The sequence below is a fragment of the Diabrotica undecimpunctata genome, chromosome 1 (genome assembly GCF_040954645.1).
Source record: "Diabrotica undecimpunctata isolate CICGRU chromosome 1, icDiaUnde3, whole genome shotgun sequence".
Lineage (NCBI taxonomy): Eukaryota > Metazoa > Arthropoda > Insecta > Coleoptera > Chrysomelidae > Diabrotica > Diabrotica undecimpunctata.
In genome coordinates this window covers 161,135,861-161,207,949 of record NC_092803.1, presented here as the reverse complement: position 1 = coordinate 161,207,949, position 72,089 = coordinate 161,135,861, and the positions used below count along the sequence as shown (strand labels likewise).

The 72,089-nt window shown below is 33.2% G+C and overlaps 3 protein-coding genes across 6 annotated transcripts in view; 1 reads left to right on the top strand and 2 right to left on the bottom strand.

The window, feature by feature from the left end:
• The window catches only part of Vps53 (vacuolar protein sorting 53), a 17,894-nt gene extending 11,355 nt beyond the window's left edge, over positions 1–6,539 (bottom strand). The window contains exons 1-4 of the mRNA XM_072520348.1: positions 6,374–6,539; positions 6,102–6,320; positions 5,674–6,040; positions 5,224–5,454 (exon numbers count right to left, since the gene is read on the bottom strand). Coding sequence (XP_072376449.1) covers positions 5,224–5,454; positions 5,674–6,040; positions 6,102–6,320; positions 6,374–6,457 — 901 coding nt within the window. The 5' untranslated portion in view covers positions 6,458–6,539. The remainder of the gene's footprint in view (positions 1–5,223; positions 5,455–5,673; positions 6,041–6,101; positions 6,321–6,373) is intronic.
• An 11,976-nt stretch (positions 6,540–18,515) lies between these two features.
• On the top strand, positions 18,516–43,418 carry LOC140432440 (uncharacterized). 3 transcript variants are annotated; one of them, XM_072520347.1, is made up of 10 exons: positions 18,516–18,691; positions 18,918–19,059; positions 19,409–19,595; positions 20,773–20,992; positions 21,715–21,950; positions 22,009–22,302; positions 24,783–24,996; positions 29,323–29,521; positions 34,091–34,287; positions 42,245–43,418. In XM_072520347.1, the coding sequence occupies exons 2-9, from the start codon at positions 18,940–18,942 to the stop codon at positions 34,250–34,252; spliced, it is 1,632 nt and encodes a 543-aa protein (XP_072376448.1). In that variant the 5' UTR covers positions 18,516–18,691; positions 18,918–18,939; the 3' UTR covers positions 34,253–34,287; positions 42,245–43,418. The 3 variants fall into 3 exon arrangements, with proteins under 3 accessions (XP_072376448.1, XP_072376447.1, XP_072376446.1); XM_072520346.1 differs by having other exon boundaries at positions 18,516–18,697; XM_072520345.1 differs by having other exon boundaries at positions 18,519–18,807.
• Positions 43,419–44,728: 1,310 nt separating this feature from the next.
• On the bottom strand, positions 44,729–48,808 carry LOC140432439 (RCC1-like G exchanging factor-like protein). 2 transcript variants are annotated; one of them, XM_072520344.1, is made up of 8 exons: positions 48,585–48,808; positions 48,147–48,351; positions 47,930–48,090; positions 47,484–47,878; positions 46,920–47,092; positions 46,667–46,828; positions 46,214–46,473; positions 44,729–44,942 (listed from the first exon to the last, which is right to left on the bottom strand). In XM_072520344.1, exons 2-8 carry the CDS (start codon positions 48,253–48,255, stop codon positions 44,865–44,867), a joined length of 1,338 nt encoding a protein of 445 aa, XP_072376445.1. In that variant the 5' UTR covers positions 48,256–48,351; positions 48,585–48,808; the 3' UTR covers positions 44,729–44,864. The 2 variants fall into 2 exon arrangements, with proteins under 2 accessions (XP_072376445.1, XP_072376444.1); XM_072520343.1 differs by having other exon boundaries at positions 48,147–48,537; positions 48,605–48,808.
• Positions 48,809–72,089: the final 23,281 nt, after the last annotated feature.

Sequence of the window (72,089 nt, the reverse complement as noted above, 5' to 3'; positions counted from 1 at the left end):
TTTTGATAAGTTTTAGATAGGTTTCTCTGTACTTGGAGATATATTCAGTGACAAAGACGTTGGTAATAAATTTCTTGATGTACAGTAGTGAACGCATATTCTTGGCTGATATGCGGATACCCTTGGTAGTAGAGGGGTTTTTGATGTTTTGACTTAATTGTAATTAAAGGAAATGCCTTATTGAAAATACAGACAAGTTTATCTAAAAAATTACTGAAATTATAGTCCACGTCCACAGAGGGAAAGTGCCACTCACAAGTCAAGCATAAATTTTGGAATTTACGACAGTTCTTAGCGGCAAAAATCCTACCTAAACGTTGGGTTCTCGAGAATTGTTTGTTAAGAGTGTTAAACTTGGTATATACTGCTTTATGATCAGATAGTCCTGCATTAATATTGTAGGGCATACACTACGGGGTGAGAAATCTGACACAATATATAATCAATTATGGTAGATGTTTTAGTAATTCTTGTAGGAGAATTATTAACGTGCATTGTGAAACCATTGACCGAAGAGGGCCGATCGGACAACGAAGAAGAGGAAGACCGAGACTTAGGTACCAAGACAACCTAGAAAATTATTTGAAGTCTATCGGAATTAGAGCATGGAGAAAAGTTGCCAGAGACAGGGGCCAATGGAGGATTGTTCTGAAGAAGGCTTTGGCTCATAAAGAGCTGTAACGCCACTGATAATGATTGTGAAACCATATGATTCGAATATATTGACCAAGGATGATTGAGTAGCACAAGTAACAGCGTACTTAATATTCAAGTCACCGCATAGAATCTTCCTGCTTTTATTGGGCAGGTCGTCTAACAAATTTAACAGGTTCTGAAAATATAGTTCCGCGGAAGAATCAGGTGATCTATAAATGCAAAGAATGTATAAATTAAGATTCTTGTTATAAACCAATGAAAACTCAAAAAAGGATCCATTCAACAGAAAGTCAAATTTTGTTATAGGAGAGAAATCATTATTTGTAGAAAGAATTAGGGTGCCACCATGAGCTGAACTTGGACGACCATACCTAAAAGAATAAGCGTAATTTAAACTTAAAAAAAAAAACGATTATCATAAATGATTCGCAGCTATAAGATACTGAAGGATACACGTTGAAAAGAGAATCAAGAATATACTGAAAAGCGATAACAGTTCATGAAATTTGAGTTTTGGGGGTGCAAAATACGAAAAAAATAATGTTTTTATCCAAATTTGATGCCATCCCAATACCGAACCCTAAGCAATCTAGCGTGATTTTCAAATACAAACTCACCTGCGCCAGACATCCCGTAGACACGATGGTGTTACATCTCGGGATTGGGTAGCGCAATAGCCGCAGAACAAATATCAGCGTGAGATTCTCCGGTGAGTCAACGGTGATACAGCTGTTTGGTGATATACATAATGTGTATGTGTATTTTGGTCAACTAGAAAGAATGCCAGATAATCGAGCTGTAAAAGTAGTCCAGAGATGGAAGCCCCAAGGAAACAGAACAAGAGGAAGGCCACGTAAAATATGGATAGACAACGTAGAGAGGGATCTTAAAACCATGAACATCAGGCAGTGGCGAAGGAAAGTATCCGACAGGGCAGAATGGGAGAACATTGTTAAGCAGGCGAAGACTCACAAAGGGTTGTAGCGCCATTAGAAGAAGAAGTATGTGTATTTTGTGTTTGTGTGTGTGAGTATGTGTCATGTTCAATCAATAACTCTGCAGTCAATGACATAGCTGCAGTTCCTATCATGTTCTCATGACACTTTCATCCTAGTTCATCCTAGTCTATCTTAGAAAGGAGAACACTTTCATCTTAGTTCAACCTAGGACGGAGACCACCTCTTAACTAGTGTAAAGGCCCCTATTCATTTCAGTTTGGGAGACTCTTTTTGTATCAGTTTGGACTCTCATCCCCCTTTTATAAAAAAATTCGACAGTTATCCACGCCCACCATCCAGTCTTAATCTGATTAACATATTATCTAAATTATTGTGAGTACATTCTTATATTCTAAACCAAGTAAGTGACGTTGCTTTCACATTAAGAAGGTTTATTTAACAATATAGGAGATTGAATTTAATATTTAAAATCTTTTTTATAAATAATACATATTTCATTATTTTGATTATATTAATTAATTTTTTGTGTAGTCTTTATTTTAAACATGTTTAAATAGAGACACGGACTAACTAAATAATAAATTTTGTGTTCTTTGGACTATTTAACTAAATTTTCTCATTTGATTGTATGTTTTTTTTTATTTTCAACAAATATTCAATCCGATGCAAAGAGAATAGTTAAGACCGTTTTTTATGCGTATATAATTTAAGACCTTTTTCATATACAGCTGGTTCCTAAAAAAACTGATATGACTCTAAGCGTATTTTTTAGAAAATTGAGCAGCGTATTTTGAAGAATAAATACTCATTATTTACATACTGTTACTGTTACTGCCAAATCTTAAAATTTGTCAGATAACTTATTCTGTTCAACCACAAAAAATGGCTCCACATGCTAGCAAAGAACTAAAAGCAAGAATTGTAACGAAATTAGAAGATGGTTGGTCACTATCTGCCGTAGCGAACCATTTTAACGTAAGCAGAACAACAGTTTTTAATATTAATAAAAGATGAAGAGAACAAGAAACTCTCAAAAGAAAGCAAGGTTCTGGAAGAACAAAAATATTTACCGCTCATGAAGATCGTACGCTTTTGGAGAGATTAGAAAAGAATCCTTTTGAAGATGCGAAAACTGCAAGAATTATGTCACATTAACTCCGGCAAAAAAACAAGCTCTTACACTACAACAGAAGCAATCAAGACTTATATTTGCTTTAAACCATCAGCTACAAAATCAAAATTTATGGACAGAGTAATATTTACAGATGAGAAAATTTTTCCATCCTCTGAAAGGGTAAAATTGGGATGTATAGACCAGATAATAATAGATTTAGTTCTCTATATATTGATAGATATCGTGCAGCTGTTCATTTTAGCGCCAATATTTGGGGATGGATTTTATCTAGAGGAATGAGAATGGTATGGTGTATTGATGGCAGGTTTGTTGGGCAGAGTTATCTGAATATTCTAGAAAACCTCATGTTTCCCAGTGAAGAACAGTTGTATCCATACAATAATTTTATCCTCCAACAAGATAATTGTCCTGTTTACACTACAAATATAATAAACCAGTGTTAATAAAGTTAGTTCATTGACGTTTCAATTTTCACTTCGGAAATTGTTCTCAAAATACAAACATTAGTAAATAAATTAGAAATTACTAATGTTTGTATTTTGAGAACGATTTCCGAAGTGGAAATTGAAACGTCCATAAACTAACTTTAACCTTTAATAATTGTAGTTTATTCCCATTTAAATAGTAATTAATATATAAACATTTTTATTTTAAAATGTTATAACACAGTTTGCAACAATATATCCTTCTTATTCTCTAAGGGTGTTAAATACCTCCGTTTTGATTTCAGCATGTTTTTTGATTCTAAATAATTTCAGCATGTTTTTTTATTATTCCTGTACATATCAACCTTGTGTCTCAATGCGATAGAGTAGGTAGTTTTCAAGTTATGTATTTGCGTTCAAAGGTAATGTTTAAAATATGTAATCTTATTTTATTGCTAACATCCATGTCCCACGAGTCATAACTATGTCACTAATAAAGTTATACATTTAGTAGATTTAGTAACAATAAATAAATTTAATAAATTTTCAAAGTCTCCTCTTTTCATTTTGATACATTTTTGAATTATATTAGCAAAATGTCTCCTAACCTTGAGAAATATATGTTCAGTTGATTTCTAATAAAATTTGCGGCATTCTCTCTTTCTTTTGTGCCATAATTCTTACAATATAATTTAAAAAATAAAAAATTAAGAATTAAAAATAATTAAAAAATACAATTCTGGAAATTGAGTGAGACACCACTGTACCAAAAGTAAACCAAAATAAAGTATCTTTTGAGTATTTATTTAAACACAAGATATGCCTATTTCCAATTATTGCTATTTCTAATAATTACAAATTAAAAAACAAAACACAAAATGATGATTACCTAACCCAAATAACTGGTGTCAAAAATGTCATCCAGTCTTCCAATGAGAAGATGGAATGTAAGTTGGCAATTAGCCCCTCGTCTATAAACGAGCCCGCCCATAACCTGCAAAGACTAAGCAACAGTGCCTTCGACTCACATAGTATATTTGTTTGTGTTTATTTCTAAGTAAATTAGTTCACTATGTACGGTACACCTGGCAAGAATGTCCGCTTTTTCGTTCCGTTCTATACCAATATGCCCAGGCACCGAGAGAATTTGTTACTTTTTCTGATCTGAATCAGATTCTGAAGACAGTTCCAAACTTTGAAGTAAATAAGATTCGATTCCAGTGCATTTACTGCCGGCTGTTTATCAGATATAATTTTTAAAATCCTGTCCCTACAGTTCCTCTTAATTAGTTCCTGTGGACACATCTCTGTAGCATAAATTTGTGATTGGAAGGTAGTGGAGTCATTACCTAGGCTTTCACTAAGGTTTAGGCTTGATTTCTTAAGTATCCTTCAACTCCAACTTCTTGTATCATCTATTTGTACTCATTAAAAGTCATAAATGTTAATGATATTATTGTATACTAGTACCCACCACCACCAGAAAATCGCCATCTATACAAATTCTTATGACATTCAAGTCACAATTATACCAGGCTCATTCTTAGAAGAAATGCCATTGATAACATTCACAATATCACATATTTTATTCGATTATTACTTAGCACTCAATTGCTACCAAAAGCATTATCTTTATTATTTATGTAATTTAACTACAAATAAATGCATTTTTGCACACTCTAACCAAGATAAGTGACTCTGACTCACCACTGACACACACACCACAAAACATTGTTGCATTTTTTTTTAGTATCTTACTCTCGCGTAGAGAGAGATTGTCTACCGTAATTCTGCGCTGACTATACCCAGATATAGACCAGATAGACCATTAACATAAAAACATGGTAATATAGTTTTTATTATAACGTAATACAGGGAAATTGGAATAATTTATTATAAAATATTTCGGGAAAAGTTTAATTATGTCATATAATTAATAAAATATTTTTATTATAGATATTTAGAAGTTAAAAATAGTTTTATTGTACTTCTAACTGTCTTTAAATAAAGTTTACATCAACAATATGTAAATTTAATGTTATCTTACCCAGCCTATCTTCAAACTCCAACAAATGTTTCTTTATCCATGCATATCTCTTATCTATTTTATCGAGCCAAGCTGTATCTTCCGTTTCTTCAAATAGATGACTATATTCTTGCAGTTGTAAGTTCACAAACCATTTCAGCAGTTCTTTTTTAACTCTTGGATCCAAAATTGACAAAACTAAACAAGCCTGAGCTAGTTGTTTGTTGGGAAGAACAACTTTTGTATTTGTACCTAAAAAAGTTGTGTGGAATAGAAAAATACAAAATATTAACAATATTAAATTATAAATGATGGCACGAAAGGTTACATCTTATTAAATACTTTACATTACCAAAACTAATATATTTGTTTAAAAAACACGTATTAGACAACACAATCAACGGAAGATAAAAATGACCTTCTGATCTTAATTCTCAGAAAAATTGATAAAAAAATCTATTATATTTTTACCTGAAAAGGCTTCTTTAAAATCATGTGTTATCTGATCAGCCAATTCCAAATGTATGGATTTCACTTGGTCACTTAAACTTTTCACTTGTGGTATGTTGGAATAGTTTTCAAAGTGAGTCATAACTTCGCTAATAGCTTGAAGAGGCAGGACAATTTCCCCATAAAATCTTCTTTGTGTGAGAGACTTAAGTGTATCAACTCCTCCTACTAGCATATGTAAGTGATTCAGGGTAGTTATGGCTAGCGTTAGATTCCTTTTAGCTGAATCTAACTGTTTGATGTCTCTGGTTATTTCACGAACCATCTCTTCAGATTTTTCTGCTTGTTGTTTAATATCTGTGATGTGAGTAAAGAGCAGTCTTATAACCTATAAAATATATTTTATTTATTTTTATAGTTATAGTTATATAAAGAAAATCACAACTCACCTTTTGTGCTTCTTCTAAAGCTTGCTTTCCTTCCTCGCTAGCTGTAATTTGTCCCCGAACTACAGTACTTATTTCATTATCTATTGCATTTATTTTATTTTCTACCTTTACAACTACTTCGTCTATATTTGAAAGAGACTGCTCCGTTGGAAATAAAGAATTAATATAGTCAATACTGTTAAAATCTGGCTCGTCAAGGGGATCTTTACTTGAAAATACCTTAAAAAATATAATTTTAAAAGAAGTGAAAAATAAAACCATATATAAAATACCTCTTCAATTGCCTTTTGAACTAAGGGTGGGAATGTAATAAATACAGTTTGGTTGTCGCCCTCAATATCGTCTTCTAAATCCATATTTTGAATTTTAATTTTTTAATTAAATTTTATATTAATATGACAAATACATATATGTATAAACAGAGAAGGTGAATGTCAGAATCCAATCATAATCAGCTGTTAATGACAATAGACTATTCATTTCTAACGAAAGAAGTCGAGTACACATAAGCGCTTTCATGAAGTTTTAAAAAAGGCACAAATAGACATATTAAAATGTACTTCATATACAATTCTAAAATCAGTGTTGTTTATTTCAAAAATAGGGATATGATATTTGTATTTATTACATTAATTTTATTTTCATAATTTACTGAATTGCAAAATAGCAGTATTGGCTTTGATTTAGTACATTAAATTTTTCCCCGCCATATTTAATTAAATTATGGGTTTTATGATCTCGGCGTGTGGTTTTCAATGTTGCCAAACTCGTATATTTGCTAATTTTCATTTGGACGCCACGCTACGCATGCGTACTTTGCCCGTTCTTTGTTTCTTGCCTATTTGAAAAATCCGTTACCCGTTCCAGCTTGACGCTTGCTTGAGCTTGGTCATTCTTTCTGTGGATTTCATCGAGTGAGGAGGTCTTTGTTGGTGTGTTCTTGACTACCCAAGCCAAGCTAAAATCTGCAAACAAGTTTTCATTTTACCCTTTTTGTATAAATAGGTAAGTTATAACTATACTATTAATTTAATTAATTGTTTTATAAATAGATGAGAAGTTGTAATGTATTATCGATTTTTTTGTATAATTTATTGATTTTATTAGTAGCTACTTTAATGTGGATTAATTTAGTTTCTTTTGCATTCTGTTGCAGATATCAAAATGTCTGACGAGGAAGTTCAAACCAAAAAAGGCCGCAAAGCAGCAGCTGAAGCAACCAAACGTACCAAAAAGGTATTTTTTTTACATATTTTTGCATATATATTTGTTATCATTACAGCTCAATAATTACGAAAAAAGTTATTGATAATTTTATTTGTGAGTCCTAATAGGCCTTGGGATGATGCCGCCAAAAAGGCGGCAAGATGACGCTGTATATACAAGCCGGTTTTTTGCAAGGTGTCATCTCAATATCCTTGGAAGTAAAATTTTAATAAAAGCTGCTTTTTCTGTGAATATTAATCGTACTGTATTAAAATAGTTACTACTATTATTAAAATAATTACCGTATTTTTGTAAGCATCTTGTTTTGGTGGGAAGCCTGTTTGGCTCCATTTTGTAAATGTCTGCCAAATTTTCTTCAAATATATCTTTAATGTGTTCCTATGATTAAGTATTCTTATGTGGAAAATCTCATTTTTTAATTTCAAGGAAATATACATTTTTTATAAAGTTTTTTGAAATATAAATATTTGTCTGGAATAGCCTAATTTTTTAAAGGGGTTCTTCAATTTTAACTCCCATTATGTATTTTTATTTTTTTTTTACAAAATATCGATTGTGTCAGAGTAATGCATGTTATTTTGTATCAACAACCAGGAAAAATGTTTTTGTTCATTAAATTCATGTCAAAATTTGAATTATATAAATATAATTTATTTCAGTTTGTATTTGAAATATTCTAAGTGTAACTTTTTATTTCAGGATGCAAAAGCTGAAGTTGAAGATGCCCCAGTAGCTAAGAGAGGCAGGGGAAGGCCAAAGGGAACCGCAAAGAAAGCTGAGAAGAAGGAAACTAAAGCTAAATCCAATGGAGGTAAATATATTGTTTCCTAACTATTTTTTTTTACAAATGAGACTTTGTATTAAGATGTTTACTCAACTTCATAACCATTTTTGGTTCTATAAAGATTTAGTAATATTTTTTTATTAATAATATATAATATAATAATTAATTTAGTTTGTTTTCCTATCTGTTTGGAATATTGATTTTTCATCAATGTGCTAGTTTACTTATATTTTTATTGGGAACACTTATCAAAAATAAAGTTTCTTTATTATCTATCTATCACATGCTTACTGTATAGTCTTTGGTATACATAATTCTGGTTGGTTAAATGTACTTCAATTTGTTTACTAAAATTCTAGCTTAGTTTACTAAACCTTTGTATCAAAGTGGATGGTATTTACATAGAGGTACTATTTTGTAATTCACTAACTAGAAATATCTTCAGAAAGTGTTCCATACCAAAAGTAAACTAATAAAAATAGGTGTAATAAATAAACTACTGCATTTTAAGTGATGAAACATTAGTTTTTGTTTTTTCATCTCTTCACTGTATTTATATTTTGTTTTATTTTTATTTCAGTGAGCAAGCGTGGTAGGAGGAAAAAGGAAGAGAAGGAGGAATCAGCAGATGAAGAAAATGGAGACAAAAGCAGTGAAAATGAAGAAGAGGAAGAAGATGATGAATAATTGTTTGAATACATTTCCTTTGCTTTTAAACTATTTTTTATACTTAATGCTTAAAATTAACATGTTTACTTTCAGTATCAATACTTTTAGGTTTATTTAATATTACACTGAAATACTTAATTTTTGACTGATGAGTTTGGTATTAGTAGGAATCCAATTCCAGGAAAATGTTAAGTTGCAATAGCGTCTCATTATTTATTTTTAGTGTTTTAACTCATATTTATATATCAACAGATCACGTAAGTTACTCACACTGGATGTATTTCCGGAATTGGTGTATTTAGGTACTCGTTTAGTACTTTAGACTGAAATAAATTTTGTATATATATTTTTGTGCATTATTTACTTTACCTTTAGTTATAAATGGAAAGCTGAACATTCAATATCTACGATTTATGTAAATTATTACATCTAAATATCTTTATTTTATGCCATAATTCTCTTCATTCATATGTAGTGTCTGTTGAGTGAGTGACTCCTCTGAGTGGAATATTACATGTTTTAAATTGCGTGGTACTGTTATATTAAATTGTAAAGTAGGCACTGAAGGTCATCTTCATGTTCTACCGCGATTATTCATTGTAGGGGATCTCAAAGCTTGGTTTCTCACTTTGTAGGCAGTGTTGGTTCTACTAATGCTTTATATTATCTTGTCCATGATCATGTGTAAAATCTTTGGACTGATTCCTAACATTTGAAGTGAATACTTCTTATCGCTCGGTATGATGTTTGGATGGGACCAAAATCCTATTTAGATGGATGTAACAACCTTGTGGTATACTGTAGTATACATAAATATATAAACTTATAATTTTATATAATATATTTTTTACTTGACATCGATTTTAAAATTAAGTATTTTAATTAAATAAAATTAACATAAACATTATTTTAAAAATTTTATAGTCATTTATGGATAATTATATACAAATGGAAAGTTTTTAATGAAAGTGAATTAATATACCCTTCCATTATTCATGATTCTTTTTAGAATATAATGATATCATTATATTCTCAAATAATATGATGATAATGAATCAAAATTAAATATTTGAACATAAATACAAGATAATGAAAATGCATATGATGACTAAATTCTGTATATTTAACAAATTTTAAAAATTACTAAAATCATTAAATGAAATTTTTAAAGAAAAAAAGAAATATTTTTAAATTGTAAAGACCTTAAATTTGTATTGTGTTCCTTTGTTATTTGGCTGTTATATTCTAATTGGGTTAGTAAAGTACCAATGATTTCTTTTTTGCATAATAAAAATCAAAACAGCTGATTCACTGGTATTGTCAGGAACTGGCTGTCTTAGATTATAATAGCTCAATAAAAATAATGATCATAGATATCATTTATTATTGCGTATTAACACATAACAAAAATAAATGCACATAGCAAAATCATTCAAATATTATTTTACCATATCTCAGCTTTTCAAACTTTTCAAGTTTTTCCACAATGTCATGTTTACTGATGAAAGTCATGTCATTTACTTCTGGGAAAATAAAAAATATGTGCCTTCGACCTGTATATGAATGAATAAACTTTACTGAAATAGAGGTCTTCCTCAGTTCAACCACTTCGGCCGGAAAATTCTTTGCTTTTTCATTTGAAACTGTCACATATGTTAATTTGTTGCAGTAGATCTTAGAGGCTAAAGCCTTTGGGTAGGATATCTTCAACTTCGCTGTCATTGAAGTGCATTGAGTTGCTGTCTTTAGACTCCTGACATAAATCACTCTAATTTGGACAGTCCACATCAGAATTAGATGAATCAAATACTTTTGTTTTGACACAATTCCCAACTTTTTTCAAGGTTTGTTTTCGTTATTTCAGTTTTAAACGCTCTTTACGTTTTTCTTCTTTTCTAGCTCAATGCATCTTTCTGGCGTTATTTGGTTCTGCTTCTGAAAAATTAGTCAGCGTTGTAACATCGTGAAACGTTACAGCTTGTACACTATGAGATGGTGACATTTGCAGCCACCTTCTCAGATTCTAGAGGGAAATCATCTTTGGAGAGAATATTTTAGTTTATAGGATATATTCCAGTAGATGCAAATCCAGAGATTGGTTAAGCAAACGTGGCAACATTTGTGTATGATTTATTATTGAGTTTCGCAATCTTATTAACTATAATCTTTTCCATTGGATGGCTCTTTATGAAAAGATCACATTCCCTGTTGCTCGAGCTTTCTTTGCAATACTCATAAGCCTCTAGGGTGATGCCTACCATGGTTGTCTAAGATTAGTAAAACTAGTTCAATTTCACTGGAGTTGGTATCATTTTTAAAATGTTTTAACCACTGAATAAACAGTTCCTCATTAGTCCAGCCGTTTTGGAACGTTTGTAAAGAGATTCAGGTGGCCCATTCCCGTCACACAGCCGTTAAAGAAGATATTTATAGTCGTGCCTGCGATAAGTGAAACGATCATAGTAGAGCGGTTACAGGGAATTGTGGACGAAGGGACACCTGTTATGATGAAGCCTTGAAACCATGAAGACGAGGTTGGCCGAGGAATCATAATTGGAAAGGAATTGTTGACTTCGGCTAAAGAAATACCTGTGAGACTTATCAATGTCAATGACTACCCAGTGACCATCAAGAAAGAGACAAAAGTAGGAACTTGTGTACCTGTGACATCCATATTCCGTCAGACCATCCGTCTAGCCCATAATTACAAAGACAAATTCGACCAAATGGTTGCAGTTGCTGGACAGTCTCTAAATCAGATGGCGAAAAGGAAATTAAGGGAATTTCTTCGGCGGTATCGTGATATTTTCGTACCGAAAAGAGGAAAGACGGGAAGAACTATCGTTGTTAAGCATAAAATTGATACTGGTAATGCTAAGCCAATTCGTCAAACAGCTCGAAGAAGCTGAAACGATTGTTCAGGAAATGAAGAAAGACGGAGTGATAGAACCTTCTACGAGACCATGGGTCTCCGGTGGTCCTGGTTAAGAAGAAAGACGGAACGACGAGGTTCTGTGTGGATAACCGTTTGCTGAACAACGTTACCAAGAAAGATAGTTATCTTCTGTCTCGGATCGACGACACATTGACTGGAAGTAAAGTGTTTTCTACTTTGAATGTGAAGTCTGGATACTATCAGGTAGAAATGGACCCAGTAGATAAAGAGAAGACGGCCTTCACCACAGGATCTGGATTGTGGCAATTCAACGTTATGCCATTTGGACTCTGTAATGCTCCTGCGACATTTGAGAGGCTTATGGAAAATATGTTGAGAGGGTTATCTTGGAAAACATGCCTGGTTTATCTAGATGACATAATCGTCTTTGGGGAGACATTTGAAGATCATCTGAAGAATTTAGAAAACAAAGCTGTTCAATTGATGTTAAACCCCAAGAAGTGCCAGCTATTTCAAGGTAAAGTCAATTATCTGGGTCATATAGTCAGTAAAGGAGTGGCCGTGGATAAGGGAAAAATCGATTCCATTAAGGATTGGTCAGAACCAACTGACAAACATCAAGTGAGAAGTTTTCTTGGACTATGTACGTACTAACGGAGGTTTATTAAGAAGTTTGCAGATATCGCTAAGCCATTAACGCGATTTACAGAGAAAGCAAGAATTACCGCTGGGATACAGACTGCCAAAATGCCACAGATGGTGTCCGATCATCAGCGAGACTGGGACCAATATCTTCCGTTCTTCACGACGGCCTACAGATCTGCTGTTAACGAATCAACAGACCAGACACCAGCCAGAGTCCTATTCGGACGCGAGATGCCATCTTCAGATCGCTAGCGACCGAATGAAGAAACGGTATGATACGCAAGCCGAAAAGGGGTGCTTTAAGAAGAACGACAAAGCCTGGCTCTATAATCCCAAGAAGCGAAAAGGTTGTTCTCCTAAGTTGCAGCAGTTTTGGGAAGATCCATACCTCATTATGGAGAAGATCAGCCATGTCATCTAGCGAATAAGCAAGATTCCGGGAGGAAAGCCGATGATAGTACACCATAACCGACTGGCGACTTTCGAAGGTGACCACGACGTAGATGAAGAAGTGGAAGTAAACCAAGTCCAAGATGTGTCTGACCTCACGTTTGAGGAATTCATGGGGGCCTATGGATGTACCGGTAAAGCAAAACATGGTGTTACCACTGAAGAAAAGCAAGATCTACTCTCGCTTCCCGATGACTACTCACTGGCCCTTACCATCCCGGCCAGGATCAAAGACGCACCAGGGTTGGCATGCGTCTTTCGAAGGAAGTTCGGTCGAGTTGCAGAACTTCAATGCCAAGTGCCAGCTCCCGGAAAAGCCTTGAAACTCCAAGATGCATCACGTTACCTTTTCTACCTGGTAACAAAAGACACTGCCCGTGACCAACCTACCTACCGAGATGTATGGGAAGCCTTACTTCAATTGAGAGTGCACGTACTAGAGTCCGACGTGCAAAAGTTAGCCATGCCAAAGTTAGAGTGCCGCCAATTAAATTGGAGGGTTATCCGAAGTTTGGTGGAGGAGATCTTTAAAGACACCGAAGTCCAGGTGTTAGTCTGTTGCAATCCGCATAGTTACTGTTGTCCAGTTGCCGATACCAGCATACCGTTAAAGTTCCAGTCCCGACAAGGTTCCGGGAGGAACCATCTTTTTTTAAGAGGGGGGCAATGTTACCATAGATAATGACGTCATATGACTCAAAACTGTAAACATATTTATTACTAATATCTTTTCTATTCTAGTTATTTCGGCGCTCAGTTGAAAGACCTGTCTACCTGAATTCTGATGAGTCACCCGCGACTTAAAATTTTCAGAAGCAGGCCGAATAAAACCAGTCTGATAGACCTTCTGGGCTCTCCGATGGGAAATCGCGGCAATTCTCAAATAACGCATAACGCGAATAAAATAAAATTTTATATTTAAAGAGGAATTTTGTTGTAAACAGAACAGTTAGTTATGGATCATCGCGTCGCGTTTTAAAATGTAACGCACGTATTATAATAAATGTAGATAAATTATATAATTATTGTTGCAAAATAAATTAGTAATAAAGACTTTAATACATTTGTAAGTGTTATAAATAGAACCTTTAATAATAAATAAAAAATAAATAAATTAGAATAATAAAAACATAACAATATAAATACAAAAAAAAGAAGTAGGTGGAAAAAGTGAGCCAAAGGAGGTAAGTTCTGATATAAAATATTTTTGTTGTGATATTAAAGTACCATTTAAAAAACACTAACAAACGCTATATCCTTGGTTTCTGCTATATTTTTTGCTTAAAGTGTTTTTTATTTATTAATATCTAAGCAAATACAATTTATTTGGTCATTAGGTATTTCAACATGTTTTAATTGTTATTTTCGTTTAAGGTGTCCTGCAAATGCCAGTTCTCATGTATGTGTATAACATTAGATTGCCGTAAAAATCTTTTCCGTGACTTTGGGATATGGGGAATTACGGCGAACAACAAATATATCTAAAAAACCCCATTTGAGTCTGTTTAGTAAAAAGAAGGAGACATGGTAGTTACGATGATGCAACCTAAAGCCGACAATAGCGGCATATAAATATACGCTAATAATTCGGGGCATGTCTGAAGTTCAGGTATGTAAAATTCAGTATCTTTCTTTTGAAGCTTCAGTTAATCAATTATGTTCTGTAAGCAGAAAATTCACATTTTTTCAGATTTGCAAAAAGACGTTTTGTGAGACTTTTGGTGTCAGTGGACGACGTGTGCAGATTATGTCCGAGGAAATTGGTTGTGATGACGAAAGTATGAAAGATAAACGGGGCGGTAAAAGACAAAGATGGGAGCCTTTGGGATAATATCTCCCGACAGAGCTTAATGTAGTTAAAAAGTACAAAGGATTTTTGGAAAAGTACTTTGCTGATTCTACCGAGCCACCAGTATCTAGACAGCGGTTTAATGAAATATTTTTGACAGAGTTTAATATTTCATTTAAGCCTCCACGAGTTTACACATGCCCAACGTGTGACTCGCTTAAAGTCAAAACAGACACAGCTCTAACAAAAGAAATAAAAGCTGATGCTAAGCAAAACCTAGAAATTCACCACAGGCAAACTGACGTGGTGAACAAATGAATAAAGATTGCATAGAATCCAGAGGAAACAACTCAGATATTCGAATGGTTCAATTTGATCGCCAGCAACAGATGTATCTTCAAACATTAACTTATACCCAAATGTACTACAGCCGTCAGCTTACCTGTATTAACCTGAGTATTCATTTAGAAGACGAAGGAAGGGGCATCATGCTCTTCTGGAATGAAACTTTTTACCAGTAGCGAAATAGGCTGTATACAGCTAAGCGAAAGCTAATTCTCTGGTCAGATAATTGTGGTGGCCAAAATAAGAACCAGGCTTTACTTGTTATGTATCTCGTTTTGATTGCAAAAGGTTTCTTTTCAGAAATTACTCATAAATTTACTGTGAAAGGACATACCTTTCTCGCGTGTGATCGCGATTTTGCCATTATAGAGAAAGCAAATAAGCATACTAAGCCGCTTATACCAAAAGACCTCATTGAAATTATTGCTAATGCTGGAAAGAAAAATCCGTTCTTAGAAACCTTGAATCACTAAGGCGAGTTTTGAGGAGTTGGAAATCGAGATGAAGGAAAGCCCTGTGCTATTATCTACCGAAAAAAAAAAAAAAATAATAAAATAAAGATATCCAAGCCATGCTACCATATGTAGCAGGAGAAGCAAACACATTTTACGAAAATCTCCCAAATTGCTGATTTTTAAATTTTTAATCTAAGTTACTTAAGTAAATAAATGTTCGCTTTATTTTCACTATAATTATTGTTAGTTTGAATCTAATCTTTTTCTTTTGACTTTTAAATGCAAGTAAATATACACTTACAACCTTATGATTTGCATAAATAAAGGCACTTACAACATTTTGTTCTCTTAGTGTTTTTAAATTAATTAAAGCATACACTATTTTATTTCACTAGACTTCAAATTTGTATGTCAATAGTGTTAATTGAACCAAAGTTTAATAATAAAAATATTAAGAATTATTTCGTTCAATATTTTTCAACTAAAACAGTTTTTTGTCTCTATTGAATACTATTATTTTGGGCACTTACAACATTATGGTTTGGCGCCGATCAAGTATACTTGACATATCGAAAGGAAGTTTTTTTGTGGGTATGTATTTACAAGTGTATAAAGTGCAGTATACAGCGATTATATCGGGTTCTCGACGCTATATAGATTTTGATCTTACTATTATATACTATCATAAAGTTCTACTTGACTTTTTTAATTTTTGCTCGGGGCCCATTTGACTTTCTCATGACCTTTTTATTTACTTCCGAAGGATTAGTGAGCCATGTCTCTACATTTCGTGGCCATTATTTCATTCTCCTGTTTTATCGACGTAAACAATCTGTTTGTTATTAATAAAAAATTCCATAAACTTTTATGTGTTTTAATTTTTGAAATACACGGTTATTATAATTAACAATAGGTACATCTAAGATGTAGATAGATAAAAAGAAAACAGTACCTACTAATTATTTTTGATCTACGACTAATGTAATGCTGGTAATCTACTGTACCCTGTAGAGTGTGTTTAACTTGCTTAGTCTGGATCATCGATTGTTGAATTCCTGCTTTCCTAATTATTTTACATCAAAAGTTATAAGAAACTTTTAATAGAGGAGTGAAATCTGCATTAAAAACAAGTGTAAAAATTGTTCTACGAATTAAGCGTACTCCAAAATTTTGCAAAAATATAATATATTTTTCAGGCCACCCCTTCAGGGCGTCGTCATTCAAGTCAGGCCACAGGAGGTACAAGAATGTGTATGACATGTTGCGTCTGATCATATTGATGTTTCTGATATTTGACAATATTTGAATTTTAAATTGTCAATATTTTTATTTTATGATTAAATTATAAACAACAAATTTTCGCAAATAGTACTACTACTAGTTAACAATAAACAGAATTTTTCAAGCAATAAATTATATTGTTTACAAAGAAATAACGTTGATGAAATGTACTCAGTTCACGAAAAATCGCGATAATGTTATATTCAGGCAATAGTGCGAGCACTGCCAGATATTTATTTAATGTAAGATATTATAATACACTCCAATTCAATTTCAGGCTATACAACAATTCAAAGAAGTTCAATATTGTAGTTTTACTGTGATTCTTCCTAAAAATATTTTATGATAATTTCTAAACATAAAACTATAACAAATGTTCAAACAATAAGCCATTTTGTGCTAAGCAGTATCCCAATCGATTGTAAAATTCTCGTCTAACATTAGCCAGAACACGTGGCCTTATTTTTGCACACTCTTCAATAATTCGCATTTTTAATTTTAATGCTTCTATATCTGTAAATTTTTGGTCAGAATTAATTTTTGATTTTAGATGCCCCCAGATAAAATAATCGTTTGGAGCTAGATCTCCCGATTTCGGGTGCCACTTAATATTACAGTCAGGTCCAATCAAACAATTATTAAAGCTGTTTTTAAGGAATTCCTTAACCACCCAGTTATTGTGCGCAGGGCATCCATCCATTCCAAACCAAATTTCTTCTTTATTTGGAGCTATTTCTGCAAGTCTGGGAAATCTCTTCTTGTAGCAAGTCTAAAAACTTTTTTGAATTTAAATTTTCCTCATAGAAAAATGGTCCAATAATATTGTGTTCCAATATTCCTAACCAGACATTTATTTTTCGACGATATTGGGTATGGCTTTCAATAATATCTATCCTCAGGCTTTCCTGTCGACCAAATCCTATAATTTTGAAAATTTGGTTCAATATTTAATGTAAATGTACATTCACCACTAAACAAAATGTTTTTTTTAAATTGTCTGCATTACCCCTCTCTAAAATTTCATAACAAAATTCACTCAACAGCTCCTTCTCTTAGTTCTTGAAGACATTGAAATTTATATGAATGGAAATTATTCTTTTTCAAAATTTTTAAGACCGTGGAATTATGGATATAAAACTGGACTGCAATGGTCCGAGAACTTATTTTAGGATTTTCTACAACTGCTGTTAATACATTTACTTAATTTTGATTTTGGAAATTTCTTGGTACCCCAGCAATATTGTTTGTACAGGTACAATTAGAAATCACGGTCCCACTATTTTTAAAATTTTGTAAAATCCTTTGAATTGTTGAATGACTCGGAATTGGTTTATTTTGATAGGTATTTTACGCTAAATAAAGAACTGACAATTCGCACACTATTGCCTGAATAAAACATTTTTATTATTGCTACTTTCTCCTCAACTGAATACATTTTTAATCAACTTTATTGTTTTTAAACAACAAATCACAAAATAAAAATTTTGGCTTTGACAATTCAAGAATTGTCAAATATCAGAAACATCAATATGACCAAACGCAACATGTCATACACATTCTTGCCCAGCGTGTGGCCTGACTTTAAGGGGTGGCCTAAAAAATGTATTATATTCTTGCAAAATTTTGGAATACGTTTAATTCGTAGAACAATTTTGTTTTCGATACATATTTCAGTCTCTACAAATAGTTTTTCTTGACTTTTAGTGTAAAATAACTAGGGAAGCAGGAATTCAACAATTTAGAATTTTCCACTGGGTCTCCTATGGCCCATTTGACGATTCACCACCCTGTATATGTTTTATACGCTTTTATGTAATAAAAGTATTAATTATTTAATTTTACAATGTTTCACGTAATTATATCTTTTATTCTGACATTCCGGAAAAGAAATCGGCCATTGTTACTAGCTACTTTGGACGGAAGTATTTATTCATAGAGGCTCCATCCTTATTATCTTATTTCCATGGTCTGGCCTGGATGAACTTTTTATGTCATGTCAGTGGGTGGGTTGCCCAGGCAGGCCTATCTGTGTCATGTCAATAACATTGGGTTGGGGTTTGTTTATTTTATTTTTATTTACAAACACTAAATAATGATTTTTTAATTTTTAAAGTATTACAGATAAAATGCTTTTAGTTTTAAACCGAGATTAATTTGTTTAATAGGTAAATTATATATTATTCCTGTAAATTTTAGTAATAAATTATAATATATTATATTAAAAACCATTGATATCACTTTTGATAATATGTACTTCATATCTTATTGTCTTTAGAAATTGACTTACTGGATTCGAAATGGAGCAAGGGGAAGGAAGAGAAGAGAAGAAATCTGAAGAAACTCAGCAACAACTTAGTCCAAATGCACTGAAAGTTGCTGCTGCAGAATGTTTAAATAGCTGGATTCATTATTTACAGGTATAGTAAGCTGTTCTATCATAAAATATGTATCTTAATGTGTTATATGTGAAAAGTTATATGAGAATCTATGAGGTCCATTGTGTCTTGATTTTCTAACAATTTTTTTTAGCAATTTTACTATCATTTATCTCTTCTTCCTGTTATCCTAATCATTTAGACTAATTAAGTTTTTCTCTTCTACTGATAACACTTTTTTGTTTAATACTAATAAGTACTCGCAAATAGTGTGAGCAAAATATTTTAAATACCTCGAGACAAAACAAAAAACATAACACATCCTAAATTCTGAAATTTCCAAAAGATCTGTACCTTTAACTGCAGATTTTGAAATTTTTTATATTTTCAGATGTTAAACAGTATGTGTGCAGCTGGTCTGCGCCTATCTCAATCTCTGAATAATTTATCTCAGATGCAAAACATTCCTTTTGCTCTGCAATGCCAGTCTAGTTGGGAAGAACTGTCAAAATCAACTGCAATTGCTAGTAATTCTGTCAAAACCCATATAGCCAATGCCATGCAGGACATGAGTATAGGTAAGATCAATTATTCTATATCCTTTAAATTACTTAATTTTTCTTAGATACTTTTGTAATTTTAAATCAAACTTGTCATGTTCTTTTATATTTATATATATTTATTTACAACTTTTATTTATTTATCTGTAATGTTTGTTAATTTTATTTATAGACTACATACATACACCCTAGGCACTAGGCTTGGTGGCTTTGGCCTCATCCAGAATTCATGTCTGGTCTCTCTACCCCAGATCTCTCCACTGCCTTATCCTCATCATTCCCAAATTCACATCCATGTCCTGCAGCCTTTGCCTCCTTTTCAGCTGTTCTATTATTTAATAAAAGGTTTCCTCTTGGATTTCTCCATGGGCATTTTAAGCCACTTTGGTCTTCCCAACTTTACAAACTAAACTATGTTCTCTCCTACTAGCAACTCTTGAAGTTTAAAATTAGTTCTTCATGAGGGACTTTTCCTTACCATTCCATAGATCCTTTAAACTATTTCTCTTTAAAAAAATTGAAAAAAGGACTCATTTGCCTTTGTCCTGTACCAGGGTTCATCAGTGAAGTTTACAACTGCACTGAAGAAAGTTTTGGACAATTTAATTTTAGATTTCCTGGGGCAATGTGGAACATTAGTAGCTTTACATCAGTAAGGTGCTATATCAGCATATATGCACGCAGAAAAATTAAATAAGAATGTAGTTCCAGCGATAGATATTTAGTCGGTTATCAAGCAGAAATTTAAAAGAATTTGATTTATGATGTTTGATATTTAATCATAATTTTATTTCGTTATTTCTTGTAGAAATTTTATAAAAAATATAATATACTATTTATAAATTGAATATCACTGAGCCAGTGTTTTTTTTGGCACATTGGAGCGAATTTATGAGGGTCACTGGTGAGTGAACCCACATTGTGGTTGGTTTTTCAGTTACATACCTTATGCTTCTAGGGTTAAGAATGCTGAAAACAGTTTAAAAATGCTTAAAAATGTTTGAGACATGAATAGGAGAAAGAAGTAACAGCAAACATTATAATGAATAACATTAAATATTTAAAGGAAAAAGTAGTAAACAGTAAAAGTACTTTTCATAGACTGATTAAACATCTCTATAATTTGTATTATTAAACATCTATGCAGCTATCAGAGTTACGGACTTTCAACATCTACATTTTTATGATATTTTAGGCGATACTTTTACTGAAGGAGATGCTCAAAGACAACAAGAACATAATCAACAAATCATCACTGAAAACTTACTGGCTTTTGTGAATCTCCAATATCAATTTTCTATCGCTGGCTGTGAAAATTTTGGGTCCATGGCTATGTGCCCTTTATGTCAGACTGCCCCTGGTGGGATTCATAGTTCTGAGTGTAGTTTGGCTGCATTACAACAATGTTTTAACAGGTAAGCATCTGTTTATAACGTTATTTGTGTGAACGTTGTTATTTCTTTTCTCAAACATAAGAGAGTGAAGTTTCCACTACGAGGTTGCCATGTGAGGGGTTGCGAGGTTGCAATGAGTAATGTGTCGAAATTAGACACTACAAGAAGTTATGAGTGAGTTAAGATTTTACTTGAATGTCGGGAGAGAATTGATTTAAATTACAATAAGAGTGATCTGTGTTAAGAGGTATGAGAAATTGAAGTTAAGTGTGATGTGTGTGAGTGTTGAGAGGGAACTGCCATGTAAATCAAGATAGGAAAAAGAACGGGGTTATTATAGAGTATTCACCCTTCTACCTGACAAAGAAGGCTTTTATAATTTAAAACAAATATTTTGGGAACAGTCTACATATTATATTCAAGTAAAAGTGGATTCCTATTTTAATCCCTCTGAATCTAGTTATGTTTAAAGGCAGACAACAATGGAATGGTTGAAAGCAATAAAAATGTTTAAATATTTTTATTATACTTAACCATTTGAAAGCACAATTCATTTATCATATATTGTTAGGAACTACCTTCCCTATCTGTTGGGCAACATAAATTTAAATTATGTTATAAAAATATTAATTATCATTCAGAATATGTTACATATTGCAACATTATTAATATTGAAGACATCACCTAAACAGAAATAATTTCACTAGAACATTTCTTTTAGATATTTAATTTTTGTTTGACAGACTTTATCCACAAGAATCTTCTTCACAACGATCAAGCCCACATTTACCATCTGAGCGGATGGAAAGTCCCAAAGGTCACGAGATATCATCCAGGGGGGAAGTACCGAGACAGAAAAGTCCTCATTCTGAAAGAGAACATTCTCCGCATGCTGAAGGAATCCATCGTGGACAAAGTCCCATTCATGTGTTTGGAGATGGTAGTAGTAAAGGGGTAGGGCCCTTGGAAACTCTAAGAGGTAAATCTAAGAAATTCTAGCAACGAATTTATAATTTTACGATTCTTAAATTTTTTAGGACCTTTTCCTATCCCAGGCCCACTTCATACGATGAAATCACCATTTCCTGGCCGTGGTTCAAGATCCCCCCTTCATTTCCCACTGTTTCCTTTAAGTTGCCAACGCAGATGGTCTGAAGCGGGAGTTGCCGATTCCTCTGGAGAAAGTGGTGACGAACAGCGACGAAGATGGTCAATGCCGTGGGATACAGCATGGGGAGAGTCGGCTAGTCAAGGACAACAAAGATATTTACCATCAAAGTTGGCTGTTCCATCTGGATATTCTCAAGAAAAGAGTAGAAGCACTACTCCAGGTAAAAATCAATATTTTACTTCTAAATAGGTCATCATATAAGTCTTTACTAGTGTAAAACAGTAACAAAACTAGTATGCAATTGGGAAGAAGGTAAAGAAAGTATAGAATAGAAAAGAAGAATATAATAGAGCACAGACTAAGTAAGCCTGAGAGATAAAAGACAAAAGAAAAGTCGGATTTCTATCTGAAATAATTTAGTGTGAAGGAATAAGAACTGGAAGAAGGTTCAACAGAACCAGATAGAGATCCCGAATAAACCAAAATGAGCGAAAATAATTTAATTTTCCGCAGATTAACTAATCTGTGGGTTAACTCAATTGAATTTCCTGTTAGTAACTACCCTGTCAAGTGAAATTGAAACGAGATATGTAATAATGCAAAACAAGTCTTAATAAATTATTTATTATAATTATGTGTTCACATAAATGAGAATTTACAATGTTACAATGAGATGCATCTGATTAAATAACAATTTAAACAGATGGTTTAAACATAGCATAAAATAGCATTTTTGTGTTTGTACTATTTAGACCAAATAATCAAACTCAACGATAAAATATATACTAAAAATACTGTAGTTTACCTTGCTTCGACTAGCAGCGATAAAAATCCTGGAAAAAATCACCATTTGAAGACTTGTAATGACTGATAAGCCACATCAGCGTTTGGAATCACCACACCATGTAAAAAATCTCATGTAGTCAGAGTAGTATGACCATGAACCATTTCGTCTCATCCAGTGAAGACTGTACCAACTCATTTTTTTAAGTTTTTGAATAAAGCAAGATACAGTTTTGATTAATGCAAAAAATCGGTGGTTCTTATTTACTAAATTGTTTTTATATTTATCCATTGTGTTTACTGTATTGTTCCATTTGTGCTTTTAAATATGTCAATTTTGTTTTTTTCATCTCGTTTTTGAACAAGTTAGTACAATATTCGCTGGAAAAAAATTGGGAATCTAAATAATAAATACAATCGTTCTGTGAAATTGTATTTATGAATAAAGTTTACATACAAGTTAAATTACAAAATAGTATAAAATGCCAACATTCATGGAGAAATCCAGGTAAAATTAGGAATTGGAGCAGAAAAGTTCGTCCATACGATTCCAATTGGATTTTAAGAATAAGGTAATCAAAGTTGGTAACGAAGAGGTATTTCTTATCCACATGATGACAACACTGTGCAAGCAGCCGTTAAAGAAGATACAGTCGTGCCTGCGAGAAGTGAAGCGATCATAGTAGCGCGGTTACAGAGAATTGTAGGCGAAGGAACACCTGTTATGATGGAGCCTTGGAACCATGACGACGAGGTTGGCCGAGGAATTATAATTGGAAATGAATGACTTCGGCTAAAGAAATACCTGTGAGACTTATCAATGTCAATGACTACCCAGTGACTATCAAGAAAGAGACCAAAGTAGGAACTTGTGGACCTGTGACATTCATAATCCGTCAGACGACAACATCCGATAATTCCAACAACAAATTCGACCAAATGTTGCAGTTGCTGGACGGTCTCTAAATCAGATGGAGAAAAGGAAATTAATGGAATTTCTTCGGCAGTATCGTGATATTTTCGTACCGAAAGGAGGAAAGACGGGAAGAACTACCGTTGTTAAGCATAAAATTGATACTGGTAGTGCTAAGCCAGTTCGTCAAACAGCTCGACAAGGTTCCAGAAGGAACCATCTTTTAAGAGGGGGGCAATGTTACGATAAATATGAGTCTTATTTAATCCGTGAACATGTCATTATTCTAAACAGGAATTCTTTCGTAGGTTCTGTGAGCCACTATAAAACCGGTCTTCTTTCCATGCCATTCTAGTATATTCTCCGACCCGCTAGAAACCTGTCTGGCTTCCCTTCTGTTAAACTAATAGTCAATGTATTTATAAATACAATTGACTAATATATATTATATTATGATCAAATTATGTAAGAAATCAAAAAATAAACAAAATTCTTACTCTAAAAAAGCGGCAACACTTTATACACTTTTGCCACACGCTGAACTCTCAATAAAATTTGAAGTATTTCCGCTTCAGTTGCGTACATTTGTCTAATCTATTTAATTAAAATTATTATTTTGTGGAATATTAGACTTACCTACAGAGTTATTTCATAAAATTTATATTATTAATAATAACAAATGTTTTTGGTTATTTAATCAATATAATTCTAAAATTCCCATTATAATGATGATTACATTTTTTTGATTATTATACCATGTTGACGCATATGAAAGATCGAGCAGTTCCGTATGGGTTTCGTATTATGTATTAGCTGTGTTAGAAAAATTTGAACTCCAAGCTTGACGTTCTGGAAATTTTAAATATAAGTGACGTCACTTTATAAAAATTGTGACAATTGTGCAAGCATTTTTATATGAAAAATGCTATATATAAGTTACAATCAATTTTTACCTGAATTGGATATGAATTAAAACATATGGTAAGTAGTTATTTCTGTTATAGAAACAGTTCCTTCACTGCCACAACCACCGTCTGGAGGCCCTGGTATTCTTCCCGGTACCGAAGGATTGGCTGAAGCAATTCATCTATTGTCCTGCCGGCCAGCGCGGTGCTCAATTCCCCAAACTGCTGGCCAGCATTATATGCCTCATTGGGGAGAGACACACGAGGAAAGGATGCACCGGCGAATGATGTATCCGGGACCAGCATCTCAAAGGTAATCTGTTTTTTTAGAGTCTCGGGGCATAATTAAACCTTGGTCTAGAAACTAGTAACATAAAAGAAACTTGAAGGGATATTAGGGTTACTTTAATCTGGAATAAACAAATAAATCCAAGTTTGAAGTAGTACACAATGCTTATGGCTGTTAGGAGTGTTTATTACACAACGGACAGCTTTGGGAAGTGGGGAGGAACTGTCAAACCATAAATCCTTAACTGGTTACGTAAAAAAATCAAAAAGGATGTAGAAAATAATAGAAATTTATCGTACTAAATGAGAAGGACGCCACGTTACCTTTTCTATAATTATAATTAACTGAGAGATATTTTAGAGAGGATATTTTATATTAAAGTAATTATTTATTAAAACTAGAAGAAAATACTTTTAACCTTTTCTGAACAATTAGATATACTAAAGAAAAAAAAAACAAATACACTTACCTCGTACCTATAGTCTTTATGCAAACTTGATTTTTTGTAATCTAAGAGAAGATAGGATTTGAGAGAGTAATAAATAAAGTATTGTTACCTAATAACATGATATGGTGGAAAATTTAGCTAAGTAAAAGTTAATACAAACAAAATGGACATAAAAAATACAGATAACAAAATCAGAAATGTCGACTAAAACGACTCAGGTTTTAAACAAATATCTCTAGTACTGACGTCATGTTGTCAGACAAATTAGGATTCTACACATATATCAGCAACTTTTTGAAAACATATAAAATAACTTGTTTTTAAATTGGTACAAAACATAACCCATAGATGACGTTGAAATTTGATTATTGACTAAAAATAAACTATTGCATGTCAGACGTCGTCTCCGGATCAGAGACCGTCCTTTCGAGTACGGATCAGTATGTCCCCTTTAAACCTTAAGTCTATTGACTTCATGTCGTTTCAATTTTAATTTTAAACACGTTTAAATTGTAATCCAAAGGTATACCTTTTGAAGTGGCTAGTGTCAATTGCTAAATATGTAATTATTTACCACATTTAAATAATAACCATTTTACACCAGAAGTGTTTTACTTCACTGTAAGTTTTGTTTTGTTGTCTTAGGGCGATGGCTATACCATCTACCTCTTTAGCATGGAACTATAAAAAAATTCAGCATACAGCGACTTTTTTCGCCAGAAAAGTAAAATAATAAATGAGATGACTTACAGTTAAAAGTCCTTGTAGTTCTACTGTTCACCACAAACTTAAACAAAATACTTCATCAAAATGTTAATGCATTTATCAATAAATATTCTATACCAGCATAATTTAAATCAAATCTATAAAGGCCAATAAAAAAGATAATATTGATCTTTTATTTTATGGCCACTGATAATTTACCGGTATAGATCTGACAGGCCTCCCTCAGGTAGGTGTTTTCTCTTCAAGCACCCAACCTTTTGTCCTGACTTAAAGTGAAGTCTAGTCCCCCGACCGGTGTAATATTGAGTAGGGAGTTTGAAGGCATTTCTGTTCAATAACTAAAATATCGTTTTAAATTTATGTGAAATGGAGAGAAAAGCTTTGAATAGAAAATGATAGCCTATATTTTTATTTGAGGAATCTGGAGCCGACAGTTCAAGTTCAAGTTCGAAAATCTTGAACGCTGTTCTAAATGTGTTGTGGATGAAAACATTATGGAATTTCTAGTATAATCATATGGAATAAAAATATAATGCAATCTATTGAAAAGTATAAGATATATAAAAAACAGTTGATCCTATCTCGAGTTGTATATAACTCACCATATTCCAGTCTTCTTTGTGCATTTATATTGTAAAGAACTTAAGACCTTGGTGGGTATAGAAAAGAGAAAATACAGATGAAAATATGTTCACCTTGAAAACCGACGCTCAGGTATTTTGAAGGACACAACGGCGAGCTTTGGGATGCGGGTCCATAGATATAGTATGGGGTAAATTTGACTAAAGATAAATTGATTAAAACGTACTAATGGAAATAGACATACTTTGTTATAAAAAGAAAGTTAAAAATAAAAGGCGCCACCTTGTCATTTTTCGAGAGAAAAGGAAAACTCTACACTTGGAATATGAAAAGATTGGTTTAAGAAAGAATAAAAAAAAAATGAGAAATAAGTTTGACCTCTCTTTAAAAACAATATGCCTATTTAGTCAAAAAAAACCAACACACTTACCTTATACGTCGCTCTACATTCCTGTTTGAATTATCTTATTATTTTCCAAAAGAAAGAAAGATTATGAGGGAGTAATAATTAAATAATTGCTACTAATAAACAACTTTTATTTCTAATATGGTAGAAAGTTCAGCCAAATAAAAGTTAATTAAGTTAATTAAATTATCAACATAAACATAAACTAAATATGTAAATAGCCAAATCAAAAATGTAAATAAAACAAAAAAGGTATTAAACAAATATTTTTAGAATTATGTGGAATACGTTTATAATTGGGTAAATTTAAAGTTTTAATTTGGTTTTAAATAAAATGATACTCAAATTAAATAGTGAAAATAAAAAAAATGTCAAGCCATTACCTCAGTTATGAGCATATCATGATATTTAGGTATGATAACTTAACATCCCGTAAAATATACCTACAAATATGGCTGAACATACAAAATTCAATCAAATTGTACAAAATAATTTTTAACACTTCCACTGAACACTGACAACTTTTTTTGTTTTTATTGTATAAGGGCGCCACCTATCATATAGAAATCGATAATATAGAAATATCAACATATTAACAAAATGGACATAAAATTACATATAACAAAATCAGAAATGTCCATTAAAACGACTAAGCTTTAAGAGTGTAGGCGCAAAATTTCGGGCCAATGTTTTTTAAATGCATTCATTTTTTTCGAATCCTGAGAAAACTAATAAGTATTTTTGAAAAATTTAAACGCACAATGAAAGATTACATTATTACCGAGGGCCGAAAGTCCCTGAAAACTTCTATGTTTATTTTAGTCACTTACAGGGGTGAAAAAAAAAAAAAAAGAGAAAATTAAGTGTGATTTTTAATTTCAAATATTTCATTCAAGAAACTTTTTGTGTATTCTAAGGGACTTTCAGCCCTCGGTAATAATGTAGTCTTTTCATTCTGCGTTTAAATTTTTTTAAAATATTTGTTAGTTTTCTCAGGATTCGAAAAAAATGAATGCATATAAAAAGCATTGGTCCGAAATTTTGCGCCTACGCTCTTAAACAAATCTCTAGTACTGACGTCACGTTGTCAGATAAGTTAGAATTATACACATATAAGTATCTGCAATTTATTTTGAAAACATCTAAACTAACTTTATTATTTTTTATTTTTGTTGTATAAGGGCGACAGCTATACCATCTACCTCATGCTACTCATTGTAGCATTGAATTATCGAAAAATTTAGCATACCGTGACTAACTTGCTTCATCAGAAAAATGGAATAATAAATGAGGTGACTTACGGTTTGAAGTTCTTGTCGTTTTCTCTGCTTACCACTAACTTAGGCAAAATATACTGCTTCCTCTGATTACCACCAACTTATCCAAAATAGGCTGCGGCTGATTTGTGTAAATAACATATTCTGTACATTTTTTATCCAATCCATAAAGGCAAATAAAAAGGATAATATTGAGAACCCAGAACTAAATCTCTCTTTATTATTTTATGGCACACTAATAATTCACCGATAATACTTTTGCTGCAGGTTCCGCTCAGGTAGCGGCTATTTCTTGCACCCTCCTGCTTGAAGTCCAGTCCCGAGGCCCTTAGCCCCAGCAACCAGCCGCTCACCCCCTTTCTCGCTGATGTCTCAACGAGAAGTGCCCTGTTCATCAATTATCCTAACCCTATACACCATCTCAGGGTCATCAAGTCTTCTTTTAATGCGTAGGCATCAAACAAGACCCCGCATTTTGTTAAATATGATTCCGAATTCGGCTAATATTTTTTAAAATTCCTGTAAGTGGAACAAGGAAAAACCGGATTAAAAACAGAGAGGTATAGTTGTCCCCTTCCAAAACAACTTTCTACAAAAGTAAACAAAACCTGCAGTGGTTTAAACTATTATTTTCAAACATAACAATGTATTAATCATATCGATTTTTGTGACCCACTTTCTGAAAAAATAATTGCTCACATTAAACAAAATTATATGAACATTTATTTAATTCTTTCCCTTTGCTACAATATTTTGACAATTTAACGCAAGTAGGCAGTGAAAAATTCCTTTTATTTTCAAATTTATTGTTCCTATATTAGTTATATAACTACACCAGATGTATGCAACAGTTTTTTAACAATTTCAGAAATAATCGCAGCAGGTCTCAATTTTCTTTTATTTAATTTTAGGGGCAATTGGCAGTCCATAGACGTACCACACTCTAGCGGTATGTCAGTTACAGAACATTGTGATATTTTTCCATCTGGATTACCATTAACTTCGCGAAAAAGCAGCTCATCGACTGATTCGTCATCGTGTTTGTCTATTCACAGTAGATCTACGACTAGTTCTTCGGAAAGGGGATCTGCAAGTGAAGCTAGTGGTGCGGTAAGTAGTATTAACTTAATAAATTATATATTCGTCTTTCAAATAGACATTCTCTGTTTTTCAGTGTGCCTCTAGTCTAGTATACTATCGTTTATGTGAATTTGTGGTTGTTGCACTGATCGCCCTTCCACTAGAAAAGGATTTCTCGCTGTTTTCATCAATACATTCTCAGCCATTATGTCTCTATGGTTGCTCCAATCCACTCTTTTTTACCATTTTTATAATTAACACTTTCTATTTCATATATATATATATATATATATATATATATATATATATATATATATATATATATATATATATGTATATATATATATATGTCTATTGTTTATACTTTCGACTCACCTCTGTATTTTCCTTTGTGTGTAAGTATTTTTTCATCAATTCTTATTAGGATTTTCATTTCTATGATTTCCAGCATTCTCTCCCTTTTTACTGTGTCGGTTTCTTTGATCTTATTCTTTAGGGTCGGATTTCCGTATCATAGGTCATTATTGATCTAACAACTCTTTTGTAAATTCTGCTTTAAGCTATTTCCTTATATTTTTGTTCCTTCTTATTGTATCAATGTTTTCTTCTCTTCAACTATTTCAAACTTTCCATAGAATAATACATAGGTATTTGAAGGCCCTTATCTGTTCTATCATATGTATTCCCTCTACCTCCGATTTGTACTTTGCCAAGTATATTGTCCTTTCTGATAAAACTATCATATTAAAATTCTTAGCAGTTATGTTAAATTCGTAAAGAATTCTCTGTGACTCCTCTTCGTCGACTAGTTAAACCTCGACCTTCCCTAGTCTGTTTCGTCAATCGTTCCTGTCCACTGCTAATCGTTGCTAATTTGCAACCCCAATTTTTCTTCGTCTACATTATATACTCCGTCAAAAAAGTATCACATCACTTATAAAATTACAAATATTTCTGACAGCATTTGGTTAATTTAAATTATTTCTTTCTGCCCCTTAAGAATATTAAGGCTAGAATAAATATTAAACAGAAATTTGTAAATACAGCTTACTGTTTAAGAAAAAAAATTGTTAATTGCTATTTTGTCTGATTTTTATATTATCAGTCTTTATTTTACTTTTGTAAAAAGTATACAGTTTGCGTTTAAATTTTGTATTAAATATTGAGTATGGAAGGTCGTGACAATATAAATTTAAATTTAACGAGGGATCAAGTGGTTAGAATAATTTCCCTCATTGAAGACGGAAGGAGTCAGAGATATGTGGCAAATTTAGTGGATGTAAATCAGTCGACAGTATCACGAGTGGTAGTAAGGTACCGAGAGACTGGTCTTTATGAAAGACGAGCTGTAACAGGTCGGCCAAGAGCAACTACGCATGTGGACAATAGATTTTAAGTCCTTCAGGCTTTGCGTCGAAGACATGTGACTGCAAGTCAACTTCAACATGACTTAGTCGAGACTCGAAATGTACGTGTGTCTTCAGAAACTGTTAGGCACATCTTAAGACAGTCTGGAATTAGGGCCAGAGTAGCTGCCATTGACCCGAGACTTACAAGGGAACACCGTATAGCACGTCTAACATTTGCAAGAGAGCACGTAAACTGGAATATCGACGACTGGGGTAACATACTCTTTACGGATGAGTCAAGATTTTGTTTATACACTTCGGATCGAAGAATACCAGTTTATAGACGAGATGGCGAGCGTTATTTTGAATGCAATCTAAGACCGGCGACAAACTTTGGAGGAGGATCTATTATGCTCTGGGGCGGAATATCTCTTAGGGGTCAAACCGAATGGGTACAGCTAGATGGAGGATCCTTAACTGCTGATAGGTACATTAGAGAAATTTTGGAGATGCATGTTGTTCCTTATGGCCCATTTATTGGTAATGACTTTGTTTTAATGCATGACAATGCAAGTCCACACGTCGCAAGAATCGTTACCGAGTACCTTCAAGAGGTAAATTTACAAGTTTTGACTTGGCCAGCGCACAGCCCGGACTTAAATCCAATAGAACATGTTTGGGACCATCTTTACAGAAGGGTGAGATCTTATAATGTGACGCCAGCTAATCTTCAGAACCTGCAACGGTTATTAACCGTAGAATGGAATAATATCGATCAAGATTATCTAAGAAGGATTTGAAGTATGCCACAACGTTGTCTAGATGTTATAAGAGCTAGAGGAGGCAATAAGTCTTACTAAATTATCATTATTTTTGATTTTGATTTTTTTTATTCAATGCTGTTTGTGCGCTTACTTCTAATTTATGAAATAAATTAAATAAAACCTTTGATTTTCGTACATTCTGCATTTTTCTTTTAATACTTGTTACGTACTTAAAAAACAAAAAAAAAACAACAGTAAAAAATCCATGTTTTAAACTATTTTTAATACAAAATTTGCAGTTTCATAGGTGATGCGATACTTTTTTGGCGGAGTCTCAGTCTAGGCTGACCACTACTTTTATTTCCCATTGACGTTCATAATAAGCTTCGTGGTTAGTATAGTTAGTTTGATTTTTTTGTTATTTATGTGTTTATTTACTCCAAAGTAAAACCTGCTAGCTAGTAATATCCATCTCAAAGTTGCAGTTCTCACGCCGAAGTTTTAGCATGTCGTTACAGATTTATCTCTGGTAGCAAGCGATCAGATCTAAATCATCAGCGTACACCATGATCTGTGTTGATTTATTAAATATGGTTCCGCTATTCTATAACTCGGCATCTCTCACAGTCTTTTGCAGTGCTATGTTAACAACAAGACATGTCAGATCATCTCGCTTTCGTAACCTCATACATGTTTCAAAGTCTTGTGAATAATCGCTATGTATTTGCTTTACTCATTGTCTCTTTTACATGTCTTATTATTTTGTCGGGGAGGTTAAGTTCATTCATGACTTACAACGTTTACGTCTTGGAACGATGTCACATGTCGATTTAAAATCTATAAAGAAGTTGAAAGTATCAATATTGAATGATTGTTCCGCCAATTATAAAACCCTATAAGTAGTGGGTATACGTAGCGTCACTAAATGAAAGTTTACTTAAAAACGTATGATCATGCTATATAGAGTAAGCCAATCTCTGCAAAATTGATTAGTGGATAGTAGTAAATGTTGTACTGGCCTAACGTAAAAAATAGTGAATCTAGTATTTTTCGTTACATAGTAAATGACTCAAATAACTGGTTTTTCTTATTTTAATCGTTCTGAATAGTTGTTTTCTATATTTAGTCTATTTAGCATTTCTTCATTGGTTTTTCGCGCAGTCCAAGGAATTTTTAAAATTCTCCGGTACACCCACATTTCAAACGCTTCTAACTTATTCAGACTCTTTATCTTTAGAGTCCACGTTTCGACTCTACAGAGAACAACAAATCAAACAAAACATTTTACAAGTTTCAATCTTAATTTGATATCGATATGTGTATCGCAGAATAAGCCACGTATCTTAAAGAAAATATTTCTAGCTTGAGCAATTCTCGCTTTAATTTCTTTTCCTTGTTCAAGCTTGTAGTTAATCCAGCCGCTAAGGTATTTGTAATGGATTATATGTTCTAATACTTTCCCATCTATCATCTTAGGTAAAGGAATATTTTGCCTCTTCTGGAGTTGGTCCAAGACTATCTGTAAGTTCATATCTATCTATTTATTATGTAGAAAGATTTTCCAAATCTTTCTTGAATAGCAGTTCCTAATAAAAGAAAAATAAAATCACAGCATAGGGAACCCTGCCTTACTCCTTTACTTATACTAATATTTCTGGATGTTTGATTGTCGATCGTAATCCCTTTGCTTCCAATATAAGTATCTTATTAATCTCAAGTTTTTATCCTCTAAGTTAATGTTCTTTAAAAACTTCAAAATCAAATGCTTTTTCGAAATCCACAAACAATAGGAAAACAAATCCCTTTTGTTCCAATTCCGGCACTGAATCCAATATAATCTGTTGAGAACTATTTTTAATAGACTTTTAAGTAGGTATGTACTTGGCTCATATCTGACTGAAATCTGCACATCGTCTGGAGTTAGCTTGTGTTGGTCTGGTAATAAAGATAGATTTTAACCATTTTTCTGGTATTTCAAGGTATATTCAACACTATGGAGGGAGTAAAGTTTCCGTTGTTGATCTACGTCATTGGGTCATTTGTATAAAGGTACAGGTAATCTTTTCTTATACAAAAGTATTATAAAGGTTCATTCTTCATTCTTGATAATTGTAAGGATGTAAGGGTGGATTTTGAATTTACGGGAATAATTAACCTTTTCTTAAATATTCAAGAAATTACCCAACTATTCTTTGTGTAGGTAGATCGGTAATAATGAAACATGTCTAAATAATTGAAAATGTTATACTTTTTATCTAACTTAATAAAAATGGATTTATGGTAACTCTTGTTAAGAAGCTTTGCTTAACGATAAAGTTTACCGTAATAATAGGGATCTGAAATTATTTTCCTGTGACCTTTCTATTTTATCTACTGTATTTAATACAAATACAAATTACAATTTTATAAATTAAATGTATTTTGAGAAATTCAAACGTCAAATATAATTTATTATATCTTTAAGGAATTTTGTATGTTCTTTTTAGGAAGCCATAAGAATGCACGCAAATCTTTATTCGATGTGGAGTGGTAGTGAACATTTACCGTTTATACGTCTACCTGAATCACAAGAACCACTAGACGATAGCGATACTGACGATCCACCTACTGAAAAAAGTATTGGTGTACATTTTCCAAAGCCTACTTAGACTTTTTCCCTAATTATCTAGATTCCAAATTAGTGGTAAGTAACAGGTAACTTTGACAGTAATTTTCTATAATTAAAAAAATTATTCAGTATCTTAAATAATTTTGAATGTTAATTCAGGACCGCTATCCAGCACTAATAAACGGTTATTAGTGGTGGATTATAAGTTATTCAAAATACAATAATATACAGCATTTAAATATATAATTTTATGTGAAAAATTATTTAGCTTTATAAGAGACCAAAGTCAACAATACATTTATATTAATTTGTACAGATCAATTACTTGTAAAAACTTAATGATTTCATCACTATTTTCACCCATTTTAAACGCACTTTAGTTCACAAGATAAATTATTAGTTTTGTCTTTCAATTTATGTTTTTATGTCGCAGGCAAAACATATTTGGGTGGTTCTTTTCTCAGTACAGGCTCATGTTATTTTAGTGTGTTCTAATCTCATACGATATCCTTACGCTTTAGACAATTTATGTATGCTATGCTATGTAGGTTAGGTTCAATTTGAGTGTGCGCTTTAACACCCTTCCACTCAACTTAGGAGGTCTATTGTGGCTCATCCCTAGCTTAAAGTTGTCGCTTTACAGGACCCTTGAACAGTTTGTTATGATCTTAGGTGACACTTAGAAAGTTGTAGGGCTCGAGTTGGTAATGCTCAAATATCTTGAGCCTCATTGTATCCAGCCCTGGGCAACTGCACAGAACGTGTTCCGCCGTCTCCTCATCAGCCTGACAGACTCTGGAATTCGCACTTTCTACCAGTCTGATTTTGTTCATGTGTCCCTTGAGGCGACAGTGTCCTGTTAGGATATCTTCGATAATGCGCATATCACTCCTATTTATATCTAGTAGATCTTTGGATCTCTTCTTCGAAGGTTCATGTATAAAAGCCTTCTAATGTTTAAGAACTACTTGTCCGTACCAGTGGTTATGTTTTAGTCGTTCCATCCAGTTCGACAATGTTCTTTTGACTGTGAATGTTTCTTTTGCTACTCCCCTGGCAATTTTCTTTTCTTCCAATACCAGTATGTCCAGGCACCCAGAATAAACTTACTTTGTTACTTTTTCCGATCCGAATCAGATTCTGAAAAGAGTTCCAAACTAACTTGGATTCAATCTGATTCGATTCCAGTGCCTTTAATGCCGCATGGTTATGAGAAATAATTTTTTTAGATTTGTCTCAGCAGGCACATTTGTATAGTATATATTTTGGCTTGGAAGGTAGTAAGGTGATTACCAATGCTTTCAGTAAGACAGCCTTGGTTTCACTCCGTATACTCCACCTCCTGTCGTAGCATGGACCAGAACAACTCTTCCTGCAACTGTAACTTTTGATCTACTTACAATAAAATCCCTAATTTATTCTCTATTAACGTGTATAAGACAGAAGCATTATCCTATAAAGGAGCCCTTCAACCCTTGCTTCCTAATAACAGCCAGATCAATATCGCTGATTCTGTAAAATTTGTTGGTATTTTTATAGACAGCAACCTTAAATGGTTCCTTCATATCGTTTTGTTAAGTAAGAAACTAGCCTCAGCCTGCTATGCAATATTTCTTTGTTCGCGTCTCATCTTCGATATGATCTTTCTTTTTGGGGTTCTAGTACAGCTGCTCAATCTGATGTTGTTTTTAAATTACAAAAAAGAGCAAAACGGTATCTGTTTGGCCTCATAAGAACAACACATTGAAGAAGCTACTTCAGAAATCACGAAATTTTAACGCTTCTCTCTTTATATATTTTAGAAACTGTTTGCTTAATTCGTAAACACCTACATGTTTTTCCAGCAAGATTTAATCATGACTACTCCACGAGAAATTCAACCTTTGATGTTTATTTACCGATCTCCGTTCTACTGACTTTCTTAATGAATAACTAAGAAATTACAGTACCTTTATGTACAAGTAACTTAAGTATTTTTATCTATATTTGGGTATCATATGCAGCAACTTCAGCTTATTAGTTCAAAAGGTTTTATTATACAATTTGCAATTTATTTAAATTTTGCAATGGATTGTTTATTTCATTATCTATTATTTTGTGATATTGACGATTTATCTCCATCTCTTAAAATTGTTCCTAAACATAATTCATAATAGAATCTACAAGCTGTGTGAAAGTCAAATTTCCCCCAACCAGTTCGGGTTCACAAATGCTGTTGGTACTAGAGAGGCTTTGTTCTCAGTACAAGTCTTATTCCAGAGATGCAGAGACGTCAACTGCGACGTATACGCATGTCTGGTTGATTACGAGAAAGCGTTTGATCGAGTACAGCACGCCAAGATGAATGCAAATACTAAAAGAAGCAGGAATTAACAACCAAGATCTGAAAATAATTAGAAATCTTTACTGGAATCAGACAGCATATCTCAGAGTTGAAGGTGACATACTGACTATGTGAAAATCATGCGTGGAATGAGGCAAGACTGTATTTTGTCTCCTCTAATCTTCAATCTGTACTCTGAAAGAATATTTATCGAAGCTTTGCACGAAACTGAAAAAGGTATTCTACTAAATGGTTACCAGCTAAACAACATCAGATATGCAGATGACACCATAGTATTTGCGGACAACTTAGAAGACCTACAAGTTCTTATGAACAAAATCACGTATTATAGTCAATAGACTCAATATAAACGTTAAGAAGACAAAGCTTATGATAATTATCAAGAAAAGGATAACAGAAAGAGTGACGCACTACAACTACCTCGGCACCATAATAAATGAAGAATGGACCAACAACCAGGAGATTAGAGCACGCATCGGAAAAGCTAGATCCACCTTCAATCGGATGAGGGGCCTTCTTCAAGAGTTACAACCTATATATTGATACAAAAGTAAGAAGGCCGCGATGCTACGTCTTCTCAGAAGAATGAATAAGAACCGGGAGGTACTGACCACCATCAAATCTCGAAAGTTACAACTCTTCGGACATATTATGCGAAATTAATCCAGATATGCTCTCCTTCAAGTCATCCTACAAGGAAAAATATTTGGAAAACGAGGTCCAGGAAGAAGAAGAACATCTTGGTTAAAGGACCTCAGAATCTGGTTCCATAAAACATCTGTGCAGCTTTTTCGCGCTGCTGCAGATAAGATAAAGATTGCCATGATGATCCCCAACATTCGTATCGGATAGGCACATCAAGAAGAAGACGATTTATGTAATTTTAGTAAATTGTAATTGTTATTTTCCAACTTTTTGTAGGCTTTGTCCATAAAATTGTACAATTTTCAATGACAATAAAGCATATTTCTAATTCTATTTCTGGAGGCATTTTTAGCAAATTAAATTTGTTTAACACCAATTATCCTAATTCTTTACTTTCTATCAGCAGCATTTCACGAAAGTAATTGATTTAAAAAATATGAAAATACGTTAGTATATATAAAATATAAAGCAAATTTATAGCTGATAATTTTTTACCGTATGACAAAGGTGTTTAAATAGTTTGTTGTAAAGAAAATGAATTGCCAAATGATAAAAGATTAACTAAAAATTGGCTCTTACCGATAACTCATAAGCTTTAGTTAATAGATATATATATATATATGTGGCTAAACACCCCTTTAGGGGTTACGCCGCTTACGCTCTCTAGATCTATGTTTTGAGGTAGATCAGTCCTCATGTTCCTTATTTAATTTTCTCAGTTATCTTTCTCCATTGTGTCCTATCTCTGGTTTTTCCTTTCCACTGTCGTATGCCCGCCTTGTTGAGATCATTTACAACTTCTTGTAACCATGTAGATCTTGGTCTTCCACGTCTTCTTTTGCCAGCTGGTGTCCATTCCAATATTGAGAATATCGTCGTAGTTGATCCTGATCTCCATACGTGTCCTAGCCATTTTGCTCTTTGTTGTTTTATTTTACACACTATATCTTCCTTAATTTCTTCCAGTAGCTCAAGGTTCGTTCTTTGTCTAAATTCATTTTCATTTATTTTTATTGGTCCCAGTATTGCTCTTAGTATTTTTCTTTCTTGTATTCTAAGGTTTTCCTCTTGTTTTTTTGTCATGCTGAGGGTTTCGGCTGCATACATCATCGTCGGTCGAATTATTGTTTTGTATACCTTCATTTTCGATTTCTTACTCAATAGTTTATTTTTTAGTAATTTCTTATTTGCATGGAAGGTCTTATTTGCTGTAATAATCCTTTCTTTGATTTCTGTTTCTCTTTCTCCATTGTTTGTTATTAATATTCCCAAGTACTTAAATTTTTCGACTTCTTCAAAAATGTATTCGCCTAGTCTAACCTTTTTGTTTTCGAAGTTTTTATCAAATCTCATTATTTTTGTTTTTTCTTGGTTTATTTTTAATCCCATTACTTTTCCTTCTGTTACCATTTCATTTAACATTTTTTCCATTGTTTTTCTATTTTTTGTTATTAGCACAATATCGTCAGCGTATGCTATTATTTGTCCTTCTCTAGTTCTAAGGGTACCTTTGTTTATTTTCCTGACGATGTATTCCAGGGCAAGATTAAACAGGGTTGCTGATAACGAATCTCCTTGTCTAACCCCTTTATTTATGACAAATTCTTCTGTGTCTCCTACTTGAGTTTTTATACTCACTACAGTTCTACTCATTGTCATTTTTATTAATCGTCTTAATTTGTTTTGTATTCCCATTTCTTTCAGAGCTACCATTAATTTTGATCTTTTTATTGTATCAAATGCTTGCTGAAAATCTATAAAAAGCAGTTCAATTTCTATTTTATATCCATGAGCTTTTTCCATAATTTGTTTAACTGTATGTATGGCATCTGTTGTAGACTTTCCCTTAATAAATCCGCATTGATAGTGTCCTATGATATTCGTCATAGCGTTGGTCAGTCTTCGATGTATTAAGGTCGACATAATTTTATATGCTGTGTTTAATAGCGTCAGTCCTCTGTAGTTATTACACATTTGTTGGTCTCCTTTTTTATGAATCGTGATAATTTGTCCTTTGTTCCATTCTTCCGGCATTTTTTCTTCGTCCCATATGTCTTTTATTAAATTGTACAGTTTTTCTTTTAATTCTTCACCACCATATTTTATAAGTTCCATATTGATCCCGTCTGATCCTGAAGATTTACCATTACGGCTGCTATTTATAATTTCCTCAACTTCCTCTTTTGTTGGTCTTTCTAGCTGGTTTCCTAACATCATTGTCTCTTCTTCTACGTTTTCATTTAGGTCTTGATCTTCTTGCTCTGTTAATAATTCTTTAAAATAGTGAGTCCAAATTTCTTTATACTCTTCATCATTTTCTGATACTTTTCCATTTTTATCTTTTATGCCTTTTATCTTTCCTTTAAAAGTTTTGTTTTGCTCGCTAATTTTCTTATAAAATGCTTTTGTGTTTCTGTTCTTACTTTCTTTTTCTATTTCTTTTATCTTATCATCTAACCAGGCACGTTTAATTTTCCTTATTTTTTTCTTACATTCATTCCTTATTCTATTGTATTCTTCCCTATAATCCTGTCTATTTGTTCTTATCCACATTTGTCTAATTTCTATCTTCTTTTTTAGCATGTTATGGCATTCTTCATTATACCATTCTTGTTTTTTTTTGTTTCTTTTTATTCCTATGTGTACATCCGCTGTTTCATTTATACATTTTTTTAAATTTCTCCATTCTGTTTCTATATCCTTTGTATATTTACACTGTTCCTTTAGTTTTTTATTCATGTCATCAGCATACTTAATCCTTATGTCTGGAGCATTCAGTTTTTCTACGTACCATTTGTCTTTCATTGTCGTGTTTTTTAGAGTTCTTTTGACTTTTTGTTTTACCTTTGCAGTCACCATAAAATGATCTGTGTCTGCATGCGCGCCTCTGTAAGTTCTCACGTCCGTAACCGATGTTTGTTTCCTTCTTGTAATCAGAATATGGTCTATTTGGGACCATGTTTTTTGGTCTGGGGAAATCCATGTTACTTTATGGTATTTAGGATGTTCGAAATTTGTACTAATGATAATCATATTGGTACTAGCTGCTAGGTTACATAATCTTTGACCATTGTCATTTGTTTTTTCGTGTAATGTGTGTTTACCTGCTACTTGGTTAATGTAGTCTTCCTTACCTACTTGGGCGTTAAAATCTCCCATTACCAGTATTGTGTCTTCTCTAGGTAAATTCTCCATTTCTCGTTCAAGTTCCTCATACATTTTGTCTTTTTCCTCCGCAGCAGCACTTTCAGTTGGAGCATATACGTTTATGATTGATATATTAAATGGTTTGGCGTTAATTCTCAGGTAAGCCATACGTTCATTTATTGGTTTAAATTGCATAATGTTATTTTTTATTTTTCCCATAATTATGAAAGCAACTCCATATTGACCTTGTTTTCCATGTCCCGAATACTGTAGTGTGTAGTTTTTTTTATTTATTTCTCCTTGACCTGCCCATCTAATTTCTTGAATCACTGCAATATCAATTTGGTATCTTTCTAGTTCTGAGACAATCTCCTGCATTTTTCCTGGTTCAAGCATTGTTCTGATGTTCCACGTACTTATTTTTAGTTCATCGCGTTTTTTCATTTTTCTATTATATTTTTTCCTGCTCGTCTGTTTTATCTTATCTAATCTATTCATGTCCTTTTCCTTTGTCATTTTCGTTTCCGTTTTTTGTTGTGTGTACGATATTTGTTGTTTTATCGGTTTTTTGGCGTGTCTTGGTTTGCCTTTTCCAGTTCATTCTTCTCTTTGTTCCATTTCCATATAGCCCCGTCAATATTTAATTTTTGATAACCTACTCTGGTGTTCATACCTTTTTCTTGTTGAAATTTTGCAATTTTCCGTATTTCTTGTTGGATCTTCATCTCTTCTTGCGTTAGATCGTTATTGATGTATATTTCTGGCTTTGATGCCCTTAGTTTGTTTTTGTTCTTCATGATTTTAATTTTTTCATTTCTGTTTTTTAGTTTTACAAGACATGTTTTGTCGCCTATTTTATAAGCATCTTCTATTTCTACTTTAATGCCTAATTCTTTTTCCACGAAATTTGCCATAATCTCGTTGACTACATTTGGGTTATTTGTATCCATCGGTAGACCCTGGACAATAACATTGTTAGCCTTTCTCTCTTTCTCGAGCTGTTCTACCTTCATTTTCACTATCTTTAGTTCCTGCTTCATTTCATCATTTTCCTTTTTTAGTTGTTGGTTACTTTGTTTGAATTCATTTATTTCTTTTTTTAATTCTCTGAGGTCATTTCTATATTCTCGTTGTTCTTCTTTTATTCCTTTTACCTCCGTTGTTAGATGTTTTGTTTGATCTGTTAAATTTTGCATCATTTTTAAAAGCTGATCTATTTTGTTTTCATCTTTCTGTTGTTTGGTTGGTGTTCTGGTAAGTTTCTTGCTCTTGTTGAAAATATCTTCATCATCTTCCTTTCGACTTCTTTTTTTATTGTCTTCTGAGGTGTAGTCATCATCGCTATCCATTTTTATTTCTTTTTTATGTATTTTTTACTCTATATTATAGCAAGCGGTAAGTTCTAGTTCTCCGGTCAACCCGTCAGAAGCTCTAGAACTTCTCAAGCAATAATTGAGTATGAAATTTAAATTTATTAAATATTTTATTTCTTCTAAATTTTGTTTATTTAGTTAATATTATTAATTAGCGGATTTCCTGTCTTGGATTTTTGAAACTTTTTGGATAACCGGCAACGTCGCATTCAATTTGATCAAGACTTGTCTTCTTATCTGTTATTAAAAGAACTGGAATTTCTAAATGTCGTTTTGTTTTGAATACAATAAAATGTTTTAAAACTTACTTACAGGTCACTTTTTGCCAATTTTCTTTGCACTGCAGAGAGTTTATGTCCTCATACAATTTTTCACGTATAGTTTGGATTTTATTTCTCACTATTACCTCAAAAATCGGAATAAACACTGGTAAAAATGTTTAACACTTTTATTTCGCACAACGCGCTGTTGCCTAGTTAATAGATATATGCATTACTATATTTTTTAATCTTTTTTTTTGCAGATTTCTTGTCCGATTTCTCAAAGATACCCGAAAATCACGTTGCGCGTACATAGCTGTTTGATGTAATCGATATCTGGTGATGTGTCGATGTTTGTTATATCTGTCTACGAAATGGAACGTTTTAGGCTGGTCCTAAAACTACCTTTTTTATAGTTTTTATAGTATATGACTGTCTGTCTGTATCTAAGATTGGTGTATGTACGAGCCAAATTTCTTTTATAGATGAAGTAACAAAAATACGTTGAGAAAATGTAAAAGATACTTTTATTGCAACTCAGTATTACAATAACTATACTGATCATGCATAAACAATCAAGCAATTGTTGGAACTATGACCTGAAAGATCTTTTGCGTGTAATCTATATATGTTTCAGTCCAAAAGATCTAGATTTTTAAGATTACCTATTATCCGCCTCAAAACCTACGTTTGTTACCTGATCAGGTTTTAAACTTAAATAGACCTGTTCAGACGTTGGTGAACAATTACTTTGCTATGATATACACTGTATTTGGCCTTCTCGTCTGCATTTTTATAGAATCTGCACTTTGATATTTCACAGAGATTATACTTACGTGATCAGTGACGAATGAAAACGTCTGTGATGATTCTGAGTTCAATTTCTAAAACTCTACGAATACTTTTTTATTGTGAGCAAAAGGTTGTAATAACCTCTGTGCTATTAATTTCTTTTAAGTCGCTACTGAGTGTTGGTGAACCAAGCTGGTGACAATTTAAAAAAGGGGTATTTTATACACCTTATTATGGACTAAATACTGAAAAATACTAAAATGGTATAGACCAATTGCAAATTTTTAGGGTTGCCACTGTTTAAACGTCATAAGTTGTTTAAAATCTCTATGGTTTTTTTTACTTCATCAATGTATTTAAATGTTTTTCCTTGTTACTGTTATTCATTTTATTTTTATATTTTATGTATAAGCGATTTTAATGTGGAGGCTTTAAGTCAATGTCGATGTAATTTATAAAATATCACTGCTCGCCCAATTTTAATACTATATGGACTTGGATCTATATAATATGACTTGCTAAGGAGACTGAAATATGTAATGGGATGGACTTTTGCATGTTCTTGACATTTTTTTCTATATATTGACTTTTAGAACCATCTTTAATGTTATTAAATGTATTAAGTAATAAAATTCTTTTTACTTATGGATTACTTTTGATTTTTTTATACCTATATACACCAGAAGCAAAAATAACAGCCTAAACATTAAATAGAAGGAACAATTGATACTTTTTTGAAGCCATTTATGAGTAAAATTGGGTCTGTTGTATAACTAATTCACCAGACAACTTTTGTTGAAGACAAATGAAGCCAGTCTTCTTCTCTTCTTAACATACCATACACCAAAGTGCGTAGGCGACTATCTCATTACTAGAATTCTGTTCTTGGCGGCGTGACACAGCTCGCCTGTATTGTGTATTCCTGTCCATTCTTTAATATTCCTTAACCAGGATAATTGTTTGCGGCCGGCTCCTCTCCTACCTTCGATCTTCCCTTGTAGGATTAACTGTGGTATTTCATATTTTGCTCCTCTCAATATGTGCCCAAGGTAACCAATCTTGCGTTTTTTAATTTTTAATTCAAAGAGTTCTCTTTCCACGCCGGCTCTCTTAAGGACGTCATCGTTTCGAACTCTATCCACCCAAGGTATGCGCATCATTCTTCTCAATGACCACCTTTCAAATGCTTCAAGTTTGTTGATAGATGTTTTTTTCAAAGTCCACGTTTCCATGCCATAAAGCAAGATGGACCATATGTAGCACTTGACCATTCTGTAGCGTATTTCGAAATTTAGGTTTTGATTACATAGGAGCGGTCTGAATTTCACAAAAGCTTGTCTTGCCATTTGTATTCGGGTTTTTATCTCTTGTTGTGGATCCGATTGGTCATTGATTGTGGTGCCAAGGTATTTAAAAGTTTTCACGCGTTTTATGCGATCGTCACCTATGCATATTATCGGGTTTTCTGGAGGGTTTCTGCTAATGACCATATATTTCGTTTTCAAAATGTTGATTTTGAGGCCATATTTTTTACCTACGCTATTCACCCTATCAAGTAATAACTGCTGATCTTCCAAATTATCAGTTATAATCACTGTGTCGTCCGCATAGCGTAGGTTGCTAATTGGTATGCCGTTCACCTTAATGCCTAATTCCGTGTCTTCTAATGCTTCCGCAAATATATTTTCAACATATAAATTAAAAAGCATCGGAGAGACTATGCAGCCTTGGCGGACACCTTTCCGGATTTCAAATTCATCCGTATACTGGTCTTGATCAATCCTCACCTTTGCCATTTGGTTCCAGTATAGATTCTGAATAATTCTGATCTCCTTCTGGTCCATGTTGGCCCTATGTAGTAGTTCCATCATGATATCATGTTTAACATTGTCAAATGCCTTCTCGTAGTCGATGAAGGTGAGAAGCCAGTAGTAAATGATAATTAAACAAAAATATACAAAAAGTTATTTTTATAGCATAGCAGTTTTGCTTAATGCTACATTCTTTATTTACAAATAAAATCAATAAATTATCACAAAGAAAGTGTTAAATCTTCTTGTATTCCGCAGCTTACATAAAACTTTGGCTATTTTAAATGAATGGTTTGCAAATAGCTATACAGTGGTCCACTCCACAATGTATCTGTTCCACATAGCCCCCAATTGCAACCTAAAACACACAACATGCAATTCTTTCATTAGGTATTCAAAAAATCTATCTCAAAACATTACTAACACATCAATATGCCATTGACCACACATATTTTATTTAAAAATGAATAAGTTCAGTTGTTTAAATGATTAATAAATAACTAGAAGGATTATACACTTTTTAAACTAATTTGTAGACATTATTTGATATTTGAATAGTCCGAGCTGTAGTGACAAAAATGAATGATTTTCAGCATTAATTAGTGAATTTTTGAAACCAGCACAGCGTTATGAAGAGTAATGTCTGAAGTAATCTACAAGTGTTTGTAACTCCAAACTGTTGGTTATAAGTTTTTATAGCACTTTTAAGGTGCTAAAAAGGTTGTTTTTTGATTATTTTTATTTTATTAAATCAATATCTTAAGGTTCTAATCTTAAGTCTTAGAGTGTTGATCTGATATGTACCCGTTCCGTGACTTAGTGTTGATTAGTCACTTTCCGCTCCATGCCGGATCGAGTGTTGATCGTTCCGTCCACCTCTAAAGCGGCCTACAAAATTGCGTTGTTGCTCCACAGTTTTGTTTGACTAGCAAGTCTGTCCGAATAAAAATGTGGAACACGAGTTGCACACACACTTCAGTTTTGCTTCACTTTTGTTTAGTAGTTTTTCCAAATATGAAACGAATTTATTTGTGTGCAGTAGCGGCGGCGTTTTCCATAAAATCAAACAAAATGGGCGAAAAAATGGCTCTTGATAGGAAAACAGTTTTCTCATGTAAATTCGTTAAAGGAACTAAAATTGAAACGTTGTGATTGGTTGAATTATTCGAGAATGGTTTACGAAACATATTGCACCTTTTAAAATTAGTAACTCTCCTGATCGTCAAAAACTTTACAAAACTTATTTCAAAAATTAAAAATGGCAAAACATTCCCATTTTTGGAATTCAATCATAAATTTTGCATAAACTATTGTGTCAAATTTAAAGTAGTACAGCTCAAATTAAAGCTTTTTTATGTACTTTAAATCAATATTCTGCTCATTTTACCCTAAGATGTTGATTTGATAAAATAAAAATTAAAATACTCAAAAAACACCGTTTTTTGCACCTATAAATGCACCTTAAAAATGCAATAAAAAAAATTATAACCAACAATTTGGAGTTGCAAATACTTGGAGGTTACTCCAGACATTGCCCGATATAAACCTGTACTGTTTTCAAAAATTCTTTAATTAATGCACTTTTTTTTGCTCCACAGTTTGGACTTTATTTATTAGGTTGAATGTTACCTTTAATGGAAAGTATTGATCTTTTTCATGCCCTAGTCCCAAACATCCATTTTTATTCCTGCCCCAAATGTACAAATCTCCAGAATTGGTTATTGCAGCACCATGGTACAGTCCACACTCCACTTTCTCTACTTTACTGTCAGTATTGTACTCATTTTTGCCAAACAAGACCTCTGGAATGTGCATGGGTTCTTTTGAGTGTTGTGCATTTGGACCACAACCTAACAACCCATAACCCCAGGAAAACACTTGCCCAGTATCTACAAAAATATATACATTTAATGTTCGATTCAATAGAATTGTAGAAGGAATTTCACAAAAGTAGTTCTAAATAAATAAATGTTTGGTGTTTCCCTTCTACCGGCAAAAAATTTAAGTTTTCGCATTTTATCATTGACGAAATTATAAATTAAATATTATTTTCTAACCAAAGCTTCTACTTATATACATTACCATTTAAAACTAGACAGAAAGATCCAGCACTGGCTATACTTTTAATTTGCCCCACCTTGTCCAACATTTTTATATGCAAAGGTGAAGAAATCTGTTGATTTCCATTATCCAAAGTTAGCTGACTGTATTCTGTGTTTCCCCAGCCAAAAACTTGTCCTTTATCTACAAATGATTTTAAATAATAAGTAAATGTTATTCTCATTTAGAGGAGCAAAAGGGAAAGAGATTATTATTGATTTATTTACGAACTTACTGTTCAATGCCAACACAAAATCTGACTTTGAGGACAACTTAACTATCTTTTCTGACTGAATGTCACCATTGACCTTTGTAAATTCACTACAGTTTTCAAAATGTCCCAAACCAGTTTGGCCATCAGCTCCCCATCCACATGAATATACACATCCGTCTTCAGTTAAAAGGAGGCTAAAAATAATCCACCTTTAACCACTAAAAAAATTGTTAGAGTAAGAGATACTAGACTAGTGCATAGCTTCATACTCTGCAAAGCTATGCACGAAAGTGCATAGCGTTTTCTGCATTTTTAAAATTGAATAAACAAATTTATACTATTTATTTATTATTTTTTTTACAGATTTTAATAAAATTGAAAAAAGTTACATGTTGTATAATGGACTCCCTTCGTTACATAAATGGTCTTTTCTAACTGTTAACTGTGACTACTAACCACAAACTGCTATTTCATGTTTCATGGCACTCCTTCCATGACACTTGCTTAGCATTTTACTATAGAGAAAAAGCAATACAATGGCATTATAGAAGCTTTAAAAAAATATAATTTAGTACTCTTTATTACCTGTGGTCTTGTCCACATGTGACATCCACTATATTTTTCCCATCTATATCTTGAATGTGATTAATATAGTTACTTCTAATGTAATCTTCATTTTCAATAATCTTCCTACCACATTGTCCATAAGCATTATTTCCTAAAGTAAACACACCTTCATCTGTAAGTACTACTAAATGAGCCCTACCTGCTGATATTTTCAGTACTTTTGTTTTTTCAGGTTGTTTAAGGGGTAAGTCAATTGGTTTCGGGTAAAAAAGTACTTCTAAGGGATGATCTTTCCTTACTTCATGATAGCCAATTTGAGAATCAGTATTAATACCTGTGCCCCATATTTTTTGGTTTGTTTCACTTCTTACACCAAAAACTGTGAAACCAAAGCCACATGCAGCTGTTGTAACCTTAAAAATAAATAATCTTTGGCATTAAATAAACAAATGTTTAGTGCTTACCTCTTGTCTTTCACCAAATCCTATCCTCTTAGGATATTTGAGACACTGTTGCTTTTCTAACTTTTCACTGGTTTTATACGGTTTGCCCAAGGCTCCAGTATATATATTTCCCCATGAAAATACTCTTCTATAGGCATTTTTACTGGTTTTGTATTCAAATACTAAAAACAGCACATACTTGTTATAAGTGTAACTGTAAAATGAAAAATAAACGTACCAGGAAGTTTTTGTTCCTCTTCACGATTTATTGGATATTTTCTTTTAACTCCACTTAAAGATCTACTGCATTTTGGTGCATGAGACACCAGCCGACTGAGTTTATTCATTAAAATGTTTTAAAATAACTTTGTTTTTGAATTAGACATTCAAATTGAGGTTAGGATTATTATTGTGTTTGACGTTTAAAAAGTCACCTTGTAGACCTAAGGTTTACAGCCATTAATTAATAATATAATTAATAGGATATAAATTCTACATGAATGAGTAGATTTTTGGATTGAAATAATTAATTATTGAAACAGAGTAAAAATAAATTGAAAAATAGATACCACCTTTTTTGTAGTTTTGCATTTTTTAGTAAATAAAAGCAGTAACTAATCTAGATACACCTAGAAAATAATCATTTAGGATTCAAATATATTTGATCCATACTTACAATATCTAAACCCCTTTTACCTTTCACCCACAAACTTTGAATCCAAACTCATCCATCGTTAACTTTTGGAATATCGGAACAGAGACGCATTTGTTGGTGTAGCAATTTATGCGAAACTAGGTGAAGGTTAAAGGATCTTATGAACTCTGAAAAGAGATGATTAAATTTTTGCTTTCCTGATTACATTTCAAGTAGCAGAGAATCTCGGCAATTTGCTCGAACCGTACTTATATCTCTATAACAAATAGATCAATATTTGAAGTATGCAACTGCGGAGGTGGTTTCGATCTCCAAACAATTGCGTCAATCTGGAAACGACGTAAAATTCGTTAACATGTTATACAGTACGTTTAGGATGTGAAACATAATGCTCAAAATTAAGAAAAATAGGAAAATTTATGTATATATTTTTAAAACTAATATTAGATTTCTATGTTTCTATGTTTACCAATATTGTCTATTTTCAGACTTAATGGTTTTAGTTTCATGTTAAAATAGCGAAAATACCGTCTTAAGTATTGTTTGTGTGACTCAGGTCCCTTTAAGGGATGAGGATTGTATAAGGTTTAACTGAATACAAATAAAAAACTTAAGTTTTCAGTAAAAAGACGTAAACGGTACATAGGTATTATATATTTATATTTATATAATACTTACTTACCAATACTTCATATTGTTGTCAACCAAGGAAAAATCTTAGAAATTACATATTGGCGAGAGGATTGTACCTTAGGGCACCTTGTACTATGGGGCACCTCAATTTTTTCAAATTTACCGCGCGAACTATGTACGTGTCTTTTTCCTCTACAAGTTTCGTCTAAGTTCCTCTACTAAGTTCCTCTACAATCTTCGTTTTTCCGTTGTAGGTTGTTGAACGCGATTAGAAATCGTTGGCGGTTTTCGCAAAATACTTATAATGTTTTGTTTCGTGAAAAGTAAGTATTTGTAGGATAAATAATTTTCTTTTTTTATTTTAGTGTTAACAGGTATACTTACTAAAGTAAATCACAGAGTGTGTATGTCTATACTAACAGCTACATCGGTAAACAAAGTAGTGATCGTTCCATTCTACTCTTCTATTTCTTACCCAGTTCTTGATGTTCTCCACCTTGCATCTACATCGTATATGTGTACTTCTAGTTCTGTCATAGTGTCTTGCTATCAATTTTTCTAAGTGTTTTCATATCTGCTGTTTAAACATCCTTTTTGTCCTCTCTATGTCAGGCCTGTTTCTGCCGTGTATGTCATTATTGGTCTGATGACTGTTTTGTAAATTCTGCCTTTCATTTCTTTGCCGATATTTTTATTTCTCCATATTGTTTCATTCAGGCAGCCTACGGCTCTATTTGCTCTATTCACTTTAGTTTCGAGCTTTCCGTAGCTAGATAATGTGATGCCTAGATATTTAAAATCCATCACTTGTTCTATTATCTGACCTTCCAGCTCCAATTTACATCTTAGTAAATTTGCTATTGTAACCATGCATTTTGTCTTTTTTGGGCAAATAAATATGTTAAATTTTCTGGCGGTTATATTAAATTGGTGCAGCATAAGTTGTAAATCGTCTTCACTTTGAGAGGGTAGTATTGCATCGTCTGCATAGCTGATTATTTTAAGTTGTTTTTCTCCCATTTAGTATCCTTTTTTAGTTCTTACTTTTTTTATTAGTTCATCCATGATCAGGTAGGTTGAACAATAGAGGACTCAGGGAATCTCCCTGTCTTTTTTCATTGCCAGCTTCAATATGGTCGGTTAGTTCTTCTTCCACTTTTACTTTTATTGCGTTGTTTTGGTAGATATTTTTGATCGTTTTAATTATTCCTAGAAGTATTTCTCTTGCAGTACAATAAGTGGATAACGTTCTTTAATTTGACATAGACAAATGCCTTCTTAAGGTCCACGAAACATAAATATGCCGGTCTATTGTATTCTAATGATTTCTCCACGTGGATAAATAATTAGAAATAAGACATTTCTTTTTTTTGAAGGTCGACACTTCAAAGATTTTTGGTTCGTGCTCCTGACAATTTCCTCTTATACAAGTGCCAGAGAACGACTTCTGTCAGTATTTTACTCGAGCGAGTCATATACATTATCCCGACGTTCTTTGCGAATCTTAGATACGCTAAAATCAAAAATAAGCCAATCCCATCGTCCTGAAATAATAATTATTGTTAAAACAGTTCCGTGAGATTTATTTCAGATAGACAAGTCGCTTAACGAAAAAAAAAAGGAGTAATGAAGAAGAAGAATATATATATATATATATATATATATATATATATATATATATATATATATATATATAAACATATGTTGTTTACAGTTTGTAACAGTTATAATTGAGATTTTTAAGTTTGTAGTCGTCAGTTTGTTAAAATATTGTAAATATGTTGGTGTTGAATAAAGATATTTTAAGCAAGTGTAATATTGGTGTCAGAAGTGGGATAAAAGAGAAGTAAGTAATTATTTATGGTTAATAAATGATCTACTAAATTTGATAAAAAAATAAATACGTCAGGACCCCTCACATGGTTTTTAAACATGAAACAGGAAGAGAAAGAGGAGAACAGTAAAAAAGAAAAGAAAGAGGTCATGGAGAAGCATAAATAAGAAGAGGAAGAGGAAAAGGAGAAGCGTAAAATGCAGAGGTAGAAATCGTAAATAGTTTATTCCAAATTCATGAAAATTTTAAGTTAAAGGTAGAAGTAATGGATTTTGAGAAGAGCTATGACGCAATACACAAGTTTACGTATTACAAACGTTCTACTAACTATTCTAATAATTACAGCTCTTTAAGTTCATTCTTAGACTGTCCTCAGTGGAGATAGCTTCGACTCCGACTTTTGTAACAGTGCAGTAAATTTTGTTTCCTTTTTAGTTAGTTTTATTGTAGTTTGTAGCTATGATGATATCGTCTTTGACCCAAATAAAACCTATTGTAACAACACGTGCACTGAATGGATGGTAAGAAACCAAGGAAAAACAATATCTATTTACGAAGTCGCTGAAATTTCTGGCCAGGCATATAAACTAGACTTTAACTGCACATATATTGAATTTAGATTCAGAGCTTCAGAGATCTGGTCGGTAAATAGAAATGTATTTTATGAAAACGATTTCTATAGTTCTTCGGCAACCGGTAGAAATAATCCTGCTAACATCAATGAAGACATGAATGAGACTAATGAGCCTGGGTCCCCATTGAAGTCACCAGAGGTAATCCGTCCTTTATTTAAGGCACCTTCAAGAACAAACATACAAAAAGGTTGTAAAAGGGGAAAGTGTCAAATCATATCAACTGATACACCCGAGAGGATAGAAAAAGAAAAAGAACACGAGCAAAGAATGAACAGAAATATGAAAAAAAAAAGCTGCGAAAAGAAAAGTCATGGACAACAAACCGACAAAGCATCGTTTACCATACAAAAAAATTATAAAGAATAAACCAGTCTTTCCCCAATCGAAGAATATCAACAACTCATCATCGCCTGACGACGACGACGTCAAAAGAATCCTTTACGATGATAGTTCGGATCCTTGTCCTGAGCATGAGTCAGACATGGGTTGGGAAGAATATTTGTCTACAAATAACAAATCACACACTTAGTTTACACTGAAAACTGGCAGATCCTACCTAACAAAGCTTCTTGGAATTACCGTACGTTTTTATGTTGCTAAAATAGTATCGTTAACTTCAGCGATAATACTTAATAACCTAAAGAGTACATGCTTATCTAAAAACTTCTGCTTAAGTAACATAAAGACATGGAATCAAAAGGGAAGACACCATTGAAAGGCTTGTGGTAGTTCCCAAGAAAGATGGATCCTTAAAACGTCAATAGAATATTTATTAAACGACATATGCAGAGCCTCTGCATATGTCGCTCTAATTATACCAAATGAGGTTGAAACACGTATAAGCAGCTGGCCGATGCCCTGCATTGAAATTAAATCTAATACAGTCTTTCTGTTTTAGTTCTTTACTAGGTTTTGAGTACTAGAAACTAAATTCACTAGAAACTATTTTTGCCGTGTTGAACGGCATGTGGAATGCAAATTATTGATTCCCTTGTCGACTAAGTTATCAATCTGTCTGCATTGCAAGTGTTGAAAAGCACAGTGGTAAAAATTTGAATTTAGTTTCGCCAAGTTGCCAAGTAGAAAATCTTAGGATTTCTAGTGTTGTTAGAATATGTATACTTTAAATTTGGATTTTTAAAAGAATTTGGTTGAATAAGGATGACATTATTTTAACTGTTTGTTCTTTTTTTAAAATAATAATAAATACTTGCTTCATATTTCAATTTCTAATTTTAGTATTCTAAAATATTATAAATATAAATTACTATAACCCCATTTTAAACGGATTTTGTACCTATGTAACTTTAAATGTATCAAGTTAATTATTAAAATAAAGCTTAGGTAATTATTTTTACCAGTAGCCCAAGGTACAAAACTTGGGGGCCCAAGGTATAATACATATTGTACCTTGAGTAAATTGCAAACGCTCAATAATATATCCTTTTTTTTTAAAGAAAACCTACTTAATTTTAATACTGTATTTTTAATGTCTGTTTAAAAAAATTCTGCTCAATGTACAAGCTTCTCCCCTACACGTATTTCTAATAGAAAAAGGTAAACATTTCTAACCCGCAATGTGCAGATTGCCGATTGAGGCGCAAAAAGAATTTTATAAACATATTTCCCTTGATAATGTACCTAAACCCTCAAAATATCTTTCAATAAAATACTGTCGAGTAACCGCAATAAATCATAAAATAATATATTCTCCCTTTTTTTCTCTGGAAATGTTTGCTTTACAGCAAAATTTCTGTTTAATTTTCAGTTACATCCTCTTTTTTACGACGACAAAAAAACGATGTTTGCCATATTTTATAAATCTATTTATATCGAAGAGTAGATAAAAAAGTTTTTGTATAAATACGCTTGTTAGAGGAATTCTGCAGGTAAGTATATTATCACTTTTCATAAAAACATCCCAGATAGATACCTCATAAAATTACTATACGAGGGTTATCTTCTTTGAAACCCCTCAAAGTCGCTATGCGAAACTATATGTTTTTTATAGCTATGGTTATTTACCTATTTCACAAGCTAACTAACCACTGTAGTGATCGTGGATCTTTTTTACTACGAAATACGTCTTCAATATTTCAAAAGTTCATATTACCCTTCACCTATTATGTACAGTTTGCAGAATACCTGACTAAGAAAAGAAAACAATAACCCTGTCAACTAATATATATACTCTAATACTAAATTGAATAATAAGAAAAGTACAAACTATTTATTAAAAAAAAAGGTAATTTACTCGCCTACTAGAAAGAGTATTTCTGCACTTCGGATTTCGATTAAAATGTCTAAACAAGTTAATTTCACATTATCCTGACGGGATCAATACCAAAAGTCTATCTATGTTAAAAAAAGAAAAGAATATTAATAACTCTTCGGTTATATGTGTACACAAATACACACACAGTTCGAGAGATTATAAGGGTATTACAACATCCCCTTATAAATAGTTAAATGTATAAATAGTGTCTGTATTTTGTTAGTTATTTTTGATGCAGTTTTTAATTTAAATCTGATTAGAATAAATATATGATGACTAAAGACGAGTTGATCGAGAGTAGTGAATATATGTGAAGAACCGCTATTTTATGACACTACCCGTGACAACGACATCGTGTAGCTCTAGTTCGACGACGCCATCTTGTGACGCTAATTGCGTGACACTGGCCTCAGCATTTAACTATAGAGAAAAAAGTAATACAAGTATAGAAACTTCGTTTCAAAAAATACTTTTCCGAAATATTCGGAAGTCACAGGATATTTTCGTGATGATGTGACAAATGCGCGGCAAATTGTCTATAAGAAAAGCATAACCTCCTAATTATAAGAATCAAATTGACGACAAGATCTAAGATTATCAAATTTTGGAGATATCTCTATTCAACATATTTCATCAACCGCCCAAAAATGTTTGTTCCCTGTTTCTCTCTATTTGAATATCAATAGATAGAACTGGTCTAGCTAATTCCAAAAATGTGTGTCGCATTGTTTGCCGCAAAAAATAAAAATTGAGAAAATTTACTTCACAGCTGTTCAGATTTTCCGGCCAAACGGTGCATTTCTTTATTATTGCTATGAGGACTTTAATTTATATTCAAGTTCATCAAAATTGCGACACCATATTAACTTTTTATAACATAAATAATGCAACGAGAAGCAACCAGATTGATATATTGAACAAAATGAATTGGAAATAAGAGTATTTAAAAAAATTGCCTCATTTTAAATTTAAGTTACGATCATCATACTCATTTCAATATGTTTTTTATAAACGAAATTTACACTGTTGGATAAAGTACCCTGTATTTGTTTCCAGCATACCTGTTGTATGTTGTGTAAAATCATCCTCGCCCTCCCGTCACCGGATTTGCAAATGTGGAAAGTAGGTTACGGTCACGAGGTCTTTTCCTGTTCACTTTTAGCTTCCCCCTCCCTATTTAACCATTTCCGCCGGGCAACATGTTCCTGTTCCAGCGTCGGTGCGTAATTGGTTATTGGATGTAGGTCAGGATCAGGCCGCAATCTATTATCTATAACTCTCTCTTTCTGCTTCGAGTCGATTCTCGTCATTATTCGACAGTACGTTTTCGTCAATACATCAAATAAGCTTTCGTTATAATCGCTACGATTCAATAGGATTCTTTCTAGCTGTTTGGTTTCTTTAACTGGGGTAGAGCTGATACAATGGGGGTATAACCTGTTTATGTTGTCATCTGATGTATATACAGGGTTTATTCTAGTGCACCAGCGATGATAAAAGAACCGAAATCAATTATTATATTTTAAACATGTCACATTATAAATAAATATCTTATGGGCCTCTAAAAGAGAAAATAAATAACCTTTTCGGTTTTGTTAATGTTTACGTTGGAAACATAATTTTTGACACACACATTTCCTTTAAAATCCACAAGGAAACTAAATTCCTGTAGCTGGCTGTATACCATGTATCACAAAAAATTTATTTAAAAATCCTTTATAAAAGGTATATACTATATATTCAACGGGCTTTTACCCAAGTATTTAGTGGCTCAAAACATGTACATCTTGTAAGTATTAACCACATTTTGTATTAACCTTGGTCAAAATTTTAAATTTGATGTTTTCTTTAATTAAATAGTAAAAGTAAAAGTTATATACTTTTAGGATAACACTGATGATGGCATATTAATTCCGAAAACGTTCTGTGATGTAGCCCGATAGGGTGTTTTAATTATATACCTTTTATAAAGGATGTTTAAATAAATTTTTTTCATTTTCTTTACTTCTTATTAATCTAATGTGCCTAACTGAATGGTCACAGCCCATGTCAAAAACAAACGTGCCACATAAGTACATACACGTTAAGGCATTTTTTGGACTTGCCATTTTTAACAAACAATAAGTGTAGAGATAAAGTTTTAAAAAGATGATGCTAATAAATACCATACATTGAAAAGAAATATGTATTTGGAACAAAATAAGGTAAGTTAGAAAAGGAGCTGTTCTTTGTATTGAAATGGAAACAACCGGCGCAACACTTAATTCCCTAAATTCTCTCTTAGTGGGCGCTCACAACGAGGCGCCTACTCTCGCTCCGACCATAGGATCGTACCATAATCGATCGATAGGTAAAATAAATGCATTATTTTAAATACAAGCGTTCACTTCAATGCTATGCTCTAGGCGAGAATACAATGCGATGGTCTACATTGGTCATATTTTTTATATGGTCTGACCCTCGAATGAATGTTGAATTATAATAACTTTATATGTCAAAATTTTGTTGTAGATTGATAATTTTGACTTTCGGCCTATTAACCAGTACAGTTTGCTGAGTTTAAGGCTCAACTGTTTTATCTTGTGAGCTTGCGATCCAAATACATTTTTAAGTATTTTATGTTTTCTTTCTATGCCAAAGGTTGACCATTTAACAATACCGGAGTGTCCCTTGCGGTTTGTAAATGTTACCCGCGTAGATTTTGTTTCGTTGTCTCGTAAAAGCCACATTTTTAACCAAGCTCGTATTGCATTTAGGTTAGCCTGGACTCCGGGTAATGCTACAGCTGAGTCTTCATGAGAAGAGATTTCTGCTGTGTCATCTGCGTAAGCTGCTGTTGTGACTTCTAGTGATGTAGGTAAGTCCGCAGTGAATATCAGGTAAAGCACTGTACTGAGGACACTGCCTTGACAGATTATCGCCATAATTGGGCAAAGTCCAGTATACAGTATACTTACTGTGTTTTACAAGGTAATGACATTCTTGCAGGTAGCACCTTAGAATTTAGAAGTAATTGTTGGGAAGGGATTTCTTGATTTTATATAAAAGGCCATTAGGCCAGACTTTGTCAAATTCGTGGTAGGTATATGTCAAATAAGATTCCGGAGCCATATTTTCTGTTTTCCAGTGATTGGAAAAGTGGTAAGGTAATATTTGTATGTCAATTAAAATTACCCTATTCTCGTTAATAGCCGTTTCTACAATATTTTAGATAATATGGTGAGTAGAACGGTCTCTAAGACTTTATTTCTCCCGGGAATTTTCCGAGTTTTGGTATTAAGATTATTTTGGCTAACTTCCAAACTGGGAAAATATCCTCTTCTCAATACGGCGTTGTAGAGCTTTGTAAGATAAAGCAGGGTAATTATGGTAATTAGGTCATACTTTGAAGGCTTTTTGGGATTCAATCTAGTATAAATGAAATTATGGACGTTGTTTAATGTAATTTTTTTAAGAGGAGTTTCAAATTCATATAAAGATTCTCGATAAAATCTAATTTCATTATCTATATTAATATGTTCATCTGTAGAAAATGGTTAAAAAACCGTTTTAAGATATTCAGCGAAAATTTCTTCTTTTTCTTTCTATTTATTGCTTCATCTTCAGTGCGGATTTTTGAGTTAAAGAATTGTGGTCGCTCTATTTGTCTGGTTGCTTTGCAGAGTTAATACTCGGTAGCTTTTGTAGGAGAAAAATATCTGAGATAAGAATGTATACCATTATTGGTGTGGTTATTTATTAACGCTTTTAACTGTGCTGCAGCTCTATTCAGCATGGTTGATTCCCATGCAGCTTCTTATATGGATTGGTTAAGGTATTCCGTGGCATTGTCAATTTTTAGGTGTGTCTTTAGTGAGATATTTAGTTTTAATTTATTAGTTAGTAATTCTCTAAATTGTTCTCAATTAGTAGGATATGTTAGTTAATGTAGGAGATATCAAAAGACAGATTATAACAAGAAGAAACCGTCATGTGGTTGTTTGATAAACATATGGTGATACTAAAATCTATCAGATCAGGTACTTTATTTCTGTAAGTAGGTCAATAGGTCAATTTACCCGTGGATATGTTTTTAAGATTTGTGTCTTACATATGAATATAAAGTTGTCTTTATTTTGGAGAGATGAGTCTAGATCCAGACCCTCAGTGTGTATTTTTATTTTAAGCGTTGTAGCCTCTGCATGTCAAAAATTTGTTTCCAAGAAATCTGAAGAGCTGTGTGAATTGTTGTGTATACATATAATGTCGTGGTGGCCAGTAGATGGCTCTAATTGTTAATGGCCTTCCCAATCTTCATCGAATATGCTAGTGGCTTGCAAATAGTCTTTAGTAGCTTTGCTACGCTCGTAATGCTTAATTGATTTCTTGATAATGACTGCAGATCCACCGTGTGCCATACCATCTGGATAATTAATGCTGTATATTACATAATTAGGACATTTGGGATAACTATGGCTCCGACTTCTTGGGCATGTTGGGTTAGCCCGCTCCAAAGTGCCATTTTGAGAAACTTGGCGATATGGATGGTTTAGCGATCACTGTAGTCAAAAGGTTTATCATCGTAGGGGGTCATTTGTTCAATAAGTCCTTTCATCATTTGTTTCAGTTCGAATATATCACTTTTGGTTTGGTGTGATATCTCGTTTTGGAGTTGCTGCGCACTTATGCTCGGTAGTTCCTGTTGTGTTTGATATTACCTAAGCATATGCGATGCTGGTTCTTCTGTGTCAACCGTGTTTAAGGTACCAGAAAAACCAGAAATTTAAAAAAGAATAGTAAAGGGAAACAAAGCTTACTTTCCACTCGCCCATGTGTTCCGCTCTAAAAACACACACTGGAGATCGAAAATCAGGGTCTACAAAACTATTATCAGACCAGTAGTATGTTATACATGCGAGACATGGGTGATAACAAAAGACACAAAACGAAAGCTGGAAGTATTTGAAAGAAAAGTCCTAAGAAAGATATTTGGACCTATTAACAAAAACGGAGTAAGGAGCTCCAGGTACAACCATGAACATTACCAACTGTTCAAAGAGCCACCGATCTCAGAATTCGTTAAACTTCAGAGACTTCGATGGGCTGGTCATGAAGTGAGAATAGAGACCTAAAGATTGCCAAAAAGAGCCCTACATAGTAAAATGCCGCAACATCAAAAATAAGGGCACGGAAAAGATGGGGGGATGAAGTAGCAGCGGATGCACAAACTTTGCTAGACGTGAGAACCTGGAGAAGATCGGCGCGGGACCGGTAAGATTGGACGCATAGTTTGGAGGAGGCCAAGGCTCAATTTGAGCTGTAGCGTCATTGGAGAGAGAGATATGTGATGCTGGGTTGTATATATTGTTTAGATTTAAAATTGTTAGAGATGACTTGCTTTGGACGAAATGAAAAAAAATATTTCTGCTGTAATTCTTTATATATTAAAGAGCCCTTCTAGTTGGCTGTATAATTACCTTCTTCTATTTTTTGTCTAAAGTACACTTGCATATCTGAGATCTGTCTAATTCTTTTTTATCAAATGTTTTTAATGCAAGAATCATATTAACTAATTTGAAATTTAGTAGTGTAACTTATATTTAACATTTCGGATTCATAGATAATGCGAAAATAAATTGACATACATAATCATCTGAAACATGGCAAACTACAGTTTAGTTTTAGGGATGCGGTAGTTACAAAAAAACTACTTTTTGTTACACAAGTTTCGTTCCAGCGATACAAGATGTTAAATGTGAAATACACATTTTTATTTTTTCAACTACCAGAAACCGTTTAATAGAGTGAAACAGGACAAACTATATTAAGGAAGGAACATTGGAATCGATGACAGATTTCTTATAATAATCAGTAACCTGTTTTATGCTCAAACAAGAAAAATCAGGGTCGATAACGAACTGAACAAAGATGTTGTGATACTTAGAAATGAGTCAAGAGTACGGATTTAACTTTAAATAATCACTTCACAGTCAATACCACAAGTTAACAGCTACGTTTATTTGCATACCGATAAAAACTATCAGCGGGATCATTCATATAATATTAAATCACGCATAGAGTAAACCAGAGAAGCGTTTGTTAAAGTCAGAAAAATTTTTAGGACTTATGATTACCAATAAAAACCAAGACCTGCCTTCTTGGGTGCTATGTATATTTAATTCTTTTTTTAGAAAAATAATGAGGTAGAATCTTTAACACAACTCAAGCGTTACTTAAACTACTAAAGGCTCTTTAGATGCGGTTCTATAGAAGAATGTTGAGAATATCTTGGATTTTTCAAACCATATAGTCATGAGAAGACTAGTATAGGAGATTTGTAAGAAATTTAAAATTTTTTCAACTGTAAAGAAGCACAAATTTGTGAGTCACATAATGACAAATCAACAGTGCTATGGTCTACTGTAACTTATATTGAAAGGAAAAATATATGAGACACAAGAGGTTCGGGTAAGCGAATAATTTCCTAGCTCTTTAATCATTGAAAGTGGATTTCATATCTACCACTGGCTAATTTGAAACAGTAGAAAAAATGTTAGTCACCAATATCCGTAGCAAATAGATATCCTAGGAAGAAGAAGATATCATTTTTCTTCTTTGAGTTCCTTCTCCTCAACATCCTAAAGATCGGGAACAATTTTGGCAACTTTTTCTAGTCCAAGCCTCTTCAATCTCGTACGTTTTCAGGTCAAGAGCACTGTCTTCGTCCTAATTAACGTTTGCCCTCAATCTTACCCTAGATTAAGAGCTGTAGAAAGTCGTATCCGTTGTTTCTCATTATATCTCCGATACATATGCAATTTTCCGTTTTTGTATATTTTGAATGAGCTGAGCTCACGTTCTCTGCTCATTCGGTGGAGAACTTTCAAGTTGGTAGTGTGGAAAGTCCAAGGTATTCGTAACATTCGTCTGTATGTCCAGGTTTCAAACGTTTTAAATCTGTTCAAACTGGTAATTTTTATCACCCACATGCTACTCTTCATACAAAAGTGTGGAATATATGTAGCACGTTACAAAATTGCAGATGGAGTTACATATTGCCGTTACATTATCTCTGCGCCGTATACATTTATGTGCATTGATTAATTTGGATTCCGGTTTATCACTAATATCTTGGTTTTTGCGGTATTGATTTTTAGGCCTAACAGATCTCCTTTAATTGATATCTTGTCAAACAGCCACTGGAGGCTTTCAGGAATATCTGCAATTATAACTGTGCATATCTTAAGTCATTTATTAATTTACCGTTTAATTTTATGCCAACTTCTGGGCCTTCAAGTGCGTTTTGGAATACAATCTACGAGTACAAGTTAAATAGTGTAGGTCTAAGTACGGAGCCCTGTCTCACTCCACGTTTAATTGAGACAGCTTTTGTTAGTGTGTTTTCAAACTGTGTGCTGTTGCTATCTGTTGTTCATGTAGGTACTTAATGATTTTTAGGTCTTGAGAGTCTAACCATTTTCGTTCTAGAATATTTAATAGCGCCCTATGTTTGACACAGTCAAGGATAACAAACATTAACACCAATAAACTATCGGTTATCAAAATTTATATTATATTGAGACAAATGCTACCTGTTTATTGATGGGGACTGTTTAACATTAAGTCTCTGGATGTCAGATATGACGGCAATTTATTTCATCCTGGAAGAACAGAATTCTCAGTTTGGCTTAATTCCCAGCGTAAAATAACTGAAACTCGTCATTCATTTTCCTTCTTTAGTTACACAACGTACACCTATCGCACATTATGCATTGCCTAGAGATCACGACGAAGACTTGGATATATGATTTGTTGGTGTATCTTTATTAGATTTTTCATCGAAGAAAATGTCTATCGCTTTTATTGGAGATATACTGGGCATTGTATTAGAGCGATCATCTTCCTTTGTTGAACTCGTCATAACTGATCAAATAAACTTCTAGAATTCAAATACATAAAACGCTACAAATAATTAAATTTTGCTATCCTTAATAAATTTTTCTTTCTAATATATTATACATTATTTCTCTTGCCAAACGATGTATCACTCCTTAAATACACATATTCCAATAATTCCGTCTCCTTCTAAATCGAAATAAACCAATCATGTATCTTAAAAGAAAAATAAAAAGAGAAAACTGTAAGATGGATGATGCTAAATAAACTTTCAAGACGGCAAGGCATCGACGTCTCGCATTGAAGACGCTCGGCGTCGCGTATGACCCACTTACCTGTTGTGTAGATTTTTCCACTAACCTACTTCAATTTGGGCAGAAATATTGGCAGGGTAGGACCGCTTTTATTAAGAAAAAACTTTTCTAAATATAAGCGGTCAACAGGTTGGTTGCTTTTTTATATTCATCATCTCCAATATACATTTTTTATTATAATTTGACTTCTTTTCTAAAACGTGTAAGTATATTTTAAAATCAAAAGAAGTATTATTTTTTAACAATGTTTAGCCAAGGTTTTATGTGCCAATGATTGTATGTGCCATAATTCGTCGCTCTGTACAACACATTATCTACAGACAATTCCAAGTTCCAAAATCTAAAAGATTATAATACTCTTGTTCGTCCGTCTAAAGATCTGGTCTACTGGTAAGGATTGATCTCACCATAAACCGATAATCTCAATGGAAATAAGGGCTTGTGCGACAATCGTAGCGAACTACGATTGCCTGGTAAAGTCACATTGTTTTGAGCCTTTCGACTCTCGGAACTCCAAGAGATATCGTTGCCACCTTTCACTAGAAAGGATACGGCCTTAAAAGTATTCAGGCATAATCAAATAGATACTCACTCACCCACTCGAGTAAGTGCGTCAACCAAATGTCCAAACCTACGGTTTCTCTTGTACTGAGCAGGATTACTATCGCAACAACGAGTCATCAGAAGGGTAAAACTAATCTGTTTCACGACGGTCTAAACTCAGCACACGTTCCCTGTCTATAGGTGAACAATACCACGAATTCTGCTTCGCAATGATAGAAAGAGCCGACATCGAAGGATCAAAAACCAACGTCATTATGAACATTTGGCCACCACAAGCCAGTTATCCCTGCGATAACTTTTCTGACACCTCTTGCTAAAAACTCTTCAAGTAAAAAGGATCGATAGGCCGTGCTTTCGCAGTCCCTATGCATACTTAACATCAGGATCAAGCCAGCTTTTGCTCTTTTGCTCTACACGAGGTATCTGTACTCGCTGAGCTGGCCTTAGGATACCTGCGTTATTCTTTGATAGAACTACCGCCCCAGTCAAACTTCCCGCCTGGCCTGGCAGTGTCCTCGAATCGGATCAGTCTGGAGGTAAGTTGACGCTCGAAATGAAGCACACAAACGCTAACCGGGTATCCGAAAGGCATGCCTTATCGGAACCACAAAACTGACGAAAGGCACAACGCAACGAAACGTCACTCGGTGCTCTTGCCTCAAGCATACCGCCGTCTCGTGAGCGAACGACTTACGCGTTTCGCCTTACAGAGTAAGTAAAGAAACAATGACAGGGTTTTTTTAAATTGGAAAAAAATTCAAGAATTTGAACTCTTCTTGAAAAAATCTGATAAGGTGTAAAATTCTATTTTAGCTCCACTTGTTATCAACATTATTGTTAGTGTACTAAAATATTCCTGGTTATTTCCTTATGCCGAAAAAGAATGCAAAAGAATGAAATGAATACTTTAGTTAGACAAATAAAAGGAAACACTGGCAAAGCTTCTCAAAACAGATGGAACACGACTTCTACGGAACACAAAAAGAAATATGGAGAATGATCAGAGGACAAAGAAAAGAGATGAACGAACTAATAAAAATGAAACACAATCAGAAGGAAACATGGGTAGACTACTTTCGATTCCTATTTGCTAAAGGTGACGATAATGAACCACCAACACCAGAGGTGACGACAAACGATGAAATTAATATTGTGGAGGAAGAGGTATAGGAAGCATTAAGGAAATTAAAAAATAGAAAATTACCAAGAGAGGACAGAATACCGAACAAACTCCTAAAGTACGGATAACCAGATCTGACCAAACAACTATTAAAACTATTCAAAAAAATAATATAACAAAACAGAATTCCTCAAGAATGGAGATCAAGCATCCTAATACCTCTCTTTAAAAAGGCAAACAAATCAGACCCGGAAAATTACAGAGGAATTAGTTCATTAAACACAACACTAAAATTAACAACCAAAGTGATAACAAATAAACTGAATGAAATTATAACACTAGCAGAAGAACAACAAGGTTTTAGGTCGGGAAGATCATGTATCGACGCTATATTTATAATGAGGCAAGTGCAAGTGAAATCATTACAATACAAAAAACCAGCATATCTATGTTTCATGGATCTTAAGAAGGCATTTGACCGGGTCAAATTAAAAGACGTTATCTACTTACTGTACGCAAGAGAGATACCTCTAGGAATAATCAAAACGATCGAAAATATCTACCAAAACAACATAATAAAAGTAAAAGTAGAAGAACTACCCGACCCTATTGAAGCTGGCAATGGCGTAAGACAGGGAGATTCCCTGAGTCCTCAACCTGATTATTAATGAAATAATAAAAAAAGGAAGAACTAAAAAAGGATAGCAAATGGGAGAAAAACAACTTAAAATAATCTGCTATGCAGACGACGCAATACTACTCTCTCAAAATGAAAATAATTTACAATGTATGCTGCACCAATTTAATATAACCGCCAGAAAAATTAACATGTTAATTTCCCCAAAAAAGAAAAATGCATGGTTACAACAGCAAATTTACTAATATGTAAATTGGAGCTGGAGGGTCAGATAATAGAACAAGTAATGGAGTTTAAATATCTAGTCATCACATTATCTAGCTACGGAAAGCTTAAGACTAAAGTGGAAGATCAAGTGAATAGAGCAAACAGAGCCACAGGCCGCTTTAATGACACAATATGGAGAAATAAAAATATCGGTAAAGAAACGAAAGGCAGAATTTACAAGACAGTCATCAGACCAAAAGTGACATATGCGGTAGAAACAACACCTGACACAGAGAGGACAAAAAAGGATGTTAAAACTGCAGAGATGAAAACACTTAAAAAAATTGATGGTAAGACACTATGGAACATAGCTAGAAGTATAGGTATACGACGTACATGCAAGGTGGAGAACATCGAGAACTGGGTAAGAAATAAAAGAGTAAAATAAATAAAAGAAATAAAAGATCATATAAGCCGAATGACAACCAATAGAGTAGTAAAGACGGCAAGAGACGGTTTCTCAATAGGAAGACGATCAGTAGGAAGACCACGAAAACGATGAAACAACTTACTGAAGGTACATTGAAAAACGGACAGTCATGTTTATATAAAAAAAAAGAAGAAAAAAATGCAATGGTATAACAAAAAGGCACGAAAAATTTGTTCAGTCGTATAAATAAACAAGTAATTGTGGAACCCGTGCAAGAGACATAACGGAAGTAGAAGATGGGTCAGCTAACCAGGAGCCCGTGAATTTTACTTTAGAACAAGAACTTGAGATTGAACTGAAAGGAGAGAGAGAAAATTTTTATAACCAAAAAAGAACTGGTTCTCAAAAAGATTACGAAAAAATTTTGGAAAAGGAAATAATCGTTTATGACACCGAAGGAGTAAAAGGCGATCATTTGTCCATGGTATATGACTATTTGATGACCTTAAAACCGACCAGTGTAGTTCTGTGCCAAGTAGGTTAGACGATCAAACTGATTTTTATCATGAAATTAAAAAAAACTCGTCCTCAATAAGTCATGGGAGAAAAACAAATAATTTAACTTGTGTCAGCTCAAAATTGCCATCAATGAAATTTGCTTTAAAGAAACTACTCTTCCAACAGATAAGTTCATTTAGATAAAATTTCATTCTTGTCAATTCTCAGAGTTTATTTTGGAATCTTATGATAATTATTGTAGTATTTGCTCTAGCCATTTTAAGCTAAAGAGAGGTAAGACTGATTGCAAATTGCGACTGCTTATATCTACGTCCTTATTTTATTTAATACACCTAAGATAATTTTTATTTTCAGTTTTATTTTATTAGTTTGTACTAAAAAGCTTAAATAATAAATGAACAAAACGAAAACATTAAAATCGTGTTTTTATTTTGATTTCACATTTTGCTGGATGCGCCCTGGATCCAGTCCAATTTTGCAAAAATCCAGCTGGGCTGAAAATGCAGCAGGATTACAATCCCTAAACATTTCGGATATTTGGAAGAATATATAGATATGTGTAGGGAATTTGGATTATGATATGACTTCATCCTATTAGGAGTTAGGTAAGAGGCATGGATTACGTGGGCAGAATAATATGTTTATGTAGAAGTATAGTTATGCATTCATTATGTTTATTGAAATTCTTTTTTGTCCAATATTAAACTAAATTAATTTTTTAGTATTTCCGAAGTAATGGCATATTGTCCAAAGGCTTTATCAGTTTTGATGTATTTCCACAATCTGTTTATTTTAAATTTATTAATATCTTGTATACTATTATTGTTTTCGAATTGACAGCAAAACACAATATTTGCTATTAGTTTATTTGCATTTTGAGAACGGTTTAAGTCTGGGAGTTGAAACGTTAATAAAATATAAAGCCTACATGGCAAAAACGATAAAGGTCACTTTTATTTATTTTGTATAAAAGTTAATTTTAAAGTTCGAAGACTAATTTTAAAATGTTCTAATATAAATTTTAAGTCTACCTGTTTTCAATGGGTATATAATTTATCGGTAAAAACGGTAAAAATATTCTTAGATTGTTATGTTTTTTCAATTTTTTTTATTTTTGATGATTTGATCGAAAATACACAAAAAAAATGACAAAAACGGTGTATGTCATTAAAGCAATAACCAAAAGAATGCAAGTCAAAAATAAAATTATGTAACTACCACTACTAAATATAGCAATAATTGTCTTTTTATATTATTTTTTCTTAGAACATTTTTTTGCAGCCTGTTTCTTCTTTACAAGACTAACTCTTATCCCTTGTTCCGTTGTGTTGTCAGCGAGGCTATCGAAAAAATATTTGGCAGCATTACCACAAAACTTAAAGTGGCAGCTTAAGGTGTTGTAAGTCCTTCCACTTTTCCAAACTAATTGGCAACAAATCTGAAAGACAAAATAAAGAAAAGTGGGTATAAATAAGAATTTATTACCTGTGTAACTTCTGTTGGGTAAAAAAAAATTCTTGGGTTTCTGCCATATCATCAGTTGGTAAAATAGTGTTGTAGCATTGTAGCTAGTTTTAAATGAAATATATTAAGAATAATCGGCTTCACAAACTATCTCCCGAATAGGTCTGATAGTAAATGGGCATTTTGTTTTAAAACTGGATGAAAGAAACTGAGCCTATTGGCAAATTAGGGACGGATCTACTTCTATGACTTTAAATGGGCTAGGTTTTGCGCGTGGTTAATGTGAGTTCCATATTTCTGTCACACTCCAAGTATGAACGACCTCTTATTGGAAAAATCATTTTAATTTTGTCAGGTCATCTTGTGGAAATAACTACGTAATGAATGAATTCAAAGAGGTTGTAGTTTTTATTTTGACCTCCACAGGAGTCGCAGAATATAAGTAAATCCCTTACACTGGAGTTTAACTGCAAAAATATAAAATTATGCAAAAACGAATGTTCTATGTTCTATTTCCTTCTTCCTTAGTTCTTGAAGAATTTTCGTATCATTTTCTGGCGTCGTTGAATTATTTTTATTTTTCAATAGTGCTGTTTTCTCAGCAGTATATTTATCACAACTACTGCAGGTATCGCAGCATGGATATCCAAATTTAATGTTGAAGTTATTATTAAAAATTTTGCGATAAAACTCATATAAAATATCTGGAAGAGATAAAGCCTTATACATATTGTATATTTTTCTTATTGTTAAATTGTCTGGTAAGTACACTATTGCAGATTTTTTTCTACTCTAGTGGCTCTGTCGGTCCTTAAAGGAACTAATATGATCTTTCACAGCCGCTAATGTGGTCGAAGGCTTTGCACAATGTATGTGTTTATATTTACCCCTCATATCTGTAGGTGCCTTACCAGTTTTCTTTAGAGACTCCTGAATCGTTTGTAGACCACGTCCAGTAATGCCATGTAATGAAACAAGAGCTCTCATGTAAACTAGCACTTCAATACAGTTACTATGGTTATCAACCAAACGCTGAACTCTTACTTTATAAATGAAAATATGCTTTATCGCGAAACTTGGTATCATTTTCATTTTTTCGTGGTCTGCGGTTCTTAAGTGAAGTCATGGATACAAGACCACTCAAGTAACTGTTCTGCTCATCTCTGCTCGACATTCTATTAAATTCCTTAATAATGGTATTTATTTCTAAAAGTCCAATCTTTTGAAAGCATTTGTACCGGGAGCACTTACAATCTGGCTTTATTTCGTGTGAACTTAACCTCAAATGCTTCATAACATCACATAGCCTTCCAATACCTATTTTTCTCTTCTTAGATCCCACATTTAAGTTCTGCACAATTCTTTCATCACTGCTGTCAGAATTTACAGTCTCTGTCTTTCTTTCCATTATAATATTTTAAAATACACTACTACTTATTTGAAGATGAACATAAACGAAACAAACTCTAAACTAAACTGCATACTTGCACGTGTACGATACGAATGACTAATCTTTTTAACCGTGGATTATATAGCGACCGCGCAGAAAGACTTACAACGTTTTTGCAGTGTTTCACATGGACTTTCAGCGTTTTTGTTGTGGATGAGATTATTTAGTTTGTGAATAACTCTTTGACTTCCAGCGATAACGCCAAGCAGCCCAGGCGATTCGAATCTACTTTTTACAAGTAGTTTTTTGGTACAATATTCCCTTTTACCATAAAAATTGACTTTCATCGTTTTTGCCGTGTAGGCTTCGTATGTAATTTTAATTAAAATTTTTGTAGTTTATTCACAGACAAATATGATAGTAGTCAAATGTAAAACATGCCACCATATAACAGCTTGGGAGCTATATATTTTATTCCTTTTTTTCAAGCTATTATTCATCTTTAAGATCTTAGGTCTTTTACTTTTTTGAGAGATGTATATTTTACGCATATTGCCAATTGTGCAAACATATTATTTCTGTGATTTGAAATTTCTTAAGTCCTGATCTGAACGATAGTCATCCAGGTGAAAGAGCTTCCCTTCCAGTCTTCCAGATCAGATATAGACACGGGAGCAAGCGCGCCATCGATGCGTGGGCGTTTATAATGAACTCCTCTCTTGGGGGATTTTATCGGGCAAAGGTTTATATTGGCTGCTGTTTGTTATTTATTATTCCATCAAACGCTTCCCACATAATTTAAGTGGGTGATTCTGTGACCCCGATGCGCTTCCTAAGATGCCGCATTTCAAAAACTTTGCATACTTTTCTGTTTTAATTTTTTTGTTTAAATAATTGTAAAATAAAAATTATTTCTGTTTTGGTTTCAGTTTTAAATTTCCAGATCCAAGGTTGATTTTAAAGTGAATTTAAAAAAGGGCGCGATTTAACCTTCTTACATGAAGCTTCTTGCATGATCATTCGAAATTATAAATTATAAATAAATAAATAATATTCATCAATAATGTACTTGTATAATTATAATACTCGTTCAGAATATCGCAATTTACAAAACAAATTAATAAAAACAGCGAGGATAAATATACACGTGATTCACATACACGTCATCAAAATATAAATGAGTACCTATCCACACATGTATAAACATATAGACCACAAGTCCATAGGAGATTTTTCATTGGTCATTTGACCCAGCATGAATCACTTATAAAACAATTCTACAATATGTAATAACAACTTTAGAAACTATGACGTCAATTCAATTATTTAGGTCTCCTCCTTGGACGTCCATTAAGAAGTTTGGTTTTGAAAATTAATTTTTTTTAATAAGTTGGTATCAAAAAACAGATAGTCTGCGGACGGAGTCTGCGTACCATTAAGCCTTAGATGTCTCATACTTACGGACAATTTCCGTTTATGAGGGAAAGGGGGGAAAGTACTAAATTGAGTAGCGGCTTTTCAATACCCAACTGTTCTCGGAGTGGAGGGGAAAGAGCTTCTATAGATATATCAGATATGTATGAATAAGAAAATGACATGGGACAGTAACTATGTCACTAATGAATCAAAACAGTTGAAGTTTATTTCTAAACAGCTGATAGCCACATACAGAACATTTAACCAATTTACACCTCTAAACGATTAAAGGAATTCGCAGAAAACCTTTCGTTGTAGTAAAAGGCACGGTAAACTGCACTGAAGTTCTCCATAATCTTTTTAAGTACTTACTTTGTTTAGAATATTTTTGCCAGTATTATCAGTTAGAGTTGTTATTGTATAAACTGAGAAGCAAAAATTCAAATTGAATTTTAAATATTATTGTTTATTTGGCTAATAATGAATGTATAAATACAATGGTTAACCTAACCTAACCTAACCTGCTGTACAATTATTTTGTAAATAACATTATAATAGTGTACTTACTATTATTTGTCCTGTGGTCAGTCCACGGAATTAGTAACATTTTTCTCCAGGAAAACATTTCAGTAGCGTCTATATATCTTCTTTCCGCTTGTCGTAAGGTCCAAGATTCACATCTACTGACAAGTATGTCAGTATTGGGAATATTAAGCAGTTGATCAACCTCATTTTTAGAGTTCCTGAAATTTGAGAGTCCTTCCACGTTTTAGTCATCTTTCCTATGGCAACTTTTGCTAGATAGCATCTACATTTATATCGAAATGATTGGAGAAGCCTGTTAAAGGAGGTCAAGGCCCGATTTGGGCTGTAGTGCCATTGGATGGATGGATCTACATTTTATTCCTTCCTGTAGCGACCCGGTGTTTGTAATCAATGATCCTAGATATAAATATGAGCTCACAACGTCAAACCTATCAATCGTGGTTATGTGTAAATGATTGTTATATAGTCTATCCCCTATCATGATGTTTGTTATTAATATGTTTAACTGCAGACCAAATATTTGAATTTCGTTTTCAATCAGTCTATTTGCACCAATCTTTTCCCACCAATTTCGTTGACTATTTGCACGTTAGGCTGTGTTGTCTGCAAAACGTAGGTTGTTTATTTTTTGGCCATTTATTGAGATACCCTTTTCCCATATTTCAAGCACTCTTCTTATAATATGCTCCTCATATACAATGTGTCCATAAAATAGCGCATAAATTCATTATTAACTAAATGAACAACAATATTAGAAATTCCCGAAACAGGTGATTTTTGATTTTAATTTACTATTTTTTCAAATTATAATCTAATATTATAATCTAATCTAATATATGGGCCTGCGTAGCGCAAGTGGTAGGATGCTTGCCTCTCACGCCGGTGGTTCGGAGTTCGAATCCTACCGCCGGCAAGAACAACTAGACATTTTAAAAAAATGTCTATAGGCCCCAGGTCGACTCAGCCTAAATAAAATGAGTACCTTGGGTAAAACCAGGGGTAATAATAGGCGGTTGAAGCGTAGCACTGGCCATGTTACCTTCCTTGTATACCGTAGGCCCTAGATATAGCAGACTACCCTGCTATACTCCCAAAGCCGCGAAGCGGTATAAAACGGGAGACTATTATTATATAATCTAATATACAGGGTGAACCACCTTCGTATGCTGATGCCATCACCATTTTTTTCCTAGATACCATTAACCTAGATTTCCCTAGCTGAACTGATGGCTGAGCTCCAAAAATGTATAGCACGTTGCTTCTAATTGGTACAGGGTGGCAAAAATGCAAAAATTCGCACGTGCGTTCATAAAGTAACGTCCCCACTAGGCAGAGAATGTCTCCAGCCCTTTTCCTATCCGCCACCTGGAGCCGCGCCCGGTAGGTACCTCATCCCTCGGGAATTTAATCTTAATATAAACAAGTTAATTTAATTCAGATAAAATTTAGCAGAACATTTATTAATTCTAAGCTGGTACGAAGTTCGCTAGCCAGGGTCAAGTTCGCTAGCTAGGATCAGGTAGTGTTAGTATATAAATCAGTTTCAAGGTACACATTAATGTGAAATTAAATTAATTGTAATTGAACACTGAAAATTAAAATTTAAACGTACAGTCGCATATTAGTGTTACGCTAGCCTGCTTTGCTACGCTACTGATCGCCGATTC

What these genes read in the sequence shown, in the direction of transcription:
- LOC140432439 (XM_072520344.1), bottom strand. Translation starts at nt 48,255, where the DNA reads ATGAATAAACTCAGTCGGCTGGTGTCTCATGCACCAAAATGCAGTAGA. An exon ending in GATTTGGTGAAAGACAAGAG is followed by an intron (nt 47,879 to 47,929) that starts GTAAGCACTAAA and finishes TTTATTTTTAAG; the next exon opens with GTTACAACAGCTGCATGTGG. An exon ending in TTTTGTGTTGGCATTGAACA is followed by an intron (nt 46,829 to 46,919) that starts GTAAGTTCGTAA and finishes AATCATTTGTAG; the next exon opens with ATAAAGGACAAGTTTTTGGC.
- LOC140432440 (XM_072520347.1), top strand. Translation starts at nt 18,940, where the DNA reads ATGGAGCAAGGGGAAGGAAGAGAAGAGAAGAAATCTGAAGAAACTCAG. An exon ending in GCTGGATTCATTATTTACAG is followed by an intron (nt 19,060 to 19,408) that starts GTATAGTAAGCT and finishes TTATATTTTCAG; the next exon opens with ATGTTAAACAGTATGTGTGC. An exon ending in GAGTAGAAGCACTACTCCAG is followed by an intron (nt 22,303 to 24,782) that starts GTAAAAATCAAT and finishes TTTCTGTTATAG; the next exon opens with AAACAGTTCCTTCACTGCCA.